The sequence below is a fragment of the Sparus aurata genome, chromosome 5, assembly GCF_900880675.1.
Source record: "Sparus aurata chromosome 5, fSpaAur1.1, whole genome shotgun sequence".
NCBI lineage: Eukaryota > Metazoa > Chordata > Actinopteri > Spariformes > Sparidae > Sparus > Sparus aurata.
The window spans coordinates 34138704-34193443 of NC_044191.1; the positions used below are offsets into that span (position 1 = coordinate 34138704).

Consider the following 54740-nt stretch of genomic DNA (forward strand, 5'->3'; position numbering starts at 1 on the left):
CAAGTATAAAAAAAACAAAAGGTGTTTCTTGGAAAGTCAAAAAAAGTGTTTGTTTGTAACCGAGGTGTTAAAAAGAGCACCTGTTTATTTTTTAAGTGTATGCAGCAAAAGCAGTTTTGTTTGAAACATAAAAGAGAAGTAACAATTTTAAGAAGCTGTAAAATGCATTTATAACTGTCATTTATTGAATTGACATTAAGGAAATATTTTGCCATTAAACTTATTTCATTTTTTGTATTAATAAATACCTGTGAGGGTTTTGTATTTAAAGTACAGTTGTGGTGGTCATTATTAAAGTAACATATAAAATAGTTGTATTTTCCTACAACGAGCCCAGGCCCAGTCTCATTGTATTAATCACTCCAGCTTTTCTTTAACTAAATGGGACCTGAGTTACACAGTGCTTTCCACAAGCGCCGGCTGCCGGCCATATAGCCGACTACACAGTTAACTCCAGCCGGCTACTTTAATGACTATTATTTTTCGATTTTAATAAAGTTAAATGTTTTTCTAACAGACAGACAATAATGTCAAACTGAACCGCACTCATTAAAATTGTGATTCGCTGTGCTTGTACTGATAATAATCACAAATTACTCCGATCATCGCCGACTTCATTGATCACAAGGGAGAGAAACTCATCCGCGGCCCCGACACGCGGTGTGTGTGCGCGCGCACTCAGCGGAGTCAGTGTGTCGGCCGTCGGAGGCGAGAAGCAGGGCTCACCATAATACGCTTATTTTGTCACCGGTAATCCACTCTTCTCTTCCAGCGTCCATTTAGCAATACCTGCGACACGTGCTGGCATCAAAAAACACTGTCGGTTGTACAAATGAAACCAAACGGACTCTAAGAGTGTATTTTCATTAGTTGCTAAGGGAGAAACGTTCACTGAGTGTTGAATTGTGTAGCCACCACTGCAGACTGTGAAGGTGTCATGCACCGACAATAAGATATTTACAAGCCCAGAACGCCTCATGATGCAATATTATGTGAGCTTGTATAGCCTATTATTTATTATTTTCAGTGCGCAAATCACAGTTTTTATTGGTGCATTAGCGTCTGGCATACTTAGTTACACTAATGAATAAAAGAAGATGCGATATTTTGTAATAATAATGATATAATATATAGAGTAGATATTGATGCTGATAATAATAATAATCATAATATTAATAATAATAATAATAATAATAGAGCAAATGTCTGAGAAATTTATATAGGCTGCCTGTTCTGCAGGCACACTTAGGCTAATAATAATAATAATAATGTAACATTATTATTATTATTATTATTATTATTATTATTATTACATTTTACACTGGGGGGGGGGGGTGATCTTATACACTGGTATAAGATCACCCCCCCCCCGGCTGGCTACTTATGTATTATGGCTGGCTAGTCTGTGTCTTAGTGGAAAGCCCTGGTTACAGTATTATAACCCAAAGCAGGAAAAGTGTCTTGATGAGGGGCACAACATTTTTGCTGCCAATTTTCAGTCTTTGAAGTGGTTGTCAGAACATGTCTAACTACAAAAAAGGGGGTTGGATTTGTAAAACTTCTGCAAAGTCTAGCCAAACTAATTATTTTATGTACGTGACATTGTCCCGATGAAAAGTCTGTGAGCAAGCAGGCTGGGCCGAGAGGAGAGACACTAATGTGTATGCACGATGGGGCTGAGGCGAACTGGGAAGAGACAAAAGCCTTTTTGGCTCACGTTCTCTAACTGGAATTAACAAGCACCAGACCTTAGAGTCTGGTATCCAACTCTCGTAATGATTATGAAACACCTCCTCCTAGGGCTGGGCGATTAATTTAATTTTGATTTTGATTTTGGCTTCTCACGATCATGAAAACACTGTAATCGAAGAAAAATGATTAACGTGCCGCTGCGCGTCGTGTATGCAAATTACTGCGCTGTAAAAGCACAGTGAACGCACCTGTGTCGCCTGCAGCTGCAGCAGTGAGTGTGTTAATATGGATCAATTGTGGAACGAGAGATTGAGAACATGGCAGAAAAGCAGCCTGAGCCTTTAGTTGAAAAGAAAGGTAGGACAACTTCGGTAATTTGGAGACATTTTGGCTTCAAATCGTCTGACGTGGAGCAGAAGGAGATTGTTTGCAAAGTCTGTCACACCGTCGTGTCTGCACCCCAGGGCAACACGACACATTTATTTAACCATAAAGTGGTCTATGACAAAGTATTGAAGGAGCAAAAGACCCAAAAATGTGCAAGAGCGTCAACTTCAGCCACAGCCACCGCCACCGCAACACAGTCCTCCATTGACGACACTCTTTACAATGCCGCTCCATATCCCACTGGCTCCCGGCGACAGCGAGAGACAACGGAGGCTGTGACATTCATGCTAGCTGAGGACATGTGCCCTATCAGTACAGTTAGCAACCCAGGCTTCAAGACACTGGTCAACGCTTTGGACAAGCGGTACGTGTTGCCATCACGCAAACATACAAATATTATTATCATTTACTGTTTTACTTGTTACTAATCTATCTGGTTGTTTTTCTAAAAGTTATATTTAAAGTTGAGTTTTGGTAGCTCAGTAAATACTTTTTTTGAAATCAGTGAATAGTCGTGTTCATTAATCGTGATTTCAATATCAATCAAAATAATCGTGATTATTATTTTTAGCATAATCGCCCAGCCCTACCTCCTCCTACCGACAGCGGCACAGAAGCATGAGACTGTTTTATCAAACAGCTCCTCATGAAGTTTTGATTCCCTGGTATCATGTTTTCTCATGTTTGGGAGAAAATCATAGCTGGTGAACGGTAACCTGACAGCTAAGACAAACTCAGGTGCTTTCCCTTCAGGTCACGTTCATGCAGCCGCAAACATTCCTGGAAGACAGATCAGCCATTTTCTTTATTTCTCATCAGAGCTGAATGGAGAGCACCACGCTGCGTAACTATCACCTCCAGTGATATCATCATGGCGGGGTTTACTCTCCGTGGCATTCAGCGCACCAGTGATTATTACGAGGCGCCGTCGGAGGGTAAACAACCTCCACACGTGCACACGTACCCCCCCGCGAGTCGAGATGTCACCAAAGCCCTGCCAGTCATTATCCGTCAGCATGCTGAAGCTAATTGCCCCAGCTCTGCAGGCTTCTGCTTAATGAGGGGAGGCTCTCCGGGCCCACATGGAGCGCCAGGTCAGCTGACCAGGTGGAGGCAGAGCTTATTAAACAGTGATGGGGATGAAAGGGTGGGGGTTAATGCATTTTTTACAGACATGGTGTCAGAACATGGCTGTGATGCGTACGTGTGTCTGAATTAGCCATGTGTGTCCAGATTCAAAAAATAATTGCAGGTTTTTAACACCCAGGAGCATCATTCCTGTCAGTTCTGATTAGAGTTTAAATGCAATGCGATCAGGGAAAAATGTTGCTCCTTTTCAGTCGAATACATCATGTTTAAGATGCAGATGGTATTTTTGTAATCATTTCCTTCAAATAGTATAGTACAGCTCATGGTTTTGAAAAGATTTCAGGTTCAACACATGAGACAAATAACCACATCATTTTCAAGCCAGTCATTTTCTCTTTTGCCACTTTGGGGGTTGGAGGAACAAGTCGTAAACATAATACTGGCATGACTTTAAGACAAAAAGGCAAATTTGTTAGCAAGCAATTGCATAATTACACATCCAGCAGTTGTGGGGAAATATAATCTAATGTAATAATATAACCAACTCTTTTCTGTATTTCCATAAAGTGTTGTTGGCGTCACAGTGACGTTTCCCTCTCCATTCAGCAGTCAAATTAAGTGTGAAGTAGGCGACATTATGGTGGTTTTCAGCAGGTTGATGTCACGAGGTTGAGGGAAAAAGGAGGTGGACACAAGCGCAGTTACTCTCAGGAGGCAGGATCAGGGGAAGCAGAGGGCAAGCTTTATTAAAACCAAAGCTGAACTAGTGCAACAAACAAAGGGAGCAAGACCAAAACTAGACAAAAATCTGGCACGGCAGAAAAGCGACTGGCACGGCAGAAAAGCATCAGCCGCAAGTGTGAGTAATGTTTGTCTGCATTTCATCTTGCAAAACTGGATGTAACTCTTGAGTCCAGGTGTTGCTTGGTATTTTGAAAAATCAGCAAACTCTTTTTACATGAGTGTGAGTTTGTGCAGTAAAGCTAGCTAGCAAGAAGCTAGCTACTTGACAGCCATGGCTTCCGACAACACCACCCTCATAAAAGCAAATAAACAAATATCTGACCTCAAAGACGACATCCGTCGACTCTCCCAGGAGTTGCAGAAGAAACAGGCCCTGTTGACCTCCTGTCTGGACATTGCCCATGAACAATCCATGCAAATAGTCTCACTCAAAGCGGCCCTCCAGGATACTGCTCCATGGGATACCTCCACCTGTCTGCGGCCTTTCACTTCCTCAACCCCCAGCCTCCAGTCATCCTGGGCTGAAGTTGTGATCCGCGGCAGAAAGGGAGCCCAGGATACGACTGTCTCTCCTCCTCGCCTGAGCCTCTCCAACCGCTTCGACACCCTGGCCGACAATCCAGATCTCCGCCCGGTCCCGGGAGGCCCCGCCACCTGCTCTCTACACACGGCTGCTGGCGGTCGTACGGCTCCTGGCTCCGGGGGCTGCCTGCTTCAGGGAGCCGCTGGCCCCTCTCCACCTGCGACCGCTGGTGCTCCGGACTCGGTCTCGGGCGCCTCCACGTCCAGGATGGCTGGCCCTACACCTGCGGTGAAGGAGGTTAGCTCCCCCGAGGCTAGCGCTTCCCCGCCGTTACCCGCCGGTGCCCGGAGCAGCTGTGCTTCGGTCACGGATCGCCAGCTGTCTTCCAGGACAACCATCTCTACTTCTCGCCGCAAATTCCTGAAGGAAGCCGTTCTCCGACTCTCTGGAGGCGTGCGCCACCCGACGTTGCTGGCGGACTCTCTTCCTCCTGGGGCCGAGGCGGCCGACCCACCGCAACACCTGTCCTGCCGGGCACAGTCGCTGATCCTGCCGTCAGCACACGCCCCAGATGCTGGATCACCACCATCCCTTCCGGCTCAACCTCATCCTCACCCACTCTTTCCACCAACCACCCTGATCATTGGGGACTCCATTACACGAAATATCCGCTTTTTCAACGCCACCACCTGTTGTCTCCCCGGTGCCACAGTCCTGGATATCCTGGAAAAACTTCCTCGGCTGCTGCAGTCTCTCCCGTCCTCCATTACCCGACTAGTTATGCACGTAGGGACCAACGACATGGCTCGGGGTGCCTCTGAACTGACAAAACGTGCTTTTATCTCCCTCCTGGACTTCCTTCGCACTTGTGGAAAATCTGTTTTTATTTCTGGCCCCATTCCCACATTTGGTCGCGGCGACGTGCGCTTCTCCAGATTATTAATGCTCAACACCTGGCTCAAACCTGCCTGCTACATCCGAGGTCTTAACTTTAAGGACAATTTTAATCTCTTCTGGAACCGCCCCTCCTTTTTTAAATCCGATGGCATCCATCCTAGCACCACAGGTGCTCGCATGCTTGCAGCCAATATCCAGTATTCCGTACATCATGCTCCACGTGACTGACTATTTACACCACACACCCCCTCCTTTGACATTCTTCCTCACCCCATGCCAGCAGCAGTACAAAGCACAGTCCAGCTCTCTAGCGCCCCCGTCCCTCCCACTCAGCCCATAAAATCCATCTGGTCCAACTCCCGTCCCCCTTCACGCAACACTGGCCGGGCCGTTGACCACAGTGTCCTAGCCTCCCTGCCCCGGTCGGCTAGTAGCACTGCCAATTGTGAAAGCACCACTGTCAACTTCGGTTTACTCAATATCCGTTCACTCACGAGCAAGGGCCATCTTATCCAGGATCTCATCACTGACCATAAGTTTGACTTTTTCTGTTTAACTGAAACCTGGCAACAATCCAACGACTTCTCCCAACTCAACGAATCTACTCCTCCGGCATTTACTTACACCTGTCAACCCCGTGGCACCGGCCGGGGAGGGGGTCTCGCAATAATCCAACACGAGAAGTGGAAAGTCTCGCTGGTGCCTACCCCTGCTTTCACCTCCTTCGAATCCACTGTTTGTCAGCTCTCTGGACCGACTCCCACCATCATTGCTACTGTTTACAGGTCCCCAAAACCAAATATTGACTTTCTACATGACTTTGCTGCTCTGCTCACCCACCTATCCACCCTTTCGCCAAACAACATAGTACTGGGAGATTTTAACATTCACATGGACAATACCAACAACCCACTTACCAAAGACTTTACATCCTGCCTCGACAGTTTTGGATTTCAACAGCACACCGATACCACCACTCACTCCAAGGGTCACATTCTGGACTTAATCTGCTGCTCTGGTGTTTCCCCTTCCGATCTAACTGCAGTTGAACTCCCCATAACCGACCACATCCTCCTCTCATTTAATGTAAATCTCTCTCTCTCCACTACCAAGCTCCCCCGTCTCATTTCTTTTCGCAATATTAAGGATATTAACTTAGATTCCCTCTCCTCCAGCATTGACTCCCTCATGGCCACTCAGAACTCACTCACCCTCGAACAGCTGGTTTCAGACTACAACACTGGACTCCAACAGATACTCAACTCCCTTGCTCCGCTAAAAACCAGATCTGTCTCCTTCTCCCTTTCCGCTCCCTGGTTTACCCCTGAACTTCGACTTATGAAAGCTAAAGGACGACAACTCGAGCGGCTATACAGGAAAACTGGACTTCATATTCACAAAGACATTTACAAAAATCATATGTTGCATTACAAGAACTGCATTACCCAAACCAAATCCAATTATTACACTGCTATAATCTGTTCCAACAAAGGTAACACTAAATCACTATTCTCACTGTACAAGAATATCACCCAAGCCCCAGAATCTCTACCATCTCACCTCTGTTCAACTGCTTTCTGTAACTCCATCATGTCATTCCTCAGTCAGAAAATCCAGATGATCCACCAACATCTCAGCTCACAAACCACCCTCAATGTCATATCCGAGCTTCCTCCTCCTACCCACTTTTTCTCCTGCTTCCAGCTCCCCACCTCCGCAGAAATTTCAGATCTTATCCGCAAGTCCAAGCCATCCACCTGTCAGCTAGACCCTATCCCCACGGTTCTGGTCAAAGCCTGCCTCCCTTCCCTGGTCCCTCTCATCGCTGCCATCATCCACTCCTCTCTCTCCACTGGAACTGTTCCTACACCATTCAAGACTGCTGCAATTACCCCAATTTTGAAAAAACCCGGTGCAGATCCCACAAACTTCAATAACCTACGTCCAATCTCTAATCTCCCCTTCATTTCCAACGAATAACCAACGACCTCCTCATGGCAGCTGATACTGGTTTACTCTCCATTCTCATCCTCCTCGATCTCAGTGCAGCCTTTGACACCATCTGTCACACCACCCTCCTCAAGAGACTGTCCTCCCTCGGTATCACTCATACTCCTCTAAACTGGTTCAAATCATATCTCTCCTGCCGTACTCAGTTTATCCAGCTCAAAACCTTCACACCCCAACCTTCCCCTGTCACCTCTGGTGTGCCTCAGGGCTCTGTCCTGGGGCCCCTCCTCTTTATCATTTATCTCCTTCCCCATGGCAATATCTTCCGCAAACATAACATCACTTTTCACTGTTACGCAGATGACACCCAGCTCTACCTCGCCAGCAAACCCACTTCCAACCTCCCTCCCTCCTCCCTTACCGACTGCTTAACTGAAATAAAATCCTGGTTCACTTCAAATCTACTAAAACTCAACTCTGACAAAACTGAGATTCTTCTCATTGGCACACAGTCAACACTTTCCAAAACCGACAGTTTCGCCCTCATCATTGATAACTGCTCCGTTTCCCCCTCCCCATAGGTTAAGAGTCTGGGTGTCATCCTCGACAGTACACTCTCCTTCCAATCTCACATCAATAACATCACCCGGTCTGCTTACTTCCACCTACGCAACATCAACCGCCTCCGCCCCTCCCTTACTCCCCATACCACAGCTATCCTCGTCCATAGTCTCATCACTTCCTGTCTGGATTACTGCAACTCCCTCCTCTCCGGTCTCACCCACAAATCCCTGCACAAACTTCAACTGGTCCAGAATTCAGCTGCCCGTGTCATCACCAGAACCCCCTCCATCCACCACATCACTCCCGTCCTACAGCAGCTCCACTGGCTCCCGGTCAAGTTCCGCATTGACTTCAAAATCCTTCTGCTAACATTCAAGGCCATTCACAATCTTGCCCCCCCATATCTTTCCAATCTTCTCCATATCGCCACTCCCTCTCGCACCCTCTGTTCATCCTCCTCCATTCTGCTGACTGTCCCCCCTGCCCGTCTCACCACCATGGGGAGCAGAGCTTTCAGCCGCTCTGCTCCCCGGCTCTGGAACTCTCTGCCACCCGAAATAAGGAACTTCACTACACTATCTGATTTCAAGTCCAAACTCAAAACACACCTGTTTAAGATCGCCTTTCTTAGTTAAATGAATTTTCTGTCCATTTTTACTGTTTTCTTCTCTTGTGTACTTTTGTGGCTTAAATTGTCTTTGTTTACTGTAAGGTGTCCTTGAGTGACAGAAAGGCGCCTATGAAATAAAATGTATTATTATTATTATTATTATTATTATTATTATTATTATTATTATTATTATTATTATTATTATTATTAAAAAGGACAAGCAAAGTAGCAACAAAGCTAAAACAGCTGAACAAAGTGCAAAAAAAAGGCATAGTACAAAGCAAAAATCAATAAAGTTAAAATCAAACATTGGAAAACCAGAAATCTAAATCCCCCCAAAAAACACATACCACTGGGAGACTGGAGACAGAAGGAACTCGGGAAGAACATCATACATCAGAAGCGACGAACTGACAAAGACTGAAGGAGAGACAAACTTAAATACAGAGACACACTGATGAGAGGATGAGGAGCAGGTGAGGAGAGGGGGGAAGGAGGAGGCCAGGTGAGTTAACGAGGGGGATGCACAGAGGAGAAAACACTGACAGACAGAGGGAGACAAACTGCAACAGGGGGAATACACAGGAGACACTGAAAGGACAAGAGACACAAGAGGGCATAGAATCAAAACATAAGACACAAGAGACACAACACAAACACACTGGATCATGAACCATGACAGTTAAGAAGCAAGAGTGAAGACAAAACTAATTTTACAATCCCAAATGTTTAATACTCGCTGCTCCAGCAGCTGTCTGTCAGTTAATGTTAACACACCTACTCGTTAAAGCTTTAATAAGAGTAACAAAATATATAGGTAACACTTTTTAATAACCATTATTAGTAAGTTCTTTATAAGACATTAGTTAATGATGAACAAATGAACAAAACATTAATAAACCTTTGTAAATGATTAGTTAATACTAAATTAACATATCACAAATATGTTGTTAAGTCATCTGAAAATGACTTGTTAACCATGAAATATTCATGAACAAATCATTAGTAAATGATTACTTAATGATATATTGACATATTATGAATGACTTGTGAGCCAGTCAGAGTGATTATAAGAAATTATTATTAATGAATGCAGTTAACATACCACAAATATGTTGTAAGTCATCTACAACTGATTAGTTCATGAAGAAATATTCATGAACTAATCGTTAGTAAATGTTTAACTAATGCTTTGTTATATAATGAAAGAGGCCTGGTCTTCATCTTTTATAACTCATGTGTAAATGTATCACTGAATCATCTATAAGTCATTTACAAGTGCTTTTGCATCCCCCTAATCTAAAGTGTAAACACTTCATCACCAGAGAATGTGTTCATATCATTTGTAGTTCTTCCTTACCTGTTACCAGTGACGGACTGGTAATCTGGAATTTACGCAGATGCCAGAGGGGCCGCCGGCCCTCGTGGGCCATTTGAGCCAGCCAATTAATCAGAAAGCGGCCCCAAGATCGTGTCTCTCAGCCCCCTTTCCTTTCAAGCGTTAATAAAGTTCTTACGCTAAATGAAAGCCAAATGTCTGCCAATTCTTCACACCAAACAGTGCAGAAATCTAATGAGTATTTATATACCACATACGAGTCTCTATGTCACAGTCGTGGTTACACTCTACAGTCACAAACTTTTATATTAGACTGCATTGTTTTGTAGCGAAATGTCTAATTCAAATGTTAAAAAACGTACATGTTTGAAATAAAACAAATCTACCTCCATTTTTTAATTTGATTATTTGTTTGCAAAAGTTAAAATGAAGCCATGCCTTCTGGGAATTTCAAGACTGAATCGAGTAGACCGTCTGCGTGGTTGTTGGAATATCCCCGATATCCCCAGTCGAGGTCAACAGCTCCCCACCTCCACTGTAAACAGTGTTGGTGGAGGACTGCTTCCACTCCTGAGACGCCGGATGGTTAGCCAGAATTTCTTCGAGGCCGACCGATAGTCCTCCTCCATGGCCTCCCCGAACTTTTCCCAGACCCGAGTTTTTGCCTCTGCCCGTGCTGCCGCACGCTTGGCCTGCCGGTACCCGTCAGCTGCCTCAGGAGCCCCCCAAGTCAACCGGGCTCGATAGGACTCTTTCTTCAGCTTGACAGCATCCCTTACTTCCGGTGTCCACCACCGGGTTTGAGGATTGCCACCACGACAGGCACCGGAGACTTTACGGCCACAGCTCTGGACAGCCGTGTCAACAATGGAAGTGTAGAACATGGTCCATTCGGACTCAATGTCCCCAGTTGGAGCACTCTCCAGTACCCCTCCCAGGGACTCCAAGAAGGCCGGGTACTCTGCACTGCTGTTGGCCCATAAGCCGAAACAACAGTGAGAGACCTATCTCCGACCTGAAGGCGCAGGGAGGCGACCCTCTCGTTCACCAGGGTGAACTCCAACACATGGCGGCTGAGCAGGGGAGCTATAAGCAAGCCCACACCAGCTCGCTGCCTCTCACCTTGGGCAACTCCAGAGTAGAAGAGAGTCCAGACTGTGCGCTGAGGTTAGCCCGACTATCTCTAGCCGGTATCGCTCAACCTCCCGCACTAGCTCAGGCTCTTTCCCCTCCAGCAAGGTGACATTTCATGTCCCCATGGCTAGAGTCACCGTACAGGGATTGGGTCATCGGGGCCCCCGCCCACGACTGCCACCCAAATCACACCGCACCGGCCCCTTCTGAACCCTCCTACGTTCTGAATCGCCCCCGACTGTCAGTCAGCTGTTTTCAACCAGTAGAAGAAAGTGAAGAGAATCAGAGAAATATCAGCAAAGCCTGAGGAGCCAAGAAATATTTTACAACTGCAAACTTTGATGTTTTCAAGTGTGGAGCAGGTTTTAACTGAGGCTCTGTTGTAAAAGAGGGAGCAAAGTTCAGATTGATAGAGCTGCTCCTCGTCCTGGAGTGACTCGCAGCTCCATCAGCCCTCCCTCTTCTTCCTCCTCTCACACAGCAGCTCCACTCTGTCACTATATTTCCTTGTTCCCTCCCCTTCATATCTACAGTCTGTGGATGGGCGTAACTGAGCTGACAGACCTCATTCGCTGCACAAACACATCCTGTTCAGATCAGAGCTCAGACTAGTTTCAGTTATCAGGAAGTGAAACTCAGACGGTCGTTGACACTGAGAGGTGAAATGGCAGCAGTTCAGCTGGACCAAGAAACAATTTCTTGTCCGATCTGTTTGGATCTACTGAAGGATCCGGTGACTATTCCCTGTGGACACAGCTACTGCAAGAACTGTATTAAAGACCACTGGGACACAGAGGATGAGAAGGGGATCCACAGCTGCCCTCAGTGCAGGAAGAGCTTCACACCGAGGCCTGAGCTGCTGAAAAACACCATGTTAGCAGTTTTAGTGGAGCAGTTGAAGAAGACTGGACTCCAAGCTGCTCCTGCTGATCTCTGCTATGCTGGACCTGAAGATGTGGCCTGTGATGTCTGCACTGGGAGGAAACTGAGAGCAGTTAAGTCCTGTTTGTTCTGTCTGGCTTCTTTCTGTGAAAAACACCTCCAGCCTCACTTTGAAATCCCTGCCTATGGAAAACACAAGCTGGTGGAGCCGTCAGACAAGCTCCAGGAGAACATCTGCTCTCGTCACGATGAGGTGATGAAGATGTTCTGTCGTACTGATCAGCAGTGTATCTGTTATCTCTGCCCTGTGGACGAACATAAAGGCCACGACACAGTGTCAGCTGCAGCAGAGAGAGCTGGAGGGGAGTCGACACAACATCCAGCAGAGAATCCAGGACAGAGAGGAAGATGTGAAGCTGCTTCAACAGGAGGTGGAGGCCATCAATGGCTCTGCTGATAAAGCAGTGGAGCACAGTGAGAAGATCTTCACCCAGCTGATCCGTCTCATGGAGGAAAGACGCTCTGATGTGAAGCAGCAGGTCAGATCCCAGCAGGAAACTGAAGTGAGTCGAGTCAAAGAGCTTCAGGAGAAGCTGGAGCAGGAGATCACTGAGCTGAAGAGGAAAGACGCTGAGCTGAAGAAGCTCTCACACACAGAGGATCACAACCAGTTTCTACACAACTACCCCTCACTGTCAGCACTCAGTGAGTCTACACACTCATCCAGCATCAAGATCTGTCCTCTCAAGTACTTTGAGGATGTGACAGCAGCTGTGTCAGAGGTCAGAGACAAACTACAGGACGTCCTGAGAGAGACATGGACCAACATCTCACTGACAGAGACTCAAGTGGATGTTTTACTGTCACAACCAGAGAACAAGACCAGAGCTGGATTTTTAAGATATTCACGTGAAATCACACTGGATCCAAACACAGCACACACACGTGTATTATTGTCTGGGAGCAGAAAAGCAACATTGGGTCAACAACAGTCTTATTCTAGTCACCCAGACAGATTCACTGGGTGGCAGCAGGTCCTGAGTAGAGAGAGTCTGACTGGACGTTGTTACTGGGAGGTGGAGTGGAGAGGAGGAGCTGGTGTAGCAGTTGCATACAAGAATATCAGCAGAGCTTTGGTATCACATGAAAGCTTATTTGGATACAATGACAAATCTTGGATGTTAGATTGTTCAAAAGACAGTTATTACTTTTACTACAACAAAGTCATTACTCCCATCTCAGGTCCTCGATCCTCCAGACTAGGAGTGTACCTGGATCACAGTGCAGGTATTCTGTCCTTCTACAGCGTCTCTGACACCATGACTCTCCTCCACAGAGTCCAGACCACATTCACTCAGCCTCTCTATGCTGGACTTCAATTTGGCTGGCCTTATGGAGACTCTGCTGAGTTCAGTAAACTCAAATAGACTGAAGTCATTTCAGGGTCAGTAGGTTAAATTGTGTGTTTCATTCCTTCAGACTTGTTGTGTTTCCATCATTGTTGCTGAGAGCTGATTGTTGTGGCATTTCTTCACTGCACACAGATCAACCTGTCAATCAAACATTGTGGGCGGTACTTTGCCGCCTTCTTGTTGTTGTGTAAATGTTGGACTTTCTTCAGGCGGCGCTCCTTCCTGTGTCTGTTCAGCCACGGAGGCTCTCGCTGCTCCTGATGACTTCACTTCACATGATCCTAATCAATAAGGAGATGCCTCATTATTTGCTTGTACATAGCTGAGATTCTGCTCCAACACACTGATTGTGTGGATGAAGTGAATCTGATCATGAAATCACTGAACAAGAGTGGTTTAACAGACTTTACTGACGGGACGTTTGAACAAACTGAAGCTTTAAATCATGAATAAACAAACATGAACGAAGTCTTCTCTCCTCGTCTTCATTCAGGGTTTCATACAGAGCTGACGGAGAACATGTCAAACTAATATGAGAGTTCATAACTAGAAGAATGTCTTTTACTCATAATATAAAATGGTCCTGACTTCATGTTATAAAACAATAAGTGTAACAAAATACAAGATAAAACATTCAGATATCAATAATCTGGTTGGACTCTTGCTCCACTAGCTTGTCATTTAAATTTGTATTGGCAGCCAGAGAGTCAAAGATAATAAGACACAATCAAATTAATCGTAGTTACCAATACATTTTTCAGTTCATGTGAAGTAAAAGTGATAGAACAACAAAAAAACAAAAAAAAAAAAACAAGGCAAAACCTAAATAAACATAAAACACATACAAAGGCAATAAGTATGGTTTACATATACAATAAATAAATACATTTAGTGGGGAAGAAAAAGGAGGAAAAAAAGATGAAAAAAAAACAGTGTGGTGATGTACAGAAATCATATTTATCTAAGTAGCTCAGTGGGAGGGGAGGATACAATTTGTAAACTATTACAGGCCAGGTGTGTTCAGGCTGATTGAACTCAAACCCAACCAGAAGCTTCAGGATATTTCAGGGTCCTCTGGAAAGAGGGTAACCTGCGTATCATATTCATTATTTCTCTCCATAAGAGAGAATGTTCCTCATTACACTTTTCCAGAATATTGGAGGCAGCTCCCTCCATAGAAATTGTCTCTAGGAAAGTTTGCAACCATCTTCTTTTATCGGTGGTCCGCGTCATTCCACTTGGTAGCGATGAGTCTTTTGGCTGTTATACATCCGGTTATTATAATTTGTTTGTTGTATTTTGGCCGTGCCCCCTTGTCCATGTAGTTCAATAGACATAATGTCGGGTCGCAAACAACATGGTGACCAATAATTCCACCCAGGGACTGTGTTACACTTTCCCAGAAGGATTTTATTTTTGGAGTCCATACCATGTGGAAAAATGTACCTTTTTCTTGTTGACAGTGCCAACAGCAGTCAGACAGAGGAGTTCATACCGTGCAGTCCAACAGGGGTAAAATACGTTCTTTGTATAATATTACAATTTAGGGCTGGGCGATATGGCCTTTTACTAATATCCCGATATTTTTAGGCCATGTCACGATACACGATATATATCTCGATATTTTCCCTTAGCCTTGAATTAACACTTTGGTGCATACAATCATGCCAGTATGATGATTCTACATGTCTACATTTAAAACATTGTTCAAACTGCATAAATATATGCTGATTTCATGGATTAAAGCAAAAAAAAAATCTTTTGACTGAAATGTTTTTTCGAGCTGTAGCCAAGTCATATTCCCCATTTGTAATTTGTGAAACATGTTACAGGGCACGTTACTTGACACATGCTAAAAAAATAAGCTATGATTTACAGCCTCACCCCACACCCTGTTCTCTAATGCAGACATCAAGTTTAAATATTTGACCAACAGTGTTTTACAGGAGGATGATCTGAACAGCTGTTCTATTCACACTTAAAATGTTTTTTGTCTTTTCAATGTAATTTTCAATCTATGAAATCAAACTGCCATTTTTTTTGCCAAGCTTCCCAAGTTCTACTCTTTCAAATAATCAACCATCTACGGAACTTTTCAGTATGCTATTTTTCTACTTCTTCTTCTCATCATCATTATCATTACTTGTTAGTGGTATTAATAATATTGTTTAAAGTGAGCCTCTTATCGTTTAACAGAAAAATACATCATACAAACAGCAACTTTTGCATTCTTGTCAGTCTGATGGCGAGTTATCTGTCAAACTAACCAAAAACTTCTTATTGATCATTATAAAGTTTCAGGGCGTTCCTGTAACCATGGTAACTGACGGTGCCAGAGGGGAGGGAGAGACGCTGAATGAAGCCGTTTACACAGATACACTGCAGACAAAGTCCAGACTGTAGTTGTTATTTCACACATGTAGCACACAACAGGAGACCCTCCGTGTCAGTTCTCACGTGTTGACTAAACTCAAAAACTAATTGGTAACGTAGCAGCGCGACAAGTCCTTGCTAGCTAAGCAGCTAAAAGTTAGCGCCGCTCTGTGTTTAGATCCTGCCCTGTGTGGGACACTACACTGTCATTGGTCAGGCGCACACACGCTGTTAACAACACCATTGGCTGTAGAGTGTGACAATCTGTCAATAAAGATCAGCCAACACTTGTTCTCCTCCGAACTAAATCGATCTCATAAGTCGCCTCTGTGAAGTTTAAATGACGGAAATCTGTCGTAGCGACAGAGAACTTTAATCCATGCATACTTTACGTCCTCCCTCTTGTAGCCAAACCACCGCCAGACGATGGATCCTGCGTTGTTTTTCTTGGGAATTAATTCATAGCACCTGCTGCTGCCGCTACCTGAGACCTCTGCTGCTACATGCTGCCGGGCGTATGACGTTGCACGCACGACAGAAAGCGATGTACGTAACTAGGTGCGTTTGTTTCATCTCTCTGTGCGGAGAGATGAGAGTGAGAAATACCTGTAGTTCAGTGCCCGCGACTAAAAGCAGCTGCGTGACAATTGAATGTATACTCGAGTATTCACGATATAGTCATTTTCTACATCCCACAGAGAACAAGCCACGATACATCGAGTATATTCGATATATCGCCCAGCCCTATTACAATTTATCATTTTAGCAGATTTTGATATTTTATATAAATCTCTCCAAATTTGACTCCAGTTTTCCATTCCTAATGGTCTGTCCAGATCAGTTTCCCAGTTTCTTTGAACCATATTCCAGTTATTTCCTTTTGGGCTGTTTAACATTTTATAAAGTTTAGGAGCAATCTTATGTTTCTGTTTGAACATTGATTCAAGAATGATTTCCAGCTCTGATACTGTGGATATTTTAACCACTTCACTGAAATAAGACATCAGGTGAGATCTTATTTGCATATAAGTTAAGTAATCCTTGTCGTCAATTCTGTATGAATCTGAAAGTTCGGCAAAATATTTTAATTTTCTGTCCCTGGTGTTTATCAAGTCACCAATAGTTCTTATACCTTTACTTTCCCAAAGTTCATTTTTAAGAGGTTTGCCATTCAAGGTAAGCTTATAGTTGTTCCACAAGGGGACATTTAGAGAGTTGTTAACTTTAAATTGATCATATCTTGAATTTTGTTCACCATAGAGCAAGAAAAATGAATCAGAGAATTGTCCTTTTTTTTTCTTTTTTTACATATAGGAGCATACCACATCCCTCGTAATGAAAGGTTGTCTTTTTGCATATCTAAGGCTTCCTGTCCAATGCTTTCCCAGCTGGTATCTATAAATTCAGCCCCGTAACCCTACTTCAAGGGATATCTAGTGGTAAATGCTATATATTATTTGTATACATTTGGGAGGCTGAGGCCCCCCATGTCCCCATCCACGTACATGTTTTTAACACTGACCCGAGGGGTCTTGTTATTCCAGATAACATTTCTGAAAAGAACTTCAATTTCTTTTAAAAACTTTTTATCTAGGGGAAGTGGGATGGCAGCCATAAGAAAACTTATCCTCGGTAGGACATTAATTTTTATAGTATTTATTCAACCCCAGATAGTCAGTGGGAGGCTTTTCCACCTTTCTATATCTGCCTTAATATTATTAATAAGGTTTTTTAAATTATTTCAAAGTTACACCAAGATAACGCATTCCCTCAGGAGACCATTTGAATGGCAAACCAATAATATGTGATTTAAAGCAGTAACATTTAAAGGTAGAGCTTCAGATTCATCTCAGTTCACCTTACAACCTGAAATGGAGCCAAAATCTTTCACTGTCTCCAGAATATATTTAAGAGAGGTGGGTGAGTCAGATACTGTCAACAATATGTCATCCACAAAAAGACCTAGTTTTATTTCTGTTACGTGGGCTGAACACCTTTAATATTATGGTTATTTCTGATTGAAATGGCCAGAGTTTCTAATGATAAAATAAAGAGCAGAAGGCTCAAATTTACACCCTTGCGAGGTCCCACGGTTAAACTGAAATTGATTAGAAATTCTACTGTTTGTAATAATTTTGGCTTTTGGTTGTGAATAAATCAAAGAAATATACTTAATGAAATTGGGACCAAATCCAAATTTATACAGTGTTTTGAAAAGATAGGGCCATTCAATGCGGTCGAACGCCTTTACGGCATCCAACAATACCGCAATAGCTGGAGTGACCAATGAGTTGGCAAAGTACATTATATGAAATAACTCACACATGGTATCCACAATTTGCCTTGGATTTTACAAATCCAATTTGATCTATGTGAATAAGTTTAGGAATAATTCCTTCTAATCTTCTTGCAAGATTGTAGCACAATCTTTTCTCTCTGAATTCAGGACAGAGGTAGGGCGATATGCTGCACATTGTAAAGGGTTCTTATTTGTTTCGACACGTCTGAAGCTTGAAATGCTGCTTTGGCTCAGGATGAGATTCTTTCTTACTTTTTAAAAAAAAAAAAAATTTTATTGATTTTTTTCCAATGAAAAACAAAACACAGACATGTAAATATACACTCAGAACAGGTACATCAGACAGGGTCATCTACAGCAAAACACAATGACAGGTTCTGTAAAAAACAAAGGGTTGGCAGAAAACAGGCTGAAGGGTCGGATCCAGAGTCTTTAAGGGACCCACAGTTCTCCATTAGAGTCCACAGTGACACAAAATACCTTCCTTCGTACAGTCCCTGATGTCATCAGTAAAAAAACATAATTCCACACAGAATATACATTCAGTGGTAAGCTCACCTATTATCTATGTAGTCCCTCCATTTCTGCCAATATTGGTCAGCTTTTTCAGTGTTGTCTCAGGGAAAATGTTAACTTTTCCAAGTTGTGAATTTCTTCAATTATTCCTATCCAGTCTGAAATCGTCAGGCACTCCTTGCTCAGCCATTTCCATATTATCGCCTTTTTACTACATGCTAATAATAGCTGCAGTAGGTATCCGTCGTTTTTATTTATTTCAGTTGGTATGTTACCTAAGTATATGACTCCGAAACGGAGATCAGGCTGCAAAATTATTACTGATTTGATTGCTGCTGTAATATCTTCCCAATAAGATGAAATAATGGGACATTCCCAGAATATGTGAAAGTGGCCAGCTGACATATTGCCACACCCTCTCCAACATCGTCCTTGATCTGGATTATTGGTCTGTAAACTTCTGATTCTCTGAGTTATAAAAAATCCTACAGTGCATTTCCAGGTGAATTCCCTCCATAAATCTGAGCTGGAGGTGGTGGACAATGTCCTACAGATATTTAGCCAATCATCTTCAGTTAACTGTGTGTTAGCTTCTTTTCCCATCTTGATTTAATGTACATTGTGGAAAGACCTCTGTCCTCCTGTAGAGCTGAATACATCCTTGAAATCAGTTTTATGCTCAAATTTCCTTTGTAAGTATTAATAAATATCTCTATCAGGTTCATTCCTTCCTCTCCAATAGTTTTGATATTTTTTTAAAATTATCTCTCAATTGAAAATATCTGAAGAGATCCTGTTTCTCCAAATTGTGCTTTTCCCTGAGATACATAAAGTAAACTAGACCAGCATTAGTAGAGATTTTGCAATATGAGGTAATACCCAAGTTTGTCCATCGTGTAAACCTGCTGTCCAGCTCGGCCGCTGTGAATTCCGTATCAAATGCTACCCCGCGTAATAGTCGTGCATTTCTTTCATACTGACAGTCTTTGAGGATTTTGTACCATATGTTCAGAGGGGTTGCGATCCAGTTACTTAGTTTATCTCCCAGTAGGTACTTTTTCAAGAGGCATTTGTCTCCCAACACAGATGGGAGAGGTTCACATATAAAAATTTGTTCTAACTCCATTTTGCTTCACACTCCGGATCACACCAACCGACCAGGAAGCGAAGCTGTGCCGTTCTGTAATAATCCTCCAAACAGGGCAGGACCCTACCACCTTTATCTTTGGGCAACTGTAGTGTCTGATATCTAATCTGTGGCCTTTGTTTTGCCCAGATAAAAGTAGATATCATCCTGTTCCATTCATTAAATTGCTTTGGTGGTATCTCAATTGGTAACGTCTGGAAGAAGTACAGGAGACGGAGCAGCACGTTCATCTTAATTATGTCTATCCGGCTGTACATATTTGTCGGTAATAGGGACCAGAGGTTTAAGTCTGCCTTGATATCAGCTGTTATGGAAGTATAATTGTGGTCATAAATGGTAGTTAAATCTTTCGGTATTCGTATTCCAAGATACTTCATTATACTGTCTGTTGGTTTAAATGTGCTTGTTCTATAAATCTTTTCATTTGGGTTCAGATTAAAGGTTAAAGTTTGGGTTTTGTGTAGATTAAGTTTATAACCAGAGTAAAAGCCGAATTCTTCAAGTAAATGCAGTAATTTAGGAAGACTTACTTTGGGGTTGCTAAGGGTCATAAGAATGTCATCCACATATAAACAGATTTTATGCTGTGTGTTTCCAGTCAATACACCAGTTATGTCCTTATCCTCTCTTATCGCCTGAACCAGTGGCTCAATAAAAAGTGCAAAAAGTGTAGAGCTAAGTGGACAGCCCTGACAACACCCCCTCTCAAGAAATACTGTATTAGACAGGGACCCATTAATTTTTTATTCTGGCGGTGGGGGAACTGTATAAGGAGTTCAGACATCCAATTACCTGATTGTTGAAACCGAAACGTTTGAGAACCAAATACAAATATTCCCATCGAACGGAATGGAAGACACTCAACTGTTTTGTCACGAATGCTTCAAAGTAGATCATTAACTGTGTGAGACAACTATTATACAGCAGCTTGAATCTTTATGAGAGTTCAGTTTGATCACTCCCGACTGTCAGTCAGCTGTTTTTAACCAGGAGAAGAAAAGTGAACAGAATCAGAGAAATATCAGCAAAGCCTGAGGAGCCAAGAAACATTTTACAACTACAAACTTTGATGTTTTCAAGTGTGGAGCAGGTTTTAACTGAGGCTCTGTTGTAAAAGAGGGAACAAAGTTCAGATTGACAGAGCTGCTCCTCGTCCTGGAATGAACCAAAGGTCGATAACCGTTCCCTCTTCTTCCTCCTCTCACATAGCAGCTCCAATCTGTCACTATATTTCCTTGTTCCCTGCCCTTCATATCTACACTTTTATGGATGGGTGTAAGCCGCGTAACTTAGCTGACAGACCTCATTCGCTGCACAAACACACGTGTTCAGATCAGAGCTCAGGCTAGTTTCAGTTATCAGGAAGTGAAGCTCAGACGGTCGTTGACACTGAGAGGTGAAATGGCGCAGAAAGCAGTTCAGCTGGACCGAGAAACAATTTCTTGTCCAATCTGTTTGGATCTACTGAAGGATCCGGTGACTATTCCCTGTGGACACAGCTACTGCAAGAACTGTATTAAAGACCACTGGGACACAGAGGATGAGAAGGGGATCCACAGCTGCCCTCAGTGCAGGAAGAGCTTCACACCGAGGCCTGAGCTGCTGAAAAACACCATGTTAGCAGTTTTAGTGGAGGAGCTGAAGAAGACTGGACTCCAAGCTGCTCCTGCTGATCTCTGCTATGCTGGACCTGAAGATGTGGCCTGTGATGTCTGCACTGGGAGGAAACTGAGAGCTGTCAAGTCCTGTTTGGTCTGTATGGTTTCTTTCTGTAAGAAACATCTTCAGCCTCATCATGAATCTCCTGCCTATGGAAAACACAAGCTGGTGGAGCCGTCAGAGAAGCTCCAGGAGAACATCTGCTCTCGTCACGATGAGGTGATGAAGATGTTCTGTCGTACTGATCAGCAGTGTATCTGTTATCTCTGCCCTGTGGACGAACATAAAGGCCACGACACAGTGTCAGCTGCAGCAGAGAGGACTGAGAGGCAGAGAGAGCTGGAGGGGAGTCGACACAACATCCAGCAGAGAATCCAGGACAGAGAGGAAGATGTGAAGCTGCTTCAACAGGAGGTGGAGGCCATCAATGGCTCTGCTGATAAAGCAGTGGAGCACAGTGAGAAGATCTTCACCCAGCTGATCCGTCTCATGGAGGAAAGACGCTCTGATGTGAAGCAGCAGGTCAGATCCCAGCAGGAAACTGAAGTGAGTCGAGTCAAAGAGCTTCAGGAGAAGCTGGAGCAGGAGATCACTGAGCTGAAGAGGAAAGACGCTGAGCTGAAGAAGCTCTCACACACAGAGGATCACAACCAGTTTCTACACAACTACCCCTCACTGTCAGCACTCAGTGAGTCTACACACTCATCCAGCATCAAGATCCGTCCTCTCAAGTACTTTGAGGATGTGACAGCAGCTGTGTCAGAGCTCAGAGACAAACTACAGGACGTCCTGAGAGAGACATGGACCAACATCTCACTGACAGTGACTCAAGTGGATGTTTTACTGTCAAACCCACAACCAGAGCCCGAGACCAGAGCTGACTTCTTAAGATATTCACATGAAATCACACTGGATCCAAACACAGCAAACACATATCTGTTATTATCTGAGGGGAACAGAAAAGCAACATACACGAGTCAACAACAGTCTTATTCTAGTCACCCAGACAGATTCACTTACTGGTGTCAGGTCCTGAGTAGAGAGAGTCTGACTGGACGTTGTTACTGGGAGGTGGAGAGGAGAGGAGGAGTTTATGTAGCAGTCGCATACAAGAATATCAGCAGAGCAGGGAGCTCAGATGAATGTTTATTTGGACACAATGACAAATCTTGGATGTTAGATTGTTACACAAACTGTTATTACTTTTATCACAACAAAGTCAGAACTCCCGTCTCAGGTCCTCGGTCCTCCAGAGTTGGAGTGTACCTGGATCACAGTGCAGGTATTCTGTCATTCTACAGCGTCTCTGACACCATGACTCTCCTCCACAGAGTCCAGACCACATTCACTCAGCCTCTCTATGCTGGAATTTATGTTTATGGTTATGAATCCACTGCTGAGTTCAGTAAACTCAAATAGTCTGAAGTCATTTCAGGGTCAGTGGGTTAAATTGTGTGTTTCATTCCTTCAGACTTGTTGTGTTTCCATCATTGTTGCTGAGAGCTGATTGTTGTGGCATTTCTTCACTGCACACAGATCAACCTGTCAATCAAACATTGTGGGCGGTACTTTGCCGCCTTCTTGTTGTTGTGTAAATGTTGGACTTTCTTCAGGCGGCGCTCCTTCCTGTGTCTGTTCAGCCACGGAGGCTCTCGCTGCTCCTGATGACTTCACTTCACATGATCATAATCAATAAGGAGATGCTTCATTATTTGCTTGTACATAGCTGAGATTCTGCTCCAACACACTGATTGTGTGGATGAAGTGAATCTGATCATGAAATCACTGAACAAGAGTGGTTTAACAGACTTTACTGATATGTTTAATATACAAGTTATTAAAGGGTGTTTGTCCTTCACTGTTTTATGTAGTCATATTTCTTCCACAAGGAAACTTCTCACTTGTAAATATTCATAAACGTCTGATTTCAGTAGGTTATATAGTTTTGATAAGTTCTCAAAAATCTCTATTCCTTTATCTGTAACTATCTGATTATCAGTCAAGCCTTTACTTAAACCGTTTTTAAAAGTATTGTCATTTAAAGTTGGTTTAAATTCCCTGTCCATTTATAATGTTGTGAAAAATTGATTTATGTAATTTTGCAAGAATTGAAGTGAGTAATTTATGATCTACATTTAATAAAGATATTGGGCGATATGAGGCACAATCTGTTAGTTCTTTACCTTCTTTATGAATTAATGTGTGTTGAGTTGAGCTGCAGGCCGCGCCCATGTCTGTCTGAGTGCATCAGGTATGGGTACGTCTCCCAGCCTGCAGGCAGCTGATTGAAGGAACCAGGTGAAGGTGATCTGGTCATCAAGATGTTTGGAGGCACTCGCTCACAGGACAATGAGGAGTGAGCAGCGTGTGAGAGAAATGGTTGGAGAGTCTGGACTTGGGAAAAAGAGACTGCAGGACTAAAGTTTGGTTCGAAGAAGGAGCCGGTGAGCTTTCAGTTATGTGTCTGTGCTGCCTGCACTGTGGGCTGTGGACTAATTATGTGATGAAATGCAGGTTAAAATGTAAAGTGTTGAATAAGTTATGTGATTAAAATGCAAGTTAAGATGTTCTATATTTAATAACAAGTGGGTTGAAAACACAGTTAATAACGTGGTGTATTCAAGCTGAAAGTAAGTTGATAAATAATGATGTGTGTATTTACGGAAGTTAAAAGCTGACAAAGTTTGTAAGGTTAAAATCATCATCAGATACTGCTTTAAAATGTATTTAATTCATTTTGGGTGTTTAAGTATGGGTATTTTCCTCTTATTTTCAAGACTAATTTCTAGTACTTTAAAAAATTAAGTATTTGATTTTGGGTTATGTTGATTGATTATGGTTTCTTGGCTTAGGGGAGACTGGGGACAGTTGCAACACTTTTCACATTAATCTCAGTTACTCAGAGACTATTTGGACGAGGCTCACCAAATCTTTACATATTAAACCTACATCTGTCTGCTAAATGCCCATACCATTTAAAGATGGCTACACATAACATATCAATCACAATATTTATTTGAATAGAGGAATTCAGACGTTGCAACCGACCCCAAACCTGGGGACAGTTGCAACACGGATCAGGGACGGTTGCAACATATCAAAAAAACATTAAATTTCACTAATTATCTTCTGCTTTTTGTCTAAATAAGCACACTATACAATGTTTAATAAGTTTTGTTTTGTGTAAAACATAGGCCTACCTCAAGTCAATGTGCAGATGTTACCGAAGCTATAAAAACTCAATATATCATTTTGGGACAAAAAGAATGGAATAATTTGCAACACAAAAAACATTTATTAAACATGTGAACAGACAGTGAACTGTTTTAGTGAACAAAATTCTCATTGTTTTAAAGCTCCAGTGAATATAAACTTTGACTTTAAGTTTTATTAAAGGCACAAAAATGTTTAGAAAATAAGAGAGCAACACTCGCCTGTCCCCAAAAAATCTGCTGCCTTGTGAACAATTCCACCAGCTCCTGAACAATTCTGTAGAACCCAGAACATTTCTGCTGGCTCACAGAGAGAATTAAAAAAAAAAGGGAATTCAGTCATTTGGAGTCACAGTTGTGACATGTGTAGACATCAGCCCCAGGTGTGCAATCTTTATGTGTCCAGGACTTGCACATCCAGCACTGCAGCCACACTTCTCTGGATTTGGAGAAACTTTCCAGGCAGACGATGCAGACATCTTCTTCCCCTTCAGAGTCTGATTCTTCTCTTCTTTTTCTTTGGTTTTCTTCACACTTTTCTTTGTGGTTTGCTTTTCTTCTATTCTTTTTTGCCTTCCTCTGTACAGATTATTATTTAATCACTATATGACAAGTTTATATGACACATACAACATACAACAATAACTAATTTCTCATGTTTGCTCCACAAGTTATTTGGGGAATTATTTTGTTTATCATTAGCATTAGTTTCTCATTGTGGTTGCCTGTTCTGTTCATCATAAGCAATGAAATATATGAATTGTGCCTATTTTGAACTAAAAATCTTCAAAAATACAGTTATGTGGTCTGTTTTGATATGACTAGCTTAATTAGCATGGGGACAGTTGCAACCGTCCTCATGGTATCAGTCATGACAAAACAGCATGTGCTAGCTAGGCACATTGACACTGACGCATGTAAACCATGTCATTTGATAGTCAACAAAATAGTGATTCAAACTAGGTAGGTTTGGATTAATTCATACAAAAGATCAGGACAGTATGACAAAAACACAGCTCATGAAAAAAGCTACTTTCATACCTCCAAAACAACTTTGTCTTGATAGAAGCAGGACCAGATGCTCAATATGGCCTCTCTCTTCTTGGTGGGCAGAGGGTCTAACTGAGCATGTGCAGTGAGTGTCATCACTCTAGCATGTTTCTGATTGGAGAAATGAGGCTTGTTGCAACCTTCCCTTGTTGCAACTGTCCCCAGTCTCCCCTACATTTTTCCTGACCTTCTATCTGTGTTTGTGTTTAAGGTTTTTCACCTGGTATTGGCCCTGGCAACTTCTAAATAAAAAGAAAGAAAGCTGAATCTTGGTCATTGACAATTCTGTCTCCGTTATTGACTTAATTGATTATTTTACTTATTTTAATGCATTGGCATTACATTTGGGAGGGAGGGTGTGTTGTGAGGCAGATGTCTGTCATGTCTGCTGTATCCTCGTCCAGTGGAGCTGCTGTTCTGTCATAAACCTAATATACTGTTCAATATTTGCCACATAACATTACTTTAGAATTATTTTCATGATTCATTTATCAATTTTTGTGTTCTCAGTTCATAGGTCTCTAGTGTGAAGTGTGCTAAACAACACACATACATATGAGGCCTACTGTGGATTATTATGGACTACTGTGGCAGTGGATTATTGCTCTGAATGGATTATTGTTAACTCTACTGAGTTAGTTGCGTCTTTCTTTACCACATTTATTAGAATATTTATTGTGACAATATAATTTGGACAAATTTGCCTACATTCCTACAGTTTAGTTATGTTTTTGACGTATTAGTTTGTTTTATTTAAAAGAATCATAACACACATTGAAGTAAATTTAATGTACACAAAACTATATAGGACCATTAGTTCTGCACACAGATTATAGTTTAAGACCATATCATCAGTTAAGCACAAGTAGTCCACTTTGTAATACCTGTGAAATATACACAAAATATTCCCTCAATATCACAAAGTGCTCATCAGTCATTTATCTTCATTCAGTTTCATTTATTGACATATAGAGGATCCCCATTGTTTATCTTGTATTATCATGTTCTATCAGTTCAACTTGCTTGGTGGGTTAATTTAAGATGTTTTATTTTAATTAGATTTTCACGACTCCTGTTTTCCTCTCAAAATGTAATAGACTGTAGCATCTTTGTTGATCACCTAAAAGGCTTAGGAATCTATCCATTGTAGTTTGACAAAATAGGGGCCCCCAAAAAGCATCTTGCATAGGGCCCCCAAACAATGTCGACCGGGCCGCCGACTGAGAACCACTGGCAGGTGTCGACCGGGCCGCCGACTGAGAACCACTGGCAGGTGTCGACCGGGCCGCCGACTGAGAACCACTGGCAGGTGTCGACCGGGCCGCCGACTGAGACCCACTGGCGGGTGTCGACCGGGCCGCGACTGAGAACCACTGGCGGGTGTCGACCGGGCCGCCGACTGAGAACCACTGGCGGGTGTCGACCGGGCCGCCGACTGAGAACCACTGGCGGGTGTCGACCGGGCCGCCGACTGAGAACCACTGGCGGGTGTCGACCGGGCCGCGTCTGAGAAACACTAGCAGGTGTCGACCGGGCCGCTGACTGAGAACCACTAGCAGGTGTCGACCGGGCAGCCGACTGAGAACCACTGGCACGTGTCGACCGGGCCGCCGAGTGAATACCACTGGCTGGTGTCGACCGGGCCGCCGACTGAGAACCACTGGCTGGTGTCGACCGGGCCGCCGACTGAGAACCACTGGCACGTGTCGACCGGGCCGCCGAGTGAATACCACTGGCTGGTGTCGACCGGGCCGCCGACTGAGAACCACTGGCTGGTGTCGACCGGGCCGCCGACTGAGAACCACTGGCGGGTGTCGACCGGGCCGCCGACTGAGAACCACTGGCGGGTGTCGACCGGGCCGCCGACTGAGAACCACTGGCACGTGTCGACCGGGCCGCCGAGTGAATACCACTGGCTGGTGTCGACCGGGCCGCCGACTGAGAACCACTGGCTGGTGTCGGCCGGGCTGCCGACTGAGAACCACTGGCGGGTGTCGACCGGGCCGCCGACTGAGAACCACTGGCGGGTGTCGACCGGGCCGCTGACTGAGAACCACTGGCGGGTGTCGACCGGGCCACCGACTGAGAACCACTGGCGGGTGTCGACCGGGCCGCGTCTGAGAAACACTAGCGGGTGTCGACCGGGCCGCTGACTGAGAACCACTGACAGGTGTCGACCGGGCAGCCGACTGAGAACCACTGGCAGGTGTCGACCGGGCCGCCGACTGAGAACCACTGGCAGGTTTCGACCGGGCCGCCGACTGAGAACCACTGGCAGGTGTCGACCGGGCCGCCGACTGAGAACAACTGGGAGGTGTCGACCGGGCCGTGACTGAGAAACACTAGCAGGTGTCGACAGGGGTGTCAGCCATGCCAGCAGTGGACCCGACCCAGCAAACGCAGAGTCAGCTGCTGCCGCTAGAGCTAGGCCTCCAGAGCCAGACTTCGGGGAGCCAGGACGTGGCTGGTAACGTTGCTTTCTTGGTGGGGGCACTTTGTAGGCAAGGCGGGTTCCCCAGAAAGGGTCAGCAGATGGTTTGCCCGGGGTTGAGACTGAGGCCTTGGCTGGTAGCAGGGCTGGGTCTCCAGATTCGTCATAAAGTCCTGATACCATTGAATTATTTCCAGGCCAGTAAATGCTGGGTCCATTTTCTGGTCAGTTCGTTCTGTCATGAAGTTAAGGGAAGTAGGAGGTGGACCCAAACGCAGTTACTCTCAGGAGGCAGGATCAGGGGAAACAAAGGGCGAGCTTTATTGAAACCAAAGCTGAACTAGTGCAACAAACAAAGGGAGACAAAACTAGACAAAAAGGACAAGCAAATTAGTAACGAAGCTAAAACAGCTAAACAAAGTGCAAAGAAAAAAGACAAAGTTCAAATCAAACATCGGAAAACCAGAAATCTAAATCCAAGAAACGCATACAACTGGGAGACTGGAGACAGAAGGAACTCGGGAAGAACATCACATATCAGAAGCAACACCAGAAAGAAGCAACCAAGACCGAGGGGGAAACAAAGACTTAAATACAGAGACACACTGATGAGAGGAAAATGAGCAGGTGAGGAGAGAGAGGAAGGAGGAGGGAGGAGGCCAGGTGAGGTAACGAGGGGGATGCACAGAGGAGAAAACACTGACAGACAGAGGGAGACAAACTGCAACAGGGGGAATACACAGGAGACACAAGAGGGCATAGAATCAAAACATATGACACAAGAGACACAACACAAACACACTGAATCATGAACCATGACAGTTAAGTAGCAAGAGTGAAGACACAACTAATTTTACAATCCCAAATGTTTCATACATAACCTCTCTGCTCTCCTCGGCTTCAGTTGTTGAGTCGTCCAGCTCCACCCTTGTCCATATATGTTCACTTCTGGATCTAAAAATCAAGACGACAGCGACTGTGAGGCCAAAAGCCTTAAAATGGTCGTTCCCAAACCAACAGATGACGTCACAGTTCACTAAAAACTGGTGTGATGAGTTTTGTTTCAACACGTCTGAAGCTTGAAATGCTGCTTTGGCTCAGGATGAGATTCTGACACTCAACTGTTTTGTCACGAATGCTTCAAAGTAGATCATTAACTGTGTGAGACAACTATTATACAGCAGCTTGAATCTTTATCAGAGTTTAGTTTGATCACTCCCGACTGTCAGTCAGCTGTTTTTAACCAGGAGAAGAAAAGTGAACAGAATCAGAGAAATATCAGCAAAGCCTGAGGAGCCAAGAAACATTTTACAACTACAAACTTTGATGTTTTCAAGTGTGGAGCAGGTTTTAACTGAGGCTCTGTTGTAAAAGAAGGAACAAAGTTCAGATTGACAGAGCTGCTCCTCGTCCTGGAGTGAGTCACAGCTCCATCAGCCCTCCCTCTTCTTCCTCCTCTCACACAGCAGCTCCACTCTGTCACTATATTTCCTTGTTCCCTCCCCTTCATATCTACAGTCTGTGGATGGGCGTAACTGAGCTGACAGACCTCATTCGCTGCACAAACACACGTGTTCAGATCAGAGCTTAGACTAGTTTCAGTTATCAGGAAGTGAAGCTCAGACGGTCGTTGACACTGAGAGGTGAAATGGAGCAGAAAGCAGTTCAGCTGGACCGAGAGACTTTCTCTTGTTCCATCTGTTTGGATCTACTGAAGGATCCGGTGGCTACTCCCTGTGGACACAGCTACTGCAAGAACTGTATTAAAGACCACTGGGACACAGAGGATGAGAAGGGGATCCACAGCTGCCCTCAGTGCAGGAAGAGTTTCACACCGAGGCCTGAGCTGCTGAAAAACACCATGTTAGCAGTTTTAGTGGAGGAGCTGAAGAAGACTGGACTCCAAGCTGCTCCTGCTGATCTCTGCTATGCTGGACCTGAAGATGTGGCCTGTGATGTCTGCACTGGGAGGAAACTGAGAGCTGTCAAGTCCTGTTTGGTCTGTATGATTTCTTTCTGTGAGAAACACCTCCAGCCTCATTATGAATCACTTGCCTATGGAAAACACAAGCTGGTGGAGCCGTCAGAGAAGCTCCAGGAGAACATCTGCTCTCGTCACGATGAGGTGATGAAGATTTTCTGTCGTACTGATCAGCAGTGTATCTGTATTTTGTGCTCCATGGACGAACATAAAGGCCACGACACAGTGTCAGCTGCAGCAGAGAGGACTGAGAGGCAGAGAGAGCTGGAGGGGAGTCGACACAACATCCAGCAGAGAATCCAGGACAGAGAGGAAGATGTGAAGCTGCTTCAACAGGAGGTGGAGGCCATCAATGGCTCTGCTGATAAAGCAGTGGAGCACAGTGAGAAGATCTTCACCCAGCTGATCCGTCTCATGGAGGAAAGACGCTCTGATGTGAAGCAGCAGGTCAGATCCCAGCAGGAAACTGAAGTGAGTCGAGTCAAAGAGCTTCAGGAGAAGCTGGAGCAGGAGATCACTGAGCTGAAGAGGAAAGACGCTGAGCTGAAGAAGCTCTCACACACAGAGGATCACAACCAGTTTCTACACAACTACCCCTCACTGTCAGCACTCAGTGAGTCTACACACTCATCCAGCATCAAGATCCGTCCTCTCAAGTACTTTGAGGATGTGACAGCAGCTGTGTCAGAGCTCAGAGACAAACTACAGGACGTCCTGAGAGAGACATGGACCAACATCTCACTGACAGTGATTCAAGTGGATGTTTTACTGTCAAACCCACAACCAGAACCCAAGACCAGAGCTGACTTCTTAAGATATTCACGTGAAATCACACTGGATCCAAACACAGCAAACACATGGCTGTTATTATCTGAGGGGAACAGAAAAGCAACATACACGAGTCAACAACAGTCTTATTCTAGTCACCCAGACAGATTCACTGACTGGTGTCAGGTCCTGAGTAGAGAGAGTCTGACTGGACGTTGTTACTGGGAGGTGGAGTGGAGAGGAGAAACAGTTAGTGTAGCAGTCGCATACAAGAATATCAGCAGAGCAGGGAGCTCACATGAATGTAGATTTGGATACAATGACAAATCTTGGAGGTTATATTGTTTCACAAACAGTTATAACTTTTATCACAACAGTGTCCACACTCCCGTCTCAGGTCCTCGGTCCTCCAGAGTTGGAGTGTACCTGGATCACAGTGCAGGTATTCTGTCCTTCTACAGCGTCTCTGACACCATGACTCTCCTCCACAGAGTCCAGACCACATTCACTCAGCCTCTCTATGCTGGAGTTTATGTTGATTATGATTCCACTGCTGAGTTCAGTAAACTCAAATAGACTGAAGTCATTTCAGGGTCAGTGGGTTAAATTGTGTGTTTCATTCCTTCAGACTTGTTGTGTTTCCATCATTGTTGCTGAGAGCTGATTGTTGTGGCATTTCTTCACTGCACACAGATCAACCTGTCAATCAAACATTGTGGGCGGTACTTTGCCGCCTTCTTGTTGTTGTGTAAATGTTGGACTTTCTTCAGGCGGCGCTCCTTCCTGTGTCTGTTCAGCCACGGAGGCTCTCGCTGCTCCTGATGACTTCACTTCACATGATCATAATCAATAAGGAGATGCTTCATTATTTGCTTGTACATAGCTGAGATTCTGCTCCAACACACTGATTGTGTGGATGAAGTGAATCTGATCATGAAATCACTGAACAAGAGTGCTTTAACAGACTTTACTGATATGTTTAATATACAAGTTATTAAAGGGTGTTTGTCCTTCACTGTTTTATGTTGTCATATTTCTTCCACAACTTCTCACTTGTGAACATTTATAAAAGTCTGATTTCAGTAGGTTATATAGTTTTGATAAGTTCTCAAAAGTCTCTATTCCTTCATCTGTAACTATCTGATTATATCAGTCAAGCCTTTACTTAAAGTTTTTAAAAGTATTGTCATTCAAAGTTGGTTTAAATTCTCTGTCCATCACAATCTGTCTCATAAATATCAGATACTTTTGAATATCCTTTGGTTTTGTAACTTTTATCGTGTTTCTTATACATGTGTTCTCAATTTTTCGGGTGTCATTGATAGTTATGTTAGCAGATATATACATATTCCAATATTTACCCATTTGTTGAATTTCAATTTCTTTCCACTTTGCTACTGAGGAGTTGCATAACCAGACGGTGAGCGGTTTGACTAGAGCAGCGTAGTGATAATTCATTAAATTTGGGAGAGCGAGTCCTCCGTGTAGTTTGGCTGTTTTGAGCATCTTGAGTTTTATACGAGGTTTTCTTTCTCCCCAAATAAGTGTATAAATCATTTTAACAGTTTTGGGGGTTTTTTTGGTATATAAACTGGCAAATTTTGAAAGAGGAATAAAAATCTTGGTAAAATGTTTGTTTCCATAATCTCATTTCTCTCTGTTATTGTTGGTGGGATCAGTTTCCATTTTTGTAAGTCTTGTTTAATTTGACTCTCCAAAGCCCCAAAATTATATTGATGAAGCTGATTAAAGTCAAATTGTCACCCCGCAGTATCTCCATTTATTGTGTTGCCATTTTAGGTTATATGTAGATCTGATAGTTTGTGATATTGACTGCCCAACTATCATTGCTTCTGATTTACCCATATTTAGTTTATAGTCAGACGTTGCACTGTGTTGTTTTATTTCCTCCATAACTACCTCCAGGGATTGTGATATATTAGTTAGGTAGACGATCAAATCATCCACATATATATTGCTAATTTGTGCTCTTCTTGTCCCAATAACAGTCCTTGTATTTTACAGTTTAGTCTCATTCTCTCTGCAAATGGTTCCATGGCCGAAATAGAAATCAGTGGGGAGAGAGGGTCTCCCTGCCTTGTTCCCTGAAAAAGACTGAAAGAATCTGATATTATACCATTTACTCGTATTCTTGTCTTAGGTGTATTAAATATCATTTCTAACCAGCTGATTAATGTATCATTGAATTTAAGTTTTTGACACACCTCAAATATAAAGGACCAAATGCTTTTTCTGCATCTAGCTTTAAGATAATCATTTGTTGTTTTGTCTTTAAAGACTTTTCTATTATATTCAAGGTTCTTCTGACGTTTATCCCCCAGAGTTCTATTGGGGACAAAACCTGACTGATCAGGATTTATAATGTTAGGAATAATGGATTTAAGTCATGTTGCAAGAATTGAAGTGAGTAATTTATGATCTACATTTAATAAAGATATTGGGCGATATGTGGCACAATCTGTTAGTTCTTTACCTTCTTTATGAATTAATGTGATAACAGCAGAATTCCAAGTATCTGCATATTATCTGTTCTCCAGAGCCAGTTAAAGGTTTTACATAGCAGAGGTCCTAATAAAGCTTGAAATACTTTGTACAACTCATTTGTGAATCCATCACTTCCTGGACATTTCTCATTTTTTATTGTCTTTTTTATGATATCATACAATTCTGTCTCTGTTATTGACTTAATTAAATGATTGTTTTGATCTTCCGTTACTTCTGGCAGAGTCATAGGTGTAGAATTGCGTATGGACCGTATGAACGTGTCCACACCAATATTAAGGTTGAAGGGAAATAAATGTGCCTCATGCGGCACACAAAGGGTTAAATCCTTTCCCACTTCAGCACCGCCTCCCAAATACATCTTTGAGACAGGTGTGTGTTCTGATTGGCTGAGCTCCCTGTAGGCTCCTCCTCCTCCTGTAGGCTGTTGAAGGTGTTTCACTTGCAGACTTTGCAGAGTTGATGAGAGGAGGTCGACACTGTTCTCATGCAACACATGTCTGAGGATGTCGGGCAAGAAAAGAAAGGTGGAAGACATTAGAAGCTATTTCACCAAACAAAGTGTAAGTCACCTGAGGAAAATAGTCCCCCCTCATAGGCTGCTGCTAATGAATGCAAAACATTGTTTCCAACCGTTTTCTCACTCTTTATGGTGATTGATTTGATGTATCAGACAGGGTGGAGTGGCAGGGTCACAGCAGCAGGTGGACTTCAATAAGGACATGATGGTTCATTTAATTTGAAGTGTTAGCTAGTTGTAATATTAAAATTAGGCCTAGTGAATACTACTGATGTTCTTTGAGATGTCAGTCGTGCTGTGTCACTGCTCATAGCATCAATGTTTTATTGATCAGGTGACAGAGGAACCCCGGACAGGTTGTAGCTCATATAGGGAAGATTCAGGGCTACAGGTAAATTTGACATGGTGCTATACTAAATGTTTTACTGCATATGTTTGACTGCTTATATACAGCAGGTAATGCATCGTACAAAGTTAATGTCAGGCTGGCATCATGTGTTGTTTCATTAGTGTGCTGCATCAGGGAGAGGCCAGGTGGAGTTACAGGTGAGACCTCAACATAGTAAAACAACAAAGTTCAGATTGACAGAGCTGCTCCTCGTCCTGGAGTGAGTCACAGCTCCATCAGCCCTCCCTCTTCTTCCTCCTCTCACACAGCAGCTCCACTCTGTCACTATATTTCCTTGTTCCCTCCCCTTCATATCTACAGTCTGTGGATGGGCGTGTTGGGTTTAAATCTGTTAAGAAATGAGACACGGACACGGAGATTGTCTTTCTAGGCAAAGGGGAAGAGCAGAAGTCAGCACACAAAGTCTGGGCTCCTGAGTTCCAATGAGCTGCTCTCCCCAAGCATCTTTTATTCACCTACAATAGGGCGTAAGCGTATATGATTGGCTCTTTGACAGTACATATGAGTCATACAGTTGTTATGCATGATGGAGAAGTACACGTACACACTTTCGGACCTACGGCCTTCAGCATATATCCTTCACACAAACATTCTTATGATGTCCACCATCAGTTATTCACACAAGATGCCATTCGAGGCCTTGTGGTCCCGCCGGAGGGTGAGTGTGTTTCTTTGCAGTACTTTTCCAGGAGCTCGGTACATTTCCACAAACATATAAAGGAAGACAAGCAGGTTATATCAATGCAATGCAAGAAACTGATAATATAAGCATAATTTTTCCAACATTTCCCTCCTGTTTATCAGTTTTATTGCTCGTACTTTTAATTCGTCAGGTTATTATCTCTTGTCGCCATTTTCGATAATACCTTCATTGGAAAAAGACGAGGCGTAAAACATTTTTACACTCGGGAATCAGCATAAGGTTGAGGATTAACAAACTCATACCTTTGGGATAATAATTGCATTTGCACAAAACTTTGTTGAACCATTTTCTCAAACATCGATCGTGTACAGGGTATCACACAAGAGATAAAACAGAGGAACAACAGCATGACTACAAACACGGGTACCAATGCCTTTAGGAGAACCTGCCACCAGGTGCCGTTAAAGAATCCAGTCATCCAGTCCGGGAGTGGGTCGGCACCAGGGGTTTGCTCCAGCACATAGCTTTGGAGATCGGTCAGGTTTTGCAGAGCTTGGTAGATATCTCCTCCGTCCGTCATGCCGTCAGGGATGTAGGTACAACATGTTTGTCCAATAACTGCACACACTCCTCCTTGTGATCCTGTTAGCAAGTCCAGAACAATCCGATTCTGCATCACCTTGCTCTGTCATCCTAATAGGACAGGGATCAGTTGTTTTCTTCACTGGGGTTTGAGACGGCCCTGCCGCTATATAGCAGAGCCCCCTTTGTAGCCCAGACTTCCCCACTATCCAGTTGAGACAGAGGTAGGCTGCAGTTTGCAGTGGCTGAGGTGGATCCAAGTTGTCCTTTCTGCAATCTTTACTGCTGTTGGTGTTGTTAGCAGGACCTGGTACGGACCCTCCCACCGTGGGCTGGACCAACATTTTCTTTTGATGATTTTGACGAATATGTAGTCCCCTGGTCTCACTCTTTGGCTGTCCTGTGGAGGAGGAAGAGAATCAGAGGGCAGTAAATTTGTTTTGGCAACATCTTTTTGGTCCAACAGTTTTCTCATGTGCTTTGCCAATGTTGTCTCTTCCTCAGACACCTCAAGGTCTTTTGAGAAAGCAGGGAGTCTAAATGCTCTACCATGAACTATCTCAAATGGGGTTAACCCTTTATCGGTCAGAGTGATTCTCATGTACAATTTCACTAGATCTAAGCAGTCAGGCCATGGTCTCTTTGTTTCTTCCATGCATTTCTTTAACCGAGATTTGACAGTCCCATTTGTTCTTTCTACCAGACCTGCACTTTGAGGGTGGTAGGCACAATGATTTTTTAGATTTATTTGTAAGTGTTTTGCAACTTGACTTACAACTTGGTTTACAAAATGTGCACCATTATCACTGTACAATATTTCGGGGATCCCATACTGTGGCACAATTGTTTTGCACAATGCTTTTGCTACTGTCAGTGAGTCTGCAGCTTTTGAAGGTATTATTTCAACCCATTTTGAATATGCATCAACTAGTACTAAACAGTATTTGTATGGCCCGCTTCTGTTTAGTTCTATGAAATCCATGTGCATAGTCTGAAAAGGTTCAGTTGGTTCTGGGAATTGCCCTCGTTTTGGTCTTACATTGCCCTGTGGGTTGTGTTTTATGCAAATTACATCTGGGTTCTGCAAAAGTTTTTTTAGTAGGAATTCTGTCATCCCTCCTGTTGAGACATGGCAAGGCCCATGACTCAAAATGGCGGCAGCTTTGTACAAGTTTTTAGGGAGAATAGGTTTGTAAGCCTGTGTATACAGTCCTGTTTTGTCTGTTTCAGCGCCTTGTTTGACCCAATACTGTTTTTCATTATCAGGAGCAGAGTTCTGCATATCACGGAGGACATCGAGAGTGATAAGAGGGTGTATTGCCTCTGCTGAGTATGTGTCAGAATTGCCAAAACATCCCGAGGACAGGCTTCCCTGTTGAGGTTATCATCCCCCTTCGTTTCCACTGTGTGACAATCTGGGCTGTCATTGAGGAAAGCATCACAGTCTTCGTCATCATAGAAAAATGTGTTCGCTCCTTTTCCTCCTTTCCCTTTCTTATTCTTGGAGTCTAAGTGTTTGGTTGCATGGCGGACCCACTGCATAGTGGTAGGAACATCCGCGGTGTCAAATTCAATGAAATGTTTGCGGACCGAGCCTGCAACATCTGGGTGTAAGCCATGCATGATGGCATGTTTGAATTGTTGTTGATATGCATCAGTTTTATTTTCACTAAATTCTATACCACTATTAGCGCGAAACACGGGTTCTAGTCGGGCCCTGAAATCCTCAGGATCCTCGTCTGGTTTCTGTTTTATGGCAGCTATGCGAGAGTAGTTCGCGGTGCGCGCAAAAGCAGTCTTCACTCTAGCTGCTGTCGCATCGAGAGCCTCTTTATATTCTCCCGTCAGCACTCCATCGGCTGGATATGCAAACACTGTCCCTGCACCATTTCTTCCTGTGTAATTACCCTTTACCCTCTCCCATTTAATTTTCAATGAAGATTGCATAGCTTCCCCTGCTTCCTGTCCATTCAAGCAGTAGGAGTCTATCAGCTCTCTCATACATTTTATCCATTCCTTTGGATCATCCTCCGGTGGAGGAATGCCGGCTACAGCATTCGCGGCCTCCGCGAGGGTCCAAGGACGAAAAACGTACAGGATTGGAGGCTGATCCTCACCCCCCGCCTGAGGATTGGCAACTTGGATCTGGGGAAACACTTCTTCAGCTATCATATTTGAAGATTTTTTCTCTGGTGGTCCTCTTTTTTTAAGTTTGACAGTCAGGCTGGGGCTTCCAGCCGGGCTGTTTGTGGGGGTGTATCTGTTGGGTGCGTGGAGGAGGCCTACTGGTCGCAACCCATGACTAGGGCCCCTCCTATCGTTCATTTTTTCAGTTTTAGGAGTTGGCACCTTTGGGTACAGAGGCGGCCAGTGGGACAAATGGGATGGTTTAGCTGCAGATGCCAATTTAGGCTCTGGAACTGGCTCTGTAATGTTTTGTTGCTCTGGAATGTTTTGTTCGACCGGCGCACTAGCCACTGGCACGGATGGGGGAGGTTCAGGCGCTTGCCTGCAGTTTGTCTCATTGTCTTCTTTGTGCACAAAAAGGATTTGGCTTTTCTTAGCTTCCTTTTTCACTTCTTTTTGCTTCTTAAGGTTATCCTGTCTGGCTTTAGACTGTGTTAACCATCCTTGCGCTATGCGGAGCTCGTCAGCTCTTTTTTTCATGCTTTTTCCCTCGCTTGGTGATGAGACTAGTCTCCAAGCGGGATATTAAATCCTCTATTTCTCTTACTTGTAGGCGGCCTGTAAATCCATACTTTATTTTCCATTTATCTAGATACTTGACACTTTGAGGATTCCAGTGCTTCATATACTTTTTATCACCTGTACTGTCTTCATCTACAGTTTTACGAGAATTCTTCCCACCCATTATATGCAAATTTTCGTTTCAGTGATCGTTATTTTTAATGCTTTTCCCTAGTCTGCGTTGTTTTTTATGCCTTCTCTTCTACTTCAACAGGCCATAGACGTTCGTTAACACCGATAAGGCTTCAGTCTGTGCTGCTGCTTCAAAGAGAAATACTACTTAAACTGATTTTAATTTTGTTTCTATTTTACTTTACCTAGGAATTTGCAATATCCTGTTTCTAAATGTAGGGTGTTTTTACTCACAAGAGAAGGTGATATGATTTTTCCTCAGTTCTCCGGTCCCGTCTCCTTAGTTTCAAAGTCCGGATCCCGTCAATCCAACGCTGTTCAGTTGGAGGGGACATCTCCTTCAGGCCACCTGTTGGGGTCCTGCCCGTCGACGGGCTTCGGTTTGTCGTCCTCCTTCTGGCAGAGCTGGGTATGTTGGGATCCGGGTCACGGCACCAAGAAATGTTGGGTTTAAATCTGTTAAGAAATGAGACACGGACACGGAGATTGTCTTTCTAGGCAAAGGGGAAGAGCAGAAGTCAGCACACAAAGTCTGGGCTCCTGAGTTCCAATGAGCTGCTCTCCCCAAGCATCTTTTATTCACCTACAATAGGGCGTAAGCGTATATGATTGGCTCTTTGACAGTACATATGAGTCATACAGTTGTTATGCACGATGGAGAAGTACACGTACACACTTTCGGACCTATGGCCTTCAGCATCTATCCTTCACACAAACATTCTTATGATGTCCACCAAATGTTATTCACACAAGATGCCATTCGAGGCCTTGTGATCCCGCCGGAGGGTGAGTGTGTTTCTGCACAGTACTTTTCCAGGAGCTCGGTACACTTCCACAAACATATAAAGGAAGACAAGCAGGTTATAGCAATGCAAGAAACTGATGATATAAGCATAATTTTTCCATCATTTATGCAGAAGAGATGCAAGGACAAGAAAAGGAAAAATTAAGCACTAAAGCTCTGCCTACAAAGGAAAGCTCAGACATTTGGGCAGGTGGTTACGTGCCCCATGCCCGGCTTCAGGATCCCAAAGCTCTCCAGAGCGCAGCCTGCACCGCAGACCACCCTCAGAGCTCCACCGGTGAAGACCCCGTGGGTGAGGAGGCCAGTGAACCAGGCCACCACCCAGGATGGCCAGCGACCCCCTCAACCCGCTCAGGGCATGCGGAGGAGGAAGAGGCCAGCCTGACGCACCGGTGGTAAGAGAGGAGTGGGCAGGCACCACTCTTCTCGCCTCAACTGTTTCAATCACACCTCCGTCTCAGTTCGAGGCGGCGTTCGATGGGACCAATTTGCAGCAATGTTCACAGCAGGGACCAGCTCCAACAGAGACAGAGTCCCCAGTGAGGACAAGAGACAAAGTTATGTTCATTGTTCCACACGTGTCTCACAAGCACTGTTAGTTGTCACAATGCAATAAAGTTCTCCCAACTGTCGCAACCAGGCGAAATGCCGAGGGCACAGTTAATGTTAAAAACAAAAACAAAATTGTTGACAACCACAACCTCCCACATGAACCCAGTGGGGAGAGCACTTGCTCCCCAGGTCGGAGAAGGTTAACGGCACAGCAGGTCACAAGAAAATACCAACACACAAACAGTGAGTTGGCCAGTCAGTCCCCTCTCGCAGAGAGTAAAGGAGTGGAGTGCTTGTACAAATTCAGAATCGGTGTTGAGAACGATAAACAAGGGCTACAGGCTTCAGTTCGCTATCGTTCCACCACAATTCAAAGAAATTATTTATTCTCAGGCTCAGGGAGAGTCGGCTCGTATTTCACAAGAAGAGATCCACTCTCTGCTGGTAAAAGGAGCCATACGAATTGTCCCGGCTGGTCAGAGCCAGGATGGGTTTTATTCAAGATAATTAATAATCCCAAAGAAAGTGGGGCGATAAAGGTGTATTTGGCAGCTATTACAGCTTGCCATGTGGGTTTTGATGGTCACACAGTGGGACAACACCCATTGGTGTGTCAGTTTATGAAGGGGGCACAGAGAAAATTACCCTCAGTAAGGTCAATGACACCATTATGGGATCTGCCAACAGTCCTGGAGGTTTTCTAAAAAGTACTCTTTGAACCCCTGGGACAGGTGAATATGAAAATGGTGTCCTTAAAGACTGCATTACTGATGGCCCTGACCTCTGCTAAGAGGGTGGGGGGAATGCACGCTTTGTTGGTGAATAATGCCTGCATGAAAATTGCACCCGATGGTTTAAGTGTGCAACTCCGTCCGAACACAGCTTTTGTTCCTAAAGTGATGGGTTCCTGCATACCTATAGAGCTGAAAGCTTTCAACCCTCCACCTTTTACTCCTGCAGAGCAGGAACGGCTACACACCTTGTGTCCGGTCCGAGCTCTACGGATATATGTGGACGATACAGCAAATTTCAGAAGATCTGATAAGATGTTTGTGTCCTGGGCTAAACCGCATGAAGGAAGACCAATCTCGAAACATAGACCGTCCCACTGGATAGTGGGGGCCATTGCACTGGCTTACACTACTGGTGGCTCACAACCTCCAGCAGGTCTGTGTACACACTCTACTAGAGGATTGGCATCATCCTGGGCTCTTTTCAGTGGAGTCTCAATTCAGGATATTTGTGCTTCAGCCAGATGGTCTTCATCTCTAACTTTTGCTCGTTTCTACAGCCTGGACGTTACAGCACCATCCTTAGCTCATGCAGTGCTGAGTGTAGGGGTAACTGGTGACAAGGGTTATTCACAAGAATAAATCCAGTGTTAGTGCTGGTTAGGGATGTATATCGTTAAGATTTTATCGATATCGATATCGATACCGATACCGATACTCCTTACCGGTACCGATACTTATCGATACTCTTATCGATACTACAACATGTCATTTTGTGTAAAAAAAAAAATAAAGACTTTACAAGATGTCAAAAGATTCAACCTTTTATTACCACAAGTTAATAATAAAGCTTCAACAGAACAGAAGCTATGCAATTACAAATACTCCGGAACAGATAACCAGGACTTTTATATCTGGCGGATGCCAGAGCACAACACAGCAATTCAGCTGAATTTAGCACCGAGCAGACAGGAAGTCAAGTACCAAAATATCAATATAACATCCGGTTACTTTTCAAAATAAAACAGTCCGTGTTGACACCAGCACACAAATCTCAAAAAAGAGACAAACACAAGCTCTTCTACTAATCCTTCGGTCGGGAACACTTCCTATTGTTGTTTTTATGACACATACCTATAACTGCGGTCGCGAGTGATTATGTGATTATCACGGAAACTCCTCGGCCTCGCGACGCTAGCTGTCTATGGTACTGTGCCGCGGCTGACTCAAATCGCAACCGGTGGGTGGGGGTTACCAGACGGCAGACGGTGGAGCAAAACCAGATCGGAGCCGTAACGCAGCAGACAGTATGGAGGGGAAATTCGGGGTAAGCATCACCAAACACTTGGAGCATAGTATGAAGCTAAAGGAGTGCAACGTGTTTGATTGCTGTAACAAAGCGGGTACAGTTAGCAGCCTGGCTAGCAGCCCGGCTAACGCTAAAGACTGCAGCGCCGTGACAGCGGCACCCGGTTTCGTTTTTGCGACGTTAAGTCACGGTGTTTTTTGTTACGTTTATAGTGATTACGGTTGGGTAGACATTCAGAAACCATCCATGTCAAAAACCGATAAAAAAAATCATCAAAATTTTTTTTTTTTTTAAAGTACCGATAACAGTACCGTTTGTCCAGAATCTTAACGGTACCCTGGTACCGACCCAATTAGGAGCCGGTACCAAAAAGTACCGGTCCTCGGTATATATCCCTAGTGCTGGTTCATGGGCTTTTAAGCACTCCAAGAGTCAGTGTATCTCACAGTGAGACACAAAACGAATGCTATGAAAGAGAACTTTAGTTTATTTGCATAACCCCGGTTCTCTAAATAGCATGAGTGAGTGTTTCACCAGACTACCCTTATTGCTGGTTTGAAGCGAGGAAGAGGTGGGCTAAATATTTTGAATGGTGAATGACAGCATGTCAGCCCCTCAACTAAGGAAGGGCGGGTGGCCCGATGACATTCACATCATCAGGGCCAGCCTATGCACTGGTGCCATGTAATAACGAGCTTCAGTTGAGGGCACGCAGGGGCATTACCCAAAGTGAGACACTCACTCATGCTACTTAGAGAACGGGGGTTATGCAAATGACCTAAAGATTCACAGAGCTGCTCCTCGTCCTGGAGTGAGTCACAGCTCCATCAGCCCTCCCTCTTCTTCCTCCTCTCACAGAGCATCTCCACTCTGTCACTATATTTCCTTGTTCCCTCCCCTTCATATCTACAGTCTGTGGATGGGCGTAACTGAGCTGACAGACCTCATTCGCTGCACAAACAGAACCTATTCAGATCAGAGCTCAGACTAGTTTCAGTTATCAGGAAGTGAAAGTCAGACGGCGAGTTCGACAAACGGTTGTTGCCACTGAGAGGTGAAATGGAGCAGAGAGCAGTTCAGCTGGACCGAGAGACTTTCTCTTGTTCCATCTGTTTGGATCTACTGAAGGATCCGGTGGCTATTCCCTGTGGACACAGCTACTGCAAGAACTGTATTGAAGACCACTGGGACACAGAGGATGAGAAGGGGATCCACAGCTGCCCTCAGTGCAGGAAGAGCTTCACACCGAGGCCTGAGCTGCTGAAAAACACCATGTTAGCAGTTTTAGTGGAGGAGCTGAAGAAGACTGGACTCCAAGCTGCTCCTGCTGATCTCTGCTATGCTGGACCTGAAGATGTGGCCTGTGATGTCTGCACTAAGAGGAAACTGAGAGCTGTCAAGTCCTGTTTATCCTGTCCAGCCTCTTACTGTGAGAAACACCTCCAGCATCATTATGAAGCAGCTCCTTTAAAGAAACACAAGCTGATGGAGCCGTCAGAGAAGCTCCAGGAGAACATTTGCTCTCGTCACGATGAGGTGATGAAGATGTTCTGTCGTACTGATCAGCAGTGTATCTGTTATCTCTGCTCCATGGACGAACATAAAGGCCACGACACAGTGTCAGCTGCAGCAGAGAGGACTGAGAGGCAGAGAGAGCTGGAGGGGAGTCGACACAACATCCAGCAGAGAATCCAGGACAGAGAGGAAGATGTGAAGCTGCTTCAACAGGAGGTGGAGGCCATCAATGGCTCTGCTGATAAAGCAGTGGAGCACAGTGAGAAGATCTTCACCCAGCTGATCCGTCTCATGGAGGAAAGACGCTCTGATGTGAAGCAGCAGGTCAGATCCCAGCAGGAAACTGAAGTGAGTCGAGTCAAAGAGCTTCAGGAGAAGCTGGAGCAGGAGATCACTGAGCTGAAGAGGAAAGACGCTGAGCTGAAGAAGCTCTCACACACAGAGGATCACAACCAGTTTCTACACAACTACCCCTCACTGTCAGCACTCAGTGAGTCTACACACTCATCCAGCATCAAGATCCGTCCTCTCAAGTACTTTGAGGATGTGACAGCAGCTGTGTCAGAGCTCAGAGACAAACTACAGGACGTCCTGAGAGAGACATGGACCAACATCTCACTGACAGTGACTCAAGTGGATGTTTTACTGTCAAACCCACAACCAGAGCCCGAGACCAGAACTGACTTCTTAAGATATTCACGTGACATCACACTGGATCCAAACACAGCACACACACAGCTGTTATTATCTGAGGGGAACAGAAAAGCAACAAGAGTGAGTAAACAACAGTCTTATTCTAGTCACCTAGACAGATTCACTGGGTGGCATCAGGTCCTGAGTAGAGAGAGTCTGACTGGACGTTGTTACTGGGAGGTGGAGTGGAGAAGAACAGTTTATGTAGCAGTCGCATACAAGAATATCAGCAGAGCAGGGAGCTCAGATGAATGTTTATTTGGTAACAATGGCAAATCTTGGATGTTATATTGTGACACAAACAGTTATGACTTTTATCACAACAGTGTCTCCACTCCCGTCTCATGTCCTCAGTCCTCCAGAGTTGGAGTGTACCTGGATCACAGTGCAGGTATTCTGTCCTTCTACAGCGTCTCTGACACCATGACTCTCCTCCACAGAGTCCAGACCACATTCACTCAACCTCTCTATGTTGGAGTTTATGTTTCTGACTCTGCTGAGTTCAGTAAACTCAAATAGTCTGAAGTCATTTCAGGGTCAGTGGGTTAAATTGTGTGTTTCATTCCTTCAGACTTGTTGTGTTTCCATCATTGTTGCTGAGAGCTGATTGTTGTGGCATTTCTTCACTGCACACAGATCAACCTGTCAATCAAACATTGTGGGCGGTACTTTGCCGCCTTCTTGTTGTTGTGTAAATGTTGGACTTTCTTCAGGCGGCGCTCCTTCCTGTGTCTGTTCAGCCACGGAGGCTCTCGCTGCTCCTGATGACTTCACTTCACATGATCATAATCAATAAGGAGATGCCTCATTATTTGCTTGTACATAGCTGAGATTCTGCTCCAACACACTGATTGTGTGGATGAAGTGAATCTGATCATGAAATCACTGAACAAGAGTGCTTTAACAGACTTTACTGACGGGACGTGTGAACAAACTGAAGCTTTAAATCATGAATAAACAAACATGAACACAGTCTTTTCTCCTCGTCTTCATTCAGGGTTTCATACAGAGCTGACGGAGAACATGTCAAACTAACATGAGAGTTCATAACTAGAAGAATGTGGGTTTCTTTTTGGTCTCAAACATTTCTCATTTGTTTCTCCTAAAATTCCTAAAAGGAGCAACAGGTGAGACATGACAGCTAGCAACAGGAACCTTACTTGAGACATGACAGAGCTTTATTTGAGACCTCCTTTGAAAACAAAAACGAGCAATACTGGAGCTGTTATGGAGCATATATATCCACACTTATAAAAATGTTGAAAAAAGGCCTTTATTAAAATCACCTTATTTAGTATACAGCACAGCAGCACTTTAAAAAACACAGTTTGAACAGAATCATGAAAACATTTAACATTTCTGACAATAGTGATCTCTTCATAAAATAAAGCAGATTGCATTAACCACCCTGTAACAACTGACTATTTCAGCTGGTCGTGTAAAGACAGTTTATTAATGTGTCTCTTCTCAGTGAAACTTCTTAAAGAAGTGTCTAACAGTGTTCCACACAGCTGCACAACAATGCAGAGCATTTCATTACTTTAGTCTTTCAGCAGTGTTTGTGTATGAGGACTTATTTGACCTTGATCACCTCACCAAATACCTTCTCAACAGATGCCCATCCATCCCGTGTGCCATAGTGCATGATGTACCTGCAAGAATGACAGAAAGCCCAGACTACAAATAAATTCCCTTAACAGACCATAATAGCAAACTATCAAATATAAACTAATTACTGAATTGTCATGGGGAGGACAGTCCATGTCCACTCTTTGCATTGCACTTATTTAGCCTTCATGTGGTATTTTATACGTTTTTTTAAGTCATTATTTGTTTTCTTTTCATGTAAGTGCGATGGATTCAGAACTGAATAACGAAATAACATAATTTTTGTGATTTTCAAATGTTGGACTCACTATTGAATATGAAAAGAATGAATGAAACACAGACTGATATGAGCAGATCTGCCACCTGCTGACCCAGATCTGAATATTTGTGTGTACGCGGTAAATAATTAATGATACAGCATTTTAAAACAAAACATGATAAAGTCCTGTGGTGTGAATACACACATGAAAAATAAACATACAACAAAATAATCAATGTACTTACTTAGATCCAGATTAGACCCAGATATATTTGTTGGACGTGTAACACCAGCCAAGTTGTAAAATAGCTTGGTTGCTGTCCACATTAGCTGCATCTGTGTTTGTATTGAGTAGAGCTGCATGTTGCTCAGGTGAATTATATGAGGAAAGAAGAATGTGGTGAAGGGATGATGAAATCCATGAAAGTTGGGCCTAAATATCTGTTTTTAAACCCACCCAACCTGAATCTCTCACTACCCACCCACCACCACCCCAGAACAGTGAAGCGAGGGGAAACATTGTTCTAAACATTAAAAACTGTGCGTTACCATTTTGGTCATCCTCGGGTGAGCCAGGGTCTGGCTGATATCATCCTCAGTGGGCAGCGCAGTCTTTTGGCCATCTCTTTTTTAACTGTTCCTGCTGAACATTTCTTTCTGTGAAATACATTAAAGTACAAATCTTTTTTTTTTTTTTTTAAATGTGGCTCTGAGTAAACTTCGACTTTACATTACATTTATTATGTTTCTGCTGCAAATCCTACATTAATATCATGTGGTGCACAGAAACCTTACTACTGAAACTACAGTCACTTCACCAAGAAACACATACACTCTCTAAATGCCCTACCTGGGTTTCTGTTATCTGGTAATTACCAGACTTTGACTGGTAAAATCTGCTGAAGTCTGGTATTTTTTAACCCCGCCGGTCAAAATGTCCGGTGAAAATATTCCCTCCAAGCACAGTTTGAATTTTATTTATGAGTTAGGAGAGTCGGAAGCAGCTTCAGCCCCGCTTATCGATGCCACTTGTGTGCAACGAGACGCCATCGCTGTAATGATAGTTATGGAGGCTTGCAGTGGCGCCGCAAGGATTCAATTTCAAAGTACGCACAGAAACGGCAAACACAACAAATGGAAAAATACTTTTTTTTAAGACAAAATCTAATGTTTTCAGTATCAGTGAAATAACAGATTGCAGCGCCCACATGATCTGTGAGACTGTGGTTATTCTGACACGAGTTAAATGGCTGCTGTGTGGAAAACCACGCTGTGGTCCGTAATCGCGGTGCAGACGAGTGAGTTTGGAGCTGACCAGAGGAGAGAAAAACAAGAGAACGATATGACGCGACTGTAGCCGCCATGATATGATGACGTCGCCCCTGCTGAGGAGGAACTATGAAGAACTCAGTTGTGATGGAAAAGCACTTAAACTGAGTCGAGTAGAGCCGAGCTGTATTGTGTAGTGGAGAAGGGGCAACACACGCTATGCGCGATCGTCCTCTTGCGGCTGCGTCTCCGCAGGTCACTGTGTGACAGAAAGAAAAGCTCTGACTTGCTTGGGCAGACGTTGTTTGGTGTCACCCGCTGATTTGTGTAATTTAAATATCTAGCCCGCCGAACCTTCCCATCCGGCCCCGGTTCAGAACCCTGGACAGTGCACTGCAGACCTGCTGCATTTGTTTTCATCCAAACTTTGCAAACGTGGTCGGGATTTGTAGAAGACATATGTATGGTGCTCACTAGCCTATGTCGTTCCTATAAATAAATGCATCGCTGTGCAGAGAGGGATATAGGCTATGAAAAAGTGACCCCAAGTCCCCTCTCTCCCGCTACGCAGAGGGAGAGAGAAATTACACAGAATACAAATTGCTTTATTATTTTTTTTTTTCACCTTCAAAAAAAATACGCACAGTGCGTACAGGGTTCCGTCTGGCGGCGCCACTGGAGGCTTGAACTTACTTTACGGTAAAATGCTGGCAGCTGTGGTTGCCAGAACTTTACCGTAGAAAATACGGTCACAATGTAACTGTAAATTTCACATTAGAGAACTGTTATTTGTTTACGGTAATTTGCTGTAAAAATAACAGTTATCATATAAACCTGTTTACGGTAAATTCTTTTAAAAATAACATATACTGTAAACCTAATTACAGTCCATCAGTGAAAAAACACGGTAAAACTGTAAGATATATTACGGTATTTTATTGCAAAGTTCAACTTTACGGTAAAATACTGGCAGCTGTGGTTGCCAGAATGTCACCGTAAAAAATATGGTACAACACACATGGAATTACAGTTTGTTGGCGTAGATTTTACAGTCAGCAAATGCAAATGGTAAATTATAAAGGAAATAACCAATTAAGCCCATTGTAAACCAAAGTACAGACTATAATTGATCAATTTTAAGAACCTCTCTTTGCATATACACATTCTCTTTGAAAAACAGAACTTGTCCAGTATACTCACAAGGCAGTGTTGACATCTTCAAAAGACAGTGTGAAGGATAGTCCATGGTAGAAGAAATAAACGTCATGAAAAAAGGAGCCACTTGCCCTGTGTTGATCAACACTAATGAGTCACTGAGTCCAGACTTGGCTGAAGAGGGCTCTTAACATGGACATGGTGTTCAAGAAACTGGAACTTAAAGCATTCAGCAGTCACCAGTTCTGCTTGAAGACTCATGTGTTGTCCATCTGGTGTCCACTGTAGACTGGCATGATCCTCTCTGCAGCCAGAAAAAAGAAACAAAGCAAAGGTTAGATTGATGCAGTGCCTGAGCATGATGCCTACAGAGATAAATTCAGCCTTCTGCTGTTAAACTGAGCTCCAATGAGCTATACATTAGGGCTGCACGATTCTGGAAAAAAATGAGAATCACGATTTTTTTGCTTAGAATTGAGATCACGATTCTCTGGCACGATTTTTTTCACAAAATGTTTATTGCACTAATGAACTTGAACAAAACAAAAAAAACATTGTAGTATGCAGTAGTAAGCAATGTTTTTTTTGTTTTGTTGAAGTTCTATCATTGGATGAGAAATGATTTTTACAAAAGTAAAAAAAAAAAAAATAGTCTCCAAGATGAGAGGGCATCCTTTAATCCCTCATGTTGTACAGTGTTTATTGGGGCCGTATCCTTGGCTAGGTGATATGTGATAGCTGCTGTGGTCGGCTTTCTAAAACGGAGGCGTAATATTCTTCCTTTTCCAAAAGCCGCCTCAGAGGTAGGCGTAAACATGTGACGTGACGTGAAGCCCGAAGTTGGCCTGTGACCAATTGACAACGAATTTGTCTTCAAAATAAGAGCTTTACATTGCACCCCATTGGAGTTTAGAACTGGGTTCTTAGCGGGGGGCTTTTAATTTGAAAGTAGCGACCGTTCCTCGCTTGCGCTACAAGAACAAGCTAGAGATCCAGGAGACGCTAGCATCTCCCGGATCTCAGTGGCTGTCCAGTTGCCCATCTAGCAGGCGAGGTGGAAATAAGTGTACCCTCCGAGGCGGCAAATCGGCGGACCAAAACAGACCCTCAATTTGCCGCCCTCTGTCTAAAACCGCGGACCTAAAGGACGGGCAGATTGGCGGCTTGCGGCCCTGTCTAAAAACGGCTTCTCACTCTCACTCCTTCCAAACACTCAACTGAAGGCGGGCTTCCTCCACTGAATCAAGTGCTACGTTTGGGGGCGCTTCAAAAAATCTGGGAGGAAAATAGGACCATTTGTTTGTGATTCAGCTCGAGATATAAAATGCTTCAGAATCGCCATGTGTGGAAATGAGATCACGTGTATGTGTGAATCGAGATCGCGATTTTTTAACGATTTTTCGTGCAGCCCTACTATACATAGAATGAAACCAGCACTCTGGAATATAGTTTTGCAGGTCATCAGGAGTATTTCATTTATTTTATTGTATTAGTGTGAAAAGTAGAAACAGTCACTTTTCAGGACTAAGTGATCATCACTATTTGTTTCACCCTTGTCGAATTGCAGCCTAAATCCTGAATCCTGTCCATAATACTGATTTTTTTTTCTACTGTATGTTTGTATGAAGCTGTTGGCACCGTTCACTTGAGGGAGATCGATTGAGTGTAGTTTGAGTGCTTGCATCTACTCATTTGCTACACTGACATAAACCATAGCTTACCTCTAATTAGCCTTGACAAGACTGGTGTTTGAGTCATTGGGTCCAGACTTGACTGAAGACAGGTGGGACAGAGTCTCATACAGACATGTTACAATGTTAAGGAAACTGGAACTTTGGGCAGGTGTTGTCATCATTCCTGCTTGAACATTCACCAGCAGTCTTCAATCAGGTGTTTACTGTGGACTGGCATGAATCTCACTGCAACCAGACAAAGAAAGACAACAAAGAAAACATTGTTAATGATAATAATGATAATTATTATTATATAGCACTTACACTGTTGCAAAGTGCTTCCCGCAACAACAACAACAAAAAACAAAACATTAATTAAAGAAGTTGGAACAGAAAAAAAATTAAATGGTGAATGAAGAGTAGGTTTAAAAAAATCTCATAAAAAGGCCATCCTATAAATATGATTTCAGGAGGCGCTTAAAACAGTTAACAGATTTAGCAGATCTAATAGATTGAGAGAGACTGAGGGAGAAACTGTGGAGACTACAGCTGAAAACACACAATCCTTTGGATGTGACATCGAATCAGTGATTTTGATTTTTTTAAGGATAGTTCCGAGGATTTACCCTTAAGGAACTCCAGATAACAGGGTAGTAGAGATATATGGGAGACATAATTATTGATGTGGCCATGTAAGTATTTGACAGGTATGAAGAAACAAAAACATTTAATGGCAGCACCAGTTCAGAAGCCAATCTATTTAAATGTACTCACTGAAGCTGAGTGCTGATAACGATGACGACGAATCAGAGTACTGGCCATACCGCATTCCTGCAAAGTTGATTGCCTTACATTATCCAGCTGCACCATGCTGTGGAGAAGGTGAAATTATTTGTTAAAAACTTGTATGGCTAAGGTGTTAAAGGGATCATTCTCACTTGTTATGTTATCTTTGAATTTGCCTAGATCAAGTGTCAATAAATGTTTCCTTCGTAATACATCCAAGTCTCCTTGTATCATCTTTTATTAAGAGTAAACCAGTTTCTCCATTATCAAAGTCTTAACCGACTTGCTACAGAAGTTACAGCTCAACATTTTTCTAGCATTAGCAACATTAGCTGTAGCTAACGTTAGCGACTTCTCAGAGCCCTTAAGTGACTCTTTTATTCGGCAAAAAGCAGATAGTGACATGTCCAGCAACTTTTAAGATATAGCTACCTGAACTCCTCTGCTTGAAAGTCAACGAATAAGAGCTAACGTGGCTCTGCGGCTAGCTAACGTTAATCAGACAGTCTCAATGAGCTGTGAATGTGCTTACCTGAAGAAGAGACTCTGCTCCTGTGGGCGCCAAGAAATGGCGGTGACCTGAAATTTCAAGCTTCCGTTAACTCGTGGTCCTCTCTCTCTCTCTCTCTCTCTCTCTCTCTCTCTCTTCTCTGTCTGTCTGTCTATCTATCTATCTATCTATCTGTCTGTCTGTCTGTGTGTCTGTCTCTCTGTCACAACAACAAACACTGCTCCTGTGGGCGCGAAGAAATGGCAGTGAACTGAAATTCAAAATTTCTAGCTTCCGTTAACTCAGCGGTCATCTCTCTCTCTCTCGCTCTCTCTCTCTCTTTCTCTCTCTCTCTCTGTCGTTCTCTGTGTCTCTCTCCTCAATTCAATAAAGCTTTATTGACACGAACAACTACAAACACAACAACGTTTTCATTGCCATGTTTTACATATAATAAAAAAAGGACATGTACAAGAATAAAATAAAAATAGAAATTGTGTTTTCACTGTACAAAAGAAAGATATAAAATAAAATATACTATTATTTTATGGAAGCCCATTTCCGCCACTTGACAAAAATTATGAGATACTTTGACTTAGTATCTCATAATTTTGATTTAGTATCTCATAATTTTTTTTCATCAAGTGGCGGAAATGGGCTTCCATATTATTCAAAAAGGATGTGTTAACAATGTTGCAATAAAACTCTATATGATAAACTCTAACGATTGTTGTAGGCCTATGTTTTCCTGTGGGACAATAAAGTTAATCTTATCTTAATTCACTGTGTTTTGACAATAATACAACATGTATAGTTTTCTATTGCATTAAGTGCTTGTGTCGGCCCGAACAATGCCCCTTAACTGTGATATTATAAGCACATACCACGGCCTGTCCTGATGTATTGCTTAAATATACCATACTTTTTAACATTCTACTTTCTATACAAATGAAGGTATGATTTAATGGTTGTGTACCGTAAATTTAAACGTAAACATCAGCAAAATCTGTAATTCAGACAGAATGATACCGTCAATTTTAGGGTAATTACACGCTTGTGACATTACGGTATTTTACCGTGAATTTAGCGAACTTTTTATAACATTCACAGTAAATTCTGTATTTTCTACTTAGTAAGGCCGTACAATTTAAGTTATTTACTGTTTCTTGATTTACGGTAATTCAATGTATTTACTACAGTGATATACAATTTTTACGGTATTTTACTGTTGCTATTGATAGTTTTTTACCGTAATTTCTACGGACATTTTTTACAGTGTGTAGGCTCCTCCTCCTCCTGCAGGCTGTCGAAGGTGTTTCACTTGCAGGTTTTGCAGAGTTGATGAGAGGAGGTCGACACTGTTCTCATGCAACACATGTCTGAGGATGTCGGGCAAGAAAAGAAAGGTGGAAGACATTAGAAGCTATTTCACCAAACAAAGTGTAAGTCACCTGAGGAAAATAGTCCCCCCTCATAGGCTGCTGCTAATGAATTCAAAACATTGTCTCCAACCGTTTTCTGGTGATTGATTTGATTAATCAGACAGGGTGGAGTGGCAGGGTCACAGCAGCAGGTGGACTTCAATAAGGACATGGTGGTTCATTTAATTTGAAGTGTTAGCTAGTTGTAATGTTAAAAGTAGCCCTAGTGAATACTACTGATCTCCTTGGAGGTTTGAGTCGTGCTGTGTCACTGCTCATAGAATCACTATTTTATTGATCAGGTGACAGAGGAACCCCGGACAGGTTGTAGCTCATATAGGGAAGATTCAGGGCTACAGGTAAGTTTGACATGGTGCTATACTAAATGTTTTACTGCATATGTTTGACTGCTTATGTACAGCAGGTAATGCATCGTACAAAGTTAATGTCAGGCTGGCATCATGTGTTATTTCATTAGTGTGCTGCATCAGGGAGAGGCCAGGTGGACTTACAGGTGAGACCTCAACATAGTCATGGGCGTAACTACATATTCTTTGGGGGGGTCGTGTCCCGCCATTATTGAGAAAATGGCAATCTGTCTCTCCCAATATACAGAAGAAAATATGTTAAATATGCACTCTTTTATAAACCCTGTCAAAAGATCTGTCTCGTTATTTCTTATTTATTTTCAATTTATTTCTGTTTTAAGGAAAACACAAGTATGTGAACCCCCCTCTCCCAATTGTAAACTTGGTTGCTCCCATCCTAAGGTATTAAACCGTTTGCCCGCCCTCGCGTTGTAACAGCATACTGAAATGGAGCGCACCTCAGTAGCTGAGTCACTCCCCCATACATGAAAACCCAATGGTCAAGTTACAGTGATTGACAGCCATCAAGTCAATCACAACAATTTGACCAAACCCACTAGTCCCGGCCGCCCGGGAAAGTAAACAATTACATGCTAGGAGCTGCCAGTTAACTAGTTAATAATGCAGAACTTTGTCTATAAATAACTCTGTCTTGCTTCGTGGCATGTTAGCTAATATTAAGCAAGCCAGATGGATTAGGCCAAGCCAGGTAAGCCAGGTAAAGTTAATGGTAACTGACTGATTTTGATATTATTCAGCATGATTAGGAATGCCAAAAAGGTAGAGGCAGCAGAAGATTGACTTCTTTTTCAAGTCAAGTTGTCATGTAAGTGGAGTTATGTGACAGGAGTACATTCATATTCTTGCATTAATGCCATGTAGGTGTTAATTTAAGTAATTTAAAGCTATTTGTTGGAGCTTAAAACCTTCTTTTCAATGAAGAAAATCTCCGACATCAACTCATCCCTGTTCTCATTTGTTACACATGCAGCTCCTCCAGGTAATGTCCAGGTCAGTTCAGAATAGCAGTGCATGTGTGAAAGGGGCTACACTGCTGTACATTCTACACTGTTATTTATGCACTTACTATTTAGCTAAAGCAGATAAACTAGTAACACAAGCAGAAAAATCAATGTATAAAATTAAAATGATCATCAAGTTCAGCCATTGTTCTTCTGGTAAAATAATGGTATCTGGTCACAGTGTAAGCAGCACAGAGACACAGAGAGAAAGCAGTGGCCAGGCAGGGACATGCTCTGGAGATACAGATGATCAGGTGAGAAATCTGAATGAGAACTTAAACATCATGATGACATTAGTTTTAACATAGGCCTACATGTCAACAGTAAATAAAACTAGTAACATTGGGCCTGATACTGACATCTAGGTGAGATATAGAGCAAAACCTTTGAGATAAAAACGTTGATTTTCACTTAATGGGAATTTAAAGAGAAGCTTTATATTGATTCTGTAGGAATCCATGCAATTTCACAGGATATTCCTTTATATGTGAATTCAAATGGTCAATGTTGTCCTCAAAATATCTAAATGTGCAAATTTTGATATATAAAATATCATAGAATTGTGGGAAATGTACTTTAAAAAACTAAATTTGGGGGAAGGGCTCTCATTTGGACCCCCCCCGATATCTATACCATGGTTACGCCCTTGGTTCAGTTTGATCACTCCCGACTGTCAGTCAGCTGTTTTTAACCAGGAGAAGAAAAGTGAACAGAATCAGAGAAATATCAGCAAAGCCTGAGGAGCCAAGAAACATTTTACAACTACAAACTTTGATGTTTTCAAGTGTGGAGCAGGTTTTAACTGAGGCTCTGTTGTAAAAGAGGGAACAAAGTTCAGATTGACAGAGCTGCTCCTCGTCCTGGAGTG

General features: G+C 43.3%; 2 protein-coding genes and 1 pseudogene across 3 annotated transcripts; all 3 read left to right on the forward strand.

Moving 5' to 3' along the window:
* The first annotated feature begins 11580 nt into the window (after nt 1-11580).
* On the forward strand, nt 11581-12470 carry LOC115581438 (E3 ubiquitin/ISG15 ligase TRIM25-like; annotated as a pseudogene).
* An 8489-nt stretch (nt 12471-20959) lies between these two features.
* On the forward strand, nt 20960-32427 carry LOC115581437 (tripartite motif-containing protein 16-like). Of its 2 annotated transcripts, XM_030416498.1 has the most exons (3): nt 20960-21926; nt 26577-26590; nt 30549-32427. In XM_030416498.1, the coding sequence occupies exons 1-3, from the start codon at nt 20960-20962 to the stop codon at nt 31233-31235; spliced, it is 1668 nt and encodes a 555-aa protein (XP_030272358.1). In that variant the 3' UTR covers nt 31236-32427. The 2 variants fall into 2 exon arrangements, with proteins under 2 accessions (XP_030272358.1, XP_030272359.1); XM_030416499.1 differs by lacking the exons at nt 20960-21926; nt 26577-26590 and having other exon boundaries at nt 29556-32427.
* A 10245-nt stretch (nt 32428-42672) lies between these two features.
* LOC115581435 (tripartite motif-containing protein 16-like) lies at nt 42673-44465 on the forward strand. The gene has a single exon (XM_030416496.1). The coding sequence runs from the start codon at nt 42673-42675 to the stop codon at nt 44338-44340; it is 1668 nt and encodes a 555-aa protein (XP_030272356.1). The 3' UTR covers nt 44341-44465.
* The last annotated feature ends 10275 nt before the right edge of the window (nt 44466-54740 follow it).

Bases quoted from the DNA above. Each gene is read 5' to 3' on its own strand.
- LOC115581437 (XM_030416499.1), top strand. From the start codon at position 29,559: ATGGAGCAGAAAGCAGTTCAGCTGGACCGAGAGACTTTCTCTTGTTCC.
- LOC115581435 (XM_030416496.1), top strand. From the start codon at position 42,673: ATGGAGCAGAGAGCAGTTCAGCTGGACCGAGAGACTTTCTCTTGTTCC.